General features: G+C 43.9%; 1 long non-coding RNA gene and 2 pseudogenes across 3 annotated transcripts, besides 1 other annotated feature; all 3 read left to right on the top strand.

Moving 5' to 3' along the window:
• The window catches only part of MTCO1P25 (MT-CO1 pseudogene 25), a 1,799-nt pseudogene extending 1,319 nt beyond the window's left edge, over positions 1 to 480 (top strand).
• MTCO2P25 (MT-CO2 pseudogene 25) lies at positions 937 to 1,617 on the top strand (annotated as a pseudogene).
• Positions 10,306 to 10,468: a silencer, noted in NCBI's record as "fragment chr7:68786833-68786995 (GRCh37/hg19 assembly coordinates)". NCBI's record gives its function as "represses an EF-1alpha promoter that drives an FKBP-Casp9 reporter gene in an ReSE screen in HepG2 liver carcinoma cells {active_cell/tissue: HepG2}" and the evidence as "EXISTENCE:reporter gene assay evidence [ECO:0000049][PMID:32094911]".
• LOC105375345 (uncharacterized) lies at positions 28,149 to 49,361 on the top strand. 3 transcript variants are annotated; one of them, XR_927650.3, is made up of 4 exons: positions 28,149 to 28,226; positions 41,583 to 41,719; positions 46,007 to 46,165; positions 49,145 to 49,361. It is a non-coding gene; the product is annotated as an uncharacterized LOC105375345 (long non-coding RNA). The 3 variants fall into 3 exon arrangements; XR_927651.3 differs by lacking the exon at positions 46,007 to 46,165 and adding an exon at positions 35,934 to 36,070 and having other exon boundaries at positions 28,161 to 28,226; XR_927649.3 differs by lacking the exon at positions 46,007 to 46,165.
• The last annotated feature ends 22,728 nt before the right edge of the window (positions 49,362 to 72,089 follow it).

Here is a 72,089-nt window from a genome sequence, read left to right as displayed (position 1 = left end):
TTGACCAGCATCGTATTAGCTAACTCATCACTAGATATTGACTTACACAACACATATTACGTTGTAGCCCACTTCCACTATGTCTTATCCATAGGAGCAGTGTTTGCCATTATAGGCAGCTTAGTCCTCAGATTCCCCCTATTTTCAGGCTATACACTCAATCCAGCCTAAGCCAAAATCCACTTCACTATTATATTTACAGGTGTTAATTTAACTTTCTTCCCACAAGTTTTCTTTGGCCTCTCCGGTATACCTCGATGTTACTCTGACAATCCTGATGCAATATCTGCATGAAATATTACCTTGTCTCTAGGCTCATTTATCTCACTAACAGCAGTCATGTTAATAATTTTTATAATCTGAGAGGCCTTTGCTTCAAAACGAGAAGTATTAATAATTGAACAACCATCTACTAACCTAGAGTGACTTTACAGCTGCCCGCCAACTTATCACACATTTGAGGAACCAGCTTATGTGAAAGTCTAGAGGAAAAAGGAAGGAATCGAACTCCCAGAGACTGGTTTCAAGCCAATCCCATAACTTCTATGACTTTCTCTACAAGATATTAGTAAAATAGCCAGGCACGGTGGCTCACGCCTGTAATCCCAGCACTTTGGGAGGCCGAGGTGGGCGGATCACAAGGTCAGGAGATCGAAACCATCCTGGCTAACACGGTGAAACCCCGTCTCTACTAAAAATACAAAAAATTAGCTGGGCATGGTGGCGGGCGCCTGTAGTCCCAGCTACTCGGGAGGCTGAGGCAGGAGAATGGCGTGAACCTGGGAGGCGGAGCTTGCAGTGAGCCGAGACGGTGCCACTGCACTCCAGCCTGGGGGACAGAGTGAGACTCCATCTCAAAAAACAAAAAAAGATATTAGTAAAATTATTACATAACTTTTTCAAAGTTAATTCGTAGGTTAAACCCCATATATCTTAATAGTTCATCTATTTCAGCTAGGTCTCCAAGATGCTACATCCCCTATTATACAAGAACTACTCACTTTCCATGACCACACTCTTATAATTCTTTTCCTCATTAGTTCCCTGGCCCTATATATTATTTCCCTAATGCTGACAACAAAATTAACTCATGCTAGCACTATAGATGCTCAAGAGAACGAGAATATGTGAGCTATTTTACCCACCATTATCCTGATCTTAATTGTCCTCCCCTGTCTTCGTATTCTATACTTGACAGATGAAATTAATAGCCCGTCCCTCACTGTCAAAACAACTGGCCACCAATGATACTGAAGCTATGAGTATACAGACTATGAAGATGTAAGTTTCGATTCTTACATGACTCCAACAACAGACTTAAAACCAGGAGAACTTCGACTCCTTGAAGCTGGTAACCAAACAATTCTCCCAACAGAAATCCCTATTCGTATATTAATCTCATCTGAAGACGTCCTGCACTCACAAACTATCCCGTCACCGGGCCTCAAAACAGATGCAATCCCTGGACGCTTAAATCAAACCATTTTAACTGCTACAAGACCAGGCCTTTACTATGGCCAATGCTCAGAAATTTGTGGGTCCAACCACAGTTTTACACTTATCATCCTAGAATTAGTTCCCTTAAAATGCTTTGAAACCTGAGCAACATCTACACTATATCACTGTAAAGCTAATCTAGCACCAACCTTTTAAGTTAAAGACTGAGGAGATCTAAGCCCCCTCTATAGTGAAATGCCTCAACTAGATACTTCCACATGGTCCATTGTTATCCTATATTAATTGAATAGGTGGGCTAGTTAACTGCAGCAGGAACATGCCCTTAAGACACAGATCGCTCAGGCTTTTGTTTGTAGCTTAAGAATGCCTTTAAGTGGTTTTCTGCCCTGGGCGGGCTAGGTGTTCCTTGCCCTCGTTCCCGTAAACCCACAACCTTCCAGCTTGGATGTTAGGGCCATTATGAACATGTCACAGTGCTGCAGAGATTTTGTTTATGGCCAGATTTTGGGGGGCTTGCTCCCAACATTCCACATGGTCCATGGTTATCCTACTGATAATTATAACTCTATTCTCCAGTTAAAAGTATCAAATTTCACTTACCACCTACCCCCTACACCAAAAACGATGAAAGCACAGAAACATGAAACCCCCGAGAATTAAAATGAACGAAAATTTATTCGCCTCTTTTACTACCCCAACAATTCTAGGTCTACCTGTAGTAACATTAATCATTTTATTTCCTACTGTGCTATTTCCAACCCCCAGTCATTTAATTAATAACTGATTGACTTCCATTCAACATTGACTAACCCAGCTTGCACTAAAACAAACAATAATAATTTGCAATGTTAAAAGGCAAACCTGATCCCTTATACTGACCTCCCTGGAGAAACCCTGTCTCTGCTAAAAATATAAAAATTAGCTGGGCGTGGTGGCATGTGCCTGTAATCCCAGCTAGTCAGGAGGCTGAGGCAGGAGAATTGCTTGAATCCGGGAGGCAGAGGTTGCAGTGAACTGAGAAGACAGAGTGAGACTCCGTAACAACAACAGCAACAACAACAAAACCTGAAGATTTGGTGAATTACAGAGAGAAAGGGATACATCTAGAAAAGGAGGACAGGCACAAAGTCATACCAATTGGTATGATTTTGGACAACTGGTGTGGTTGATAGACAGGCTGGAAAAGCAGAAACCACACAGAAACCTGGCTTGTTGGTTTCACTTTTACATTTTTTTTTGCTAATCCTTTCACTAAGCGAATATGAACCTCTTATATATGGCTAATAATAGCAAGTTGGATCTCGCATGTATGGATATTGGGTTTAGGAAACATGATATCTACTTGGGAATTAATGTTAAGGCTGTAAACTACTCTAATGAGCATATCTGGTTTGGGGATTAAGTGAGTTTTCTAAATATTGTGGATTTGGGCCTCATGTTATTGTATTGTATTTCCTGATAATTCCCTGAAATGCTGGAAAGATTGGACATTCAAGAAATTGGGGTAATCACATTTTGAAGGTGTTGATGTTCCTATGGGAAATAGTCCAGTCTGGGAGAGCACTGAAAAAGAAACTCAGGCCCCAAAGGCACTCCTTTGGCCTGGGCTGAGCAGACTCAGAGGAAAGGAAAAAAGGGAGGAAACTGTGTGAAATGATAGTCTTCAGTTGCTCTGAATTGATCCAAATGAATACAGAGAAAACATTAACATAGACTTTTTTTTTTTTTTTTTTTTTTTTGAGGTGGAGTTTTACTCTTGTTGCCCAGGCTAGAGTTCAGTGGCGTGATCTCGGCTCACTGCAACCTCCGCCTCCCGGGTTCAAGTGATTCTCTTGCCTCAGCCTACCGACTAGCTGGAACTACAGGCATATGACACCACGCCCAGCTAATTTTTGTATTTTTAGTAGAAATGGGCTTTCACCACATTGGCCAGGCTAGTCTCGAACTCCTGACCTTGTGATCCACCCACCTTGGCCTCCCAAAGTGCTAGGAGTACAGGAGTAAGCCACTGCACCCAGCCTCGGTTGTTAATATTTTTATATCCTTTTTTACTTCGTGGCCCTCCCTTTTACTTAGAACGTGTCCTTTAAGATATTCTGTTTTATGTGCAGTTCTTAAGTTCTGCTTTTCTACTTTGCATGGACTCCAAGCCTAGTCCCTTATGCCCTTAGGTGTGGCTACTAATCTCCAAAATTCTAGATTCTTAGAGTCAGCATTTTCCCCAAACAACCCCACTTTGGTGTTTGCTTAGAAGTCTGGTGTTATAAAACATTTTTTTTTTTTTTTTTTGCCCTTGGAGATTTTTCGTATCTTCTTGTAGGCTCAGCAATGCATTTACAATATGTTTATTGTAATTCTCCCATCATCTGACTGTTTTGTGGTGGAAAGGTGTTTTGAAATATCTAAGGCACCAGACTATCAGATGCAGGATTATCTAGATTTTTTTTCTTTTTTTAAAATAGAGACAGAGTCTTAGTCTGTCACCCAGGCTGAAGTACAGTGCCACGATCATAGCTCACTGTAACCTCGAACACCTGGGCTTAAGTGATCCTCCTCCTTCAGTTTCCCGAGCAGCTGAGACCACAGGCACACACCACCATGCCCACCCTGGCTAATTAAAACTTTTTTTTTTTTTTTTTTTTTTTTTTAAGAAATGGTCTCACTATGTTGTCGAGGCTGGTCTTGAACTTCTGGCCTTAAGCAATTATCTGGCCTCTGCCTCCCAGAATTCTCTAGATATTCTTTCTGAGCAAATAATAGGTGGAGTTCCCTTCTCACCTTTCCGTGTAGGGCAGGAGTAAAACATAGTCCTCAAGAATTCTCAGTGATCTTTGCTTCTAGGTGAGAAGGAGACAGAGCTAGAACATAGAGCTCTTCTGGATAGGAGAAGCCAGAAGATTAGTGTTACCTTCTCTCCAACCTCTATTTTTTTTGTTTTTTTGAGATAGGGTCTTGCTCTGTCCCTCAGCCACCCCATGATGGCTCACTGCAGCCTCAACCTCTTGGGCTCAAGCAATTCTCCTACCTCAGCCTCCTGAGTAGCTGGGACCACAGGTGCACACCACCATGCTTGGCTAATTTTTTATTTTTTGTAGAGATGGGGGGGGTCTCACTATGTTGCCCAGGCTGGTCTTGAACTCCTGGCCTCAAGCGATCCTCCTGCCTTGGCCTCCCAAACTGCTTACAGGTGTGAGCCAGCATTCCCAGCCACAATCTCTGCTTTTAATGTGTGGCCCTTCTTCCTTCCATCCTCCAGCTGGAACAGCTGATCTCAAATTTCATGTCAATTTTGTGATACTATTTTCCTCTTGCATCTTTCATCTTTGTACAGAGATCTTTTAAGGAGGAATTTCAAAGAAAGGAAGAATATTAATGACAGTACACTTAGAAGGAACTAGAGGGAGGAGACAGAATGAAGGAGACAAAAGGAATAAGAACAAAATGCGAGACAAAATAGGTCTAGATTTAGACATCTGTTGTACAGTACAAGTAAGAGCCTATTGGCATGAATATATGCCCCGGGCCCTTAGATTTTCAGAAAGGACCCCCTTCATAATTTATTGATGGTAATATAGACAGATAAAGTGGCAATGGATTGATTTCCTATTGTGTTTATGCTCTGATTTTGGGGCTCCGGGGACTAGGGTTCAAAAACATATGAAAGGGCTGGGCATGGTGGCTCACGACTGTAATCCTAGCACTTTGGGAGGCCGAGGTGGGTGGATTGCCTGAGCTCAGGAGTTTGAGACCAGCCTGGGGAACATGGTGAAACACCGTCTCTACTAAAATACAAAAAAAATTAGCTGGGCGTGGCAGTGTGTGACTGCAATCCCAGCTACTCGGGAGGCTGAGGCAGGAGAATCGCTTGAACCCGGGAGGCGGAGGTTGCAGTGAGCCGAGATCGCACCATTGCACTCCAGCCTGGGCTACAGAGTGAGACTCCATCTCAACAACAACAACAATAACAAAAACAACAAAAAACAAAACACCTCCTATAGGCCAGGCGCAGCAGCTCACGCTTGTAATTCCAGCACTTTGGGAGGCTGAGCCAGGCAGACCACCTGCGGTCAGGAGTTTGAGACCAGCCTGGCCAACATGGTAAAACGCTGTCTCTACTAAAAATACAAAAATTAGCCAGGCATGGTGGTGCACACCTGTAGTCCCAGCTACTTGGGAGGCCGAGGCAGGAGAATTGCTTGAATCCAGGTTGCAGCAAGCTGAGACAGCACCACTGCACTCCAGCCTGGGAGACAGAGCCAGATTTCATCTCAAAATAAAAATCCAAAACAACAACAACCTCCTATAATTATAATGCTACTAATTATTGGCTAGTCAGTGAGTAGTTACTTCAGACCGTAATTAGAGCATGACCAATGCATGGAAATGCATAATCTCTTCATGAACTGTAATTATTAAGAAACAGTTGTTGATTTCAATTTTTCTATAATTTGCAACTTTCTAATTCAGTGAAATACCTTCAATGAATAATTAGTTGGTATTTGCAAATGCTTAGCACTCTCTAGAGAAAGGTGCTACATTACTATAGAGAAAAGGGCCTCTGGTGTCAAGCTCAGTACCTCTGAGCCTGGAAGGATCAATTAACTAAATAAATTCCTAGAACAAAAGTTGATTTGATGATTTGTTACACAGAGGAGCCAAGGCAAAGAAACAATAATCACAAGTGATTTACCCTGGAAAAAAGAGGAAAGCCTCTATGAAACACCAAGAGCGATTAGATTCTTAATTTTCATCTTTTTATTTTTATTTTTAGTTTTGAGACGGAGTCTCGCTCTGTTGCCCAGGCTGGAGTGCAGTGGTGCGATCTCTGCTCACTGCAACCTCCGCCTCTTGGGTTCAAGTGATTTACATGCCTCAGTCTCCTGAGTAGGTGGGATTATAGGTACCTTGCCACCACGCCCGGCTAATTTTTGTGTTTTTAGTAGAGACAGGTTTTCACCATGTTGGCCAGGCTGGTCTTGAACTCCTGCCTCAGCTTCCCAAAGCACTGGGGTTGCAGGCCTGAGCCACCACGCCCGGCCTCAGTGGTGATAGTTTTTGGTGATAGTTTTGTTTATAGTTTTTGTGATAGTTTTGGTGATAGTTTTTGGTGATAGTTTTTGGTGATAGTTTGGTGATAGTTTTACCAACGTCTGCAAAGGGGAACATGGGATTTTAAGCCACTTTTGCGTGAAGATGAGAGCCTTCGTCTGTCATTTCTGTGCATAATTTGCTGCATGTTATAACATAGCAGCAGTGGATACTAGAACCAAGTTCTAGCAGGTAAAAGCTCAAGGCAGATGAAATGTCTTTTGAAATAAATGGAAGTCATTTGACGGTAGCCTGAGAGATTACAAAAATCAGACATATATTGTAAAAGAAGAATGACTTTTTTCTTTCTTTCTTTCTTTTTTTTTTTGAGTCAGAGTCTCACTGTGACGCCCAGGCTGGAGGCAATGGTGCAATCTCGGCTCACTGCAGCCTCCATCTCCCGGGTTCAAGTGATTCTCCTGCCTCAGCCTCCCAAATAGCTGGGATTACAGGTGCCGGCCACCATGCCTGGCTAATTTTTGTATTTTTAGTAGAGACGGGGTTTCACCATGTTGGCCAGGCTGGTCTCGAACTCCTGACCTCAGGCGATCCACCTGCCTCGGCCTCCCCAAGTTCTGGGATTATAGGCGTGAGCCACCACGCTTGGCCAGAATGAATTTTTTCATAGGTGAACTGGAAACTCCAAGAAACATTGTATGTTACAGCAACTAACTAAATCTCATTCGTCACTCTGGAACCATCTTCCTTGAGTAAATACTATATATATTAGTGCTTGGTTAGAGCCATTCAGAAAGGCCCAGTCATGTTTCTGGGCCTAGGTCTGGGACTGAAATTCTCTGGAAGTTGATTTCTTACTGTTGGGCTTAATTTTCTTTCTCTTTTTTTGAGACAGAGTCTCACTCTGTTGCCCAGGCTGGAGTGCAGTGGCGTGATCTTGGCTCACTGCAACCTCTGCCTCCTGGGTTCAACTGATTCTCCTGTCTCAACCTCCCAGGTAGCTGGAATTACAGGCATGCACCACCACACCCAGCTAATTTTTGTATTTTTAGTAGAGACGGGGTTTCACCATGTTGGCCAGGCTGGTCTCTAACTCCTGACCTCAGGTGATCCGCCCACCTTGGTTTCCCAAAGTGCTGGGATTTCAGGCATGAGCCACCGTGTCCGGCCCTCGGCTTGATTTTCCAAGTAGCTCATCTCCGCAGCTTCCAGCCATCCACTCATGGGTTCTATTTTACCACAAACTTGCTTCCCCCAGCCGAGTGCCAACTCTTCCTCCTCTTATTCTGTTTCTGCTGGAACTTCCAACACTTCTTTTTCAGGTTAAGGGTTTGAAAACATTATTTTAGAGAAACTGTTCTGTTTCTAAATGCCCTTAAGGAATGTACTTAGAGGTGGCTGCATTAATTCCGGTGCTAATTCCTCTAATTAGCTTGAGCTGCTATGAGAAATACCACAGACTGGGTGACTTGGAAACAACAGAGATGTATTTCTTACAGTTCTGGAGGCTGAAAGTCCAAGATCAGGGTGCCAGCGTGGTCAGGTTCTGGTGAGGGTCGTCTTCTGGGTTACAGACGACCAACTTCATGTTGTATCCTACATGGCTAAAAGAGAGCAAGCTGTTTCTCTGCCCTCTCTTTTTTTTTTTTTTTTTTTGTGAGATGGTTTCACTCTTGTTGCCCAGGCTGGAGTGCAATGGTGTGATCTCAGCTCACTGCAACCTCTGCCTGCCCGGTTCAAGTGACTCTCCTGCCTCAGCCTCCCAAGTAGCTGGAATTACAGGAATGCACCACCACGCCCAGCTAAGTTTTGTATTTTTGGTAGAGATGGGGTTTCACCATGTTGGCTAGGCTAGCCTCAAACCACTGACCTCAGGTGATCTCCCCACCTCGGCCTCCCAAAGTGCTGGGATTACAGGCATAAGCCACTGCGCCCTGCCTCTTTTTTTTTTTTTTTAAATTAAACTTTTGAGACAGGGTTTTGCTCTGTCACCCAGTCTGGAGTGCAGTGGTGCGATCATAGCTCATTGCAGCTTTGAACTCCTGGGCTCAAGTGATTCTCCTGACTCAGCCTCCGGAGTAGCTGGGATCAAAGGCACATGCCACCATGCACAGCTAATTTTTAAATTATTCTTTTTTAGAGATGGGGTCTCACTATATTGCCCAGGCTGGTTTTGAACTCCTTGCTTCAAGAAATCCTCCCACCTCAGCCTCCCAAAGCAATGAGATTACAGGCGTGAGCTGCTGCACCCAGCTTGGCCTCTTCTTGTCTCATTCATGAGGGCTTCATTCTCATGACTTAGTTACCTCCCCAAAGCCTCCCCTCCACATACCATCACATCGGAGATTAGATTTCAATGTATGAATTTTGGAGGGGACACAAATATTCGACTCATAACACCCCCATTTTGCAGGTGAAGCAAAAGAAAGCCAGAGAACTTGTAACTCATGTGAAAGCCATGTGTGTGTAAAAATTAGAAGAGTGCCTGACACACAGCAGATGAACAATACCATTATCTAGAATTAATTAAATTGCTAAGAGTCAAAGCAGGAGCTCAGAAGGTCTAAGATGGGGCAAGTCACAAGGGGATGGTCTATGGGCCCAAAGAAAATCCACCAGTGCTGGGCGCGGTGGCTCACATCTGTAATCCCAGCACTTTGGGAGGCCGAGGTGGGTGGATCACTTCAGCTCAGGAGTTTGAGACCAGCCTGGGCAACATGGCAAGACCCTGTCTCTACAAAAAATGCAAAATTTACCCAGGTGCGATGATGTGCGTCTGTGGTCCCAGCTACTTGGGAGGTTGAAGTGGGAGGATCTCTTGAGTCTGGGAGGTGCAGGTTGTGGTGAGCCGAGATCGTGCCACTGCATTCCAGCCTGGGTGACAGAGCAAGACCCTGTCTCAAACAAACAAACAAAAACAAAGAAAAAAAGAAAATCCACCAATCCACCAGAGTGGTTCAAAGTCAATGCTCCCCAAGTTTTGCATGTGGCAGCATTCACAGAAAATGGTAATATTTTTGGCCAGGCATGATGGCTCATGCCTTAAATCTAGCACTTTGGGAGGCTGAGGTGGGTAGATCACCTGAGGTCTGGGGTTCAAGACCAGCCTGGCCAACATGCTGAAACCCTGTCTCTATTAAAAATACAAAAATTAGCTGGGTGTGGTGGTGCACACCCGTAGTCACAGCTACTTGGGAGGCTGAAGTGGGAGGATTGCTTGAACCCAGGAGGTGGAGGTTGCAGTGAGCCGAGATTGTGCCACTGCACTCCAGTCCAGGCGACAGTGCGAGACTCCGTCAAAAGGAGCCCTAAGGCTCTCTAAATGTTTTGTAAAAGTCATGCTTTTTATGATTGTGTCAAAGGTGTTGTAAAGGGTGATTTATCTATATTACCATAAAATTTCGTTGGAAAAATTGTGCCTCAACTTCCCAGTCAACCTTTAAATCCTTTTGACTTTAAGAATATGGTTGGAGTTTTAACCTACATTTTTAATATACAACATAATCATCGCTTCATGAATTTTCATTTATTTTTACAAGATGAAGTCACAGTCAAAATATTTTTACTTTTGACATTGAGATTTTGGTCTGTGTTTTAAGTGCATTTTCTTTAAGAGGCCCTTTTCTGATACCAAAAATCCAAGGATAACAGGGACCTTTCTGTACATATTGTTCTGTGTTATTAACAACCAATGCAGTATAAGTCTTTAGCCAGGTGCGGTGGCTCACACCTGTAATCCCAACACTTTGGGAGGCCGAGCCAGGTGGATCACTTGAGCTCCAGAGATCGAGACCAGCCTGGGCAATATAGTGAGACCCTGCCTTTACAAAAAGTAAAAAAATTAGCAGGGCAAAGTGTTGTGCACCTGTAGTCCCAGCTACGTGGGAGGCTGAGATGGGAGGGTTGCTTGAGCCTGGGAGGCAGAGGTTGCAGTGAGCTGAGATTGCGGCGCTACACTCAAGCCTGGGTGACAGAGTGAGAGCCTGTCTCAAAAAAAAAAAGAAAGAAAAAATAACAAACAACAAAAAACAAATAATAAGTTTTTAGTAGGTGAGAGATTATACCCAGGTAACTTGTTCAGTGTGCTTTCAGTTACTGGGTCTAACCTCAAAGGCACTAGCTCTGAAAGACCACTTGAATTAGTGTGCTTCAAATTCTATGGTTCTATTAATGTTGATTGTCAAGATACACTTATTATTATACTTTAATTTATATAATCCAACTGGAAAGAGTCAGTGGAGGAGGTTTGGGGCTTTCTTGTGCTGGAGATCATCAACAAAGAAATAGATGAGGGCTGGGCATGGGGCTCATGCCAGTAATCCCAGCACTTTGGGAGGCCGAGGTGGGAGGATCATTTGAGGCTAGGAGCTCGAGACTAACCTGGGTAAGATGGGGAGACCCTATCTCTATAAAAATAAAAATAAAATAATTAGGCATGGTGGTGTGCGCCTGTAGTCCCAGCTACTCAGGAAGCTGAGATGGAAGGATCGCTTGAACTCAGGAATTTGAGGTTGCAGTGAGCTATGATCATAGCACTACACTCCAACTTGGATGACACAGTCAGATTTTGTCTCTCTAAAAAAATTAAAAAGAAAAAAGAAATAGGTGAGTATCAGTTCTAAACCCCTGAGATGTTCATCTGACTGTGGATAGAGGGTTGTCCGTAATACTCCTTTTGTTTTCTTTTTCTTTTTTGAGATGGAGTTTCACTCTTGTTGCCCAGGCTGGAGTGCAGTGTTGCGATCTCAGCTCACTGCAACCTCCGCCTCCCGGGTTCTAGAGCTTCTCCTGCCTCAGCCTCCCGAGTAGCTGGAATTATAGGCATGCACCACAACGCCTGGCTAATTTTGTATTTTTTTTTTTTTTTTAGTAGAGACGGGGTTTCTCCATGTTGGTCAGGCTGGCCTTGAACTCCCGACCTCAAGCCCGCCTCGGCCTCCCAAAGTGCTGGGATTACAGGTGTGAGCCACCGTGCCTGGCCAATACTCTTGGCACAACTGGCAATTGAACATCATATTTAAAAGTCCCCTGGCATCTCCAAGCTGGGACCTTTCAACCTCAACCCCTCTCCTTGCCATTTTCATTGGCCAGGCAGAAACAAAAATGGCACAGGTGATGCCCTTTGGAGTTTGCATTGATTCCTGCCGCCCTTTGGTGTCTGATGAGGGCCTTGTTTCCATGCAATGGCTGAACAGACTGCTGGGCCATGGGTTGAGAGGCTCCTCTTAGCCTTCTCTTGTCCATTTACTCTTGCTGTGACCACCATGCTGTTTGGTGCTTTCATCCTTTTTGCATTTGTGTGTTTTCCAAATTAGTAGTTTGCTCTTGTGTGTTGACCTTTTTAATATTCTGTATTTTGATTGGTTGTTCTTACCATTCTCTCTCATTTTCAGCCTGGCTAACCCTCCAGGGAAGAGGTGAAACAGCTATCCAATAAAAATACAAAATACTGAAAAGGTCAAAATACACTATTACAATAAATTACCATAACTCAAACAGGGAAGCAGGCATTAAAATTCTGATACGTACAAGGATGGAGATTGGCATGAGAGTTGAAAATGGCATTGCATTAATGCATTTGGATGTCAGAGTTCATCCAGAAGAGAGTAAACATTCTGAAACCAGAGTCTGAACATTATTTTGTGAGTCTTCTATGCTGTCACACCCCAGCATTGTTGAATAATAGAAATGCTGTCCTGAGCCGACGACTTTCACCGTTTTTCCTTCTTCCCCAGCAGTGAGGACAAGAGGGGAAAAAGAAAGAACAAACATCGTCTCTGCAAGTTGAAACTCTTAAATCTGGCTTGCCAAGAATCCGTTACAATTTATGGTTGGTCAAGACACAGGGCATTCATTTTATTTATTTTATTATCTGGGTTCTACGGCTGTCATTTGGCAGAAATGTCAGGTGCATAAGATAGAAGCACATAGGTTGGGTAATATGGCAAGCTCCTCTCACTACAAAGAATAAAAAAATAGGCAGGTGTGGTGGCTGGCGCATCCCTGTAGTCCTATGGAGGACTGAAGTGGGAGGATCACTTGAGCCTGGGAGATTGAGGCTGCAGTGAGCCATGATCATGCCACTGTACTCCAGCGTGGGCGACAGAGTAAGACCCTGTCTCAAAAAATAATAACAATAAAAAAATAAAAAAAGAAATAAGAAGAGACCTAGTTCTAATACTGCCATGGACTTGCTATGGCTTAGGCCATTTCCCTAACACTCTTAACCTAGTTTGCCTCATAAAAACATCAAAGTCATTATGAATATCACACAAGATATTGGGGATAAAAGTGCCTAACACAGGTTGTACCACTTTGCAAGTCTTGAGCAATATAAACTATCTTTTTCTCACCCCCCCCCGAGCTCTGTGATCTTGGACAAGTCTCTGAACCTCTCTGAGCCCTGCTTGCTTTCTTTTTTCTAGAGCTAGGAGGAGAAACCTAGTGGTCAAGTGGATGATTCAATGACTTGCCAGGGAGTCTCTCTTCCCTCCATCCCATGTGGGCAGCAAAGTTCAATGAATCAGATCTCCAACCTGCAAGGCCATTTCATATTGGTTGGATCAATAGAAGCTCCATTTTTTTTCCCTCTGAGATATCGCCAGCAGACATCACTTGGTGGCTACTGACAGCCAGGCAGCTGGCAGCTGTGGCCCGCTCACCTCTCCTGCCTGTCACCCAGTAATGATGGCAGAACCCCACAGGGGCAGGGTGTGCTATCAAACGCCTGACGGAACTTCAGGGGACAGAGCTTCTGCTCATGGGCATCGCAATCTAATCGGCTCCTGCTTGAACAAATTATCTCTTAAGTGCTAGCGTGAAGAGAGCTGTGTTAATCTACTAAATCGTAAACCTTCCCCGCAGTGTGATGCCGTGATCCAGACAGATACTAATCTGCAGCCATGCTGTCAGTTTTGGTTTTGACACCAACACTTCGAATTGCCAACAGGAAATCATATTTGACATTTAATTCCAATCACACAGAGGCTTTCATTGAAAGCACTGTCAGTTTACCTTTATTTGGGAAGAAAGAAGACAATATGCTCATGTCTTCTGGTAATTTTTTTTTCCCTTGGAGGAGGTGGGGTGGAGAGGAGAGAGGAAGAAAATTCAAACTTCAAATAATGCACCAGCCGAAGAAGTGCTGTAATCCTCATGTCACCCTCATGTTGAATCCACTCCCACGTGCCTTTGGTTTTCATATTCTCACATTTGCCGCATTCCAGTAAATCTCCATCATTTTACACAGATTAGGCATTAATTCAGGTCAAATCAGGATTAATTAGTTAGTCTGAACCAGCCAGTGGCATCAATGTGCCAGCAAGCATTTTAAAATAATCTGTTCTTATTTTGAGTCAGTATTTTCCGAGAGTGGGACCTCTGGATAAAATTGCAATCAAGTATCAGATAGGACTGGAAAATTTAAAAAGCAAAATGTCAGTTTCAGCAATGTTTAAATCTCACCTGTCACTAGGATGCAACCTGAGTCCTGTGGGAAATAAAGGAATGGGTGGAGGGCTGGAGAGAGGGAATGTGTTCAGAGAGTAAGAGAATCAACCTGGAGGCTGGGTGTGGTGGCTCACAGCTGTAATCCCAGTGCTTTGGGAGGCCAAGGCAGGAGGATCGCTTGAAGCCAGGAGTTCGAAACCAGCCTGGACAACACAGGGAGACTGCCCCACCCCCATCTCTACAGAAAATTAAAAAATGAGCCAGGCATTGTGGTGCATGCCTGTAGTCCCAGCTACTTGGGAGGCTGAGGCAAGAGGGTGGCTTGAACCTATGAGGTCGAGGCTGCCAGTGAGCTATGATTATGTCACTGCACTCCAGCCTGGGTGACAGAGTGAGACCCTGTCTCTGAAAAAAAAAAAAAGAAAGGAAAAAAGAACCAGCCTTTCAAGTCAAGGGTTGTTTAATTTGAGAGTGTTCCAGAACCAGCCAGAGAACTTCTAAAAGACAGATCTCAGTGGGTGCCACCAACTTTCTGATTCAGCAGGGCCCTGGAGTGGGGCCCCCAAATTTGCAGTTTTAACAAGTTCCCAGTTGATGCTGATGTTGCCGGCCTGGGATTACCCTACTTTGAGAATCACTGTTTTAAAATCAGCATACCTGGTGGCCTTTAGATAGGGCAGAATAGAAACATACCCTGAGACGCGAAGAGTGGGGCTGGGGAAAACGTTTACCTCCAAATCAAACAGAAAGCATATCCCCTCTCTCTACGCCCTTTATCCATCCCTTTATTTCCCACAGGACTCAGGTTGAGAAAGGTAGCATTTCAGTGGCAGGCAAGATTTAAACGTGGCTAAAATGGACTTTTTTTTTTCCCATTTTGAGTCCTGTCTGATACTTGATTGCAATTTTATCCAGAAGTCTCACTCTCAGGAAATGCTGACTCAAAATAAGAACAGATTATTTTAAAATGCTTGCTGGCACATTGATGCCACTGGCCTGCAGACTTGGCAGGGAGGTCGGAAGTGCAGCCCCCAAACCAGCCAGTATTTGAGGACTAAGGGACTGCATTAGTCTGTTCTCATGCTGCTGATAAAGACATACCAGAGACTGGGTAGTTTATAAGAATAAAAAGAAGTTTAATGGACTCACAGTTCCATCTGGCTGGGGAGGCCTCACAATCATGGCGGAAGGCGAAAGGCACGTCTTTCTTGGTGGCAGACAAGAGAGTATGAGGACCAAGTTAAAGGAGTTTCCCCTTATAAAACCATCAGATCTCGTGAGACTTACTCACTACCATGAGAACAGTATGGGGAAAACCGCCCCCATGATTCAGTTATCTTCCACTAGGTCCCTCCCACAACATATGAGAATTATGGAAGCTACAATTCAAGATGAGATTTGGGTGGGGACAAAGCGAAACCATATTCAGGGCCAATTATGTGGTATAGCTGATCTTTTCCCATCTCACCTGTTGTCTTCCCACATTTTGACTATTTTGGCAATATAAGAAGGTGTCAGGGCCACAGAGCAAACTGAAGGCAACTTATTTGGAGCACTGAAAATGAAATCAAAAGTGAAACTCTTGGTTAGGATAATGCATGCTCATTATGTGTGGGAGAGGCTCAAATATAGTAGAAAGAGCACTACATTGGGATTCAAAAAATCTGAGTTAAGTTCCAATCTTGGCTTTGTAACTTAACCATTACTTGAGATTGCTAAGCCTCCATTGCTTCAACTGTAAAAGGAGGTAGTGATACTTATTGCATGGAATTGCTCTGCAAGTTAAGTGAGAAAGTGCACTGTATCAGTCCGTTTTTGCACTGCTATAAAGAAATATCCAAGACTGGGTAATTTATAAAGGAAAGTGGTTTAATTGATTCACAGTTCTGCATGGCTGGGGAGGCCTCTGGAAACTTACAATCATGGCAAAAGGAGAAGCAGGAATGTCTTACGTGGTGGCAGGCAAGAGAGATAGTGTGTGTTAGGAGGAAATGTCAAACACTCATAAAATAAAACCATCAGATCTTGTGAGAACTCATTCGCTATCAAGAGAACATCACGGAGGAAACTGCCCCCGTGATCTAATCACCTCCCACCAGGTCCTGCCCTTGACACGTGGGGATTATGGGGATTACAGTTCGAGATGAGATTTTGGTGGGGACACAGAACCAAACCATATTATGCACCAATATAAAGTAGGTGCTTAATAAATGCTTGCATCCTTTCTTCCTTAAGGATATCCCTCATCTAGGTCATTTTTTTCCCTTTAAGTTATATTGACTCCATTGTGGTTACAGAGCAGATAAAATTGCTTCAGATGTTCCCTTGATGTGGACGTAATTTTGTTACTCGACTTTGCACAGATCAGAGGTCTATCTTTCTGTTTTGTTTTGTTTTGACTGTTTTTTTTTTTCCAATAGAGATGGGATCTTGCTATGTTGCCCAAGTTGGTCTCAAACTCCTGGACTCAAATGGTCTTCCTCTTTAGCCTCCCAAAGTGCTGGGATTACGGGCATGAGCCACTGTGGCTGGCCAGAGGTCTATCTTTATAAGAAGATCTTGAGAGGCCACTTGGCTTGCTGAACATTTGGGCTGGAGAGGAAGGAAGAGAGAGATAATGAAAGATGGGATGTGGGGTTGGGGGTGGTTAAAGAGAACAGGGAGGTGGTCTTCTCTGCTCTCTCTTCAGACTCTACGATCCTCTGAATCCCAGAGGATCTAAATGGCATCTAAAGCTTCCTGGGAGGGAAAGCCTGAATCCTTGCAATGGGAATTCCACTCAGAGATGCTACTTGGAAGAAATACTCTACTTATATGATTCTGCCACATATGGGGAGCTCTATTCCCATAGCAACAGAGACGGAAAAAGGCAAAATCTCAACTGGGCTTGTGAGGCAGTGTGTCTTTTAGCTTCTTGACGGTAACTCTCTTGGGCTGACCTGAGCTTCCTAGCCCTTTGAATCTTGGTCACCCAGCTGAGAATGCCAGACTGCCATGGCTGGTGAGAGGTGTTCGTTCAGCAACTACTAGCTGAGGGCTTTCTCTGGGGGCCGGTTGCTATGGATACACAGATGAATAAGATGCACTACCTATGTGGTACTTGCCCAAAAGGACTGGAGGGGCTGGTGGGGGATTTGTAACCCCCAAACTCTATTACAGTAAGAAATGTGTTATAATAGGATCAAATAAAATGAAGCATGACTGACAGGAAATGACTGATTCAGCAAGAAGTAATCAGGGCCCCCGAAAAAATGGTGGTGGGCTATGTTGAAGATCAGTGAGGTAGATGAGACATTTGGTGGCATTAACGTAGAAAGCCAGGCTCAAGCTTAGAGCTGGATTTGTATGACGGGAGACTTGACCTTGAAAAGGAAGCCTAGCAAAAGCATGATGATTGGCCAGGCATAGTGACTCCCACCTGTAATCCCAGCTACTTGGGAGGCCAAGGTGAGAGGGTTGCTTGAGCCTAGGAGTTCAAGACCAGCCTGGGCAACATAGTGAGACCCCATCTCTACCAAACCCACCCCCAAAATTAGCCAGGCATTGTGGCATGCACCTGCAGTCACTGCTATTTGGGAGGCTGATGCAAGAGAATCGCTTGAGCCCAAGAGTTTGAGGCTGCAGTGAGCTATGATTACATCACTGCACTCCAGCCTGGGTGACAGAGCGAGACTCTGTCTCTACCACAAACAAACAAACAAGCAAACAAACAACAACCCCAAAGCATGGTGTCTCTTTGTCCTGGAGGAATAGGTGTTTATCACCAGGGAGTAGTTCATCAAAACAAGGTCCAGATGGCCAGAGGCTGGGGTATGGGTGTCAGTGGGGACAAAGCTCATTTTTGAGAATTAGGCCACATGATTAGAGAAGAATTAACTGACATCCAAATGCTCAGAATATGAAAGTAGAGCTCCTTAATTCTCCCCATTTAAAGGCAAGAGTCTCTCAAATGTCCGAGAGGGACTGAACTTTCTCCTGGTACCAGGAGGCTCCAGGAGGGCTGGGTGGGCAGGGATGAAGGAAAGCCCGTATCATCACTGGCTGTGCCCTGCCTCAAGGTGTACCAGATGAGACCTCAAGGGCCCTCAGACCTCTGTATTCCAGAAGTAGTCTGTTTGACAGTGAAGGAAGAAACTGGACAAAGATTCCGCTGGAGCCACTGGTCTGTTACCTTGTGCTGTGAGACAGGGGTCCCCACCTCTGGGCTGTGGACAGATACCAGCCCATGGCTTGCTAGGAGCCAGGCCGCACAGCAGGAGGTGAGCGGTGGGCAAGTGAGCAAAGCTTCATCTGTATTTACAGCCACTCCCCATTGCTCACATTACCACCTGAGCTCCACCTCCTGTCAGATCAGTGGCAGCATTAGATTCTCATAGGAGCATAAACCCTATTGTGAACTGTGCATACGAGGGATCTAGGTTGTGCACTCCTTATGAGAATCTAATGCCTGATGATCTGTCACTGTCTCCCATCACCCCCAGATGGGACCATCTAGTTGCAGGAAAACAAACTCAGGGTTCCCACTGATTCTACATGATGGTGAGTTGTATAATTATTTTATTATATATTACAATGTAATAATAATAGGGCCAAGCACAGTGGCTCATTCCTGCAATCCCAGCACTTTGGGAGGCCGAGGTGAGTGGATCACCTGAGGTCAGGATTCAAGACCAGCTTGGCCAAGATGGTGAAACCCTGTCTCTACTAAAAAAAAAAAAATACAAAAATTAGCTGGGCCTGGTGGCCGGCACCTATAGTCCCAGCTACTCGGGAAGCTGAGGCAGAGAATCACTTGAAATCAGGAGGCGGAAGGTTGTAGTGAGCTGAGATCACACCAGTGCACTCCAGCCTGGGTAACAGAGTAAGACTCTGTCTCAAATAAATAAATAAATAATAATAGAAATAAAGTGCACAATAAATGTAATGCACTTGAATCACCTCAAAACCATTCCTGCCAACCCAGTCTGTGGAAAAATTGTCTTCCACAAAACTGCTTCCTGGTGCCAAAAAAAAAGGTTGGGGACTGCTGCTGTGCAGTATTGACCAAGACTGGCATTATCTTCCTGTCTTCAGTACTCCTGATAACATGTGACATGCAGGAAAGCCATGCCAGAGACTCATAGTGAGAATCTAATCCTCTCCGCAACCATCCATGGAATAATGGCCTTCCACAAAACTGGTCCCTGGTGCCAAAATGTTTGGCGACCACTGCTGTAAGAGGACTTAAAGAAGATGGTCTTCTGAAGGCTCCCAGAAAAGAAAAGAGGAGACCTTCTTCAAAAGCTCACCATCTCTCTCTTTTCTCCAGATTCCCTGACACCTTTTGGGCGTGGAGAAGGGGTGTAGGGAGTGTGCATGTGTGCATGCACACATGTGTGTGTTTGTGAGCATGGGCACGTGCCTGTGAACGTGTGCTTTCCTGCTGGTCCATGTCTAATACTCTTCTTGTTGTGAGAAGACCATAGCGGCCGTGGCAACAGCAGGGACTGACATTGTTGAGAAACATGGAAGGTGTGTGAATTGTCCATTTCACACTGCTCCTTTCATGCTGACCCCCTCCCTGGTGATAATGAAACAAGAGGAGGATGGGAATATTGTGTTTTCTGTTCCTGCCACTTTCTAGGGCAGCTGGTTGCTATGCAATCTTGTGAAAACTGTCGTCTGCAAGTGAGAGCTACCTGACCACGGTGCCGGATGCTCCTCTATCCACAGGGGTGTTTGTTTATTTCACCTTTCACCACATCAAGACCTAGTTAGATTGAGCCAATTCCTCCAGTCTTAACTGGGGCATGGGAGCTTTGGACAATGCCTCCCATAAAGTAGACATCCAGGAAACATTTATTAAGGATAGTGATGGTGGTGAGCATGAACAAATTCTTGGAAACAGAGTGGCGGTGAAGACTCAGTTGATACATCTCTGCCCATCAGATTTAAATAGGAAGAATTAAACTGATGGATTATATTAGTATTTGGAGGTTTCTTTTTTAAATTTTTTAAATTTTATTTATTTATTTATTTATTGAGATGGAGTTTCACTCTTGTTGCCCAGGCTGGAGTGCAATGGCGTGATCTCAGCTCACTGCCATTGCCACCTCCCGGGTTCAAGTGATTCTCCTGCCTCAGCCACCAAAGTAACTGGGATTACAGGTGCCTGCCACCATGCCTGGCTAATTTTTTGTATTTTTAATAGAGATGGGGTTTCACTGTGTTAGCCAGGCTGGTCTAGAACTCCTGACCTCAGGTGATCCACCCATCTCGGCCTCCCAAAGTGTTGGGATTACAGGCGTGAGCCACCGCACCCAGCTTGGTTTCTTTTTTTTTTTTTTTTTTCTTTTGGATACAGCATGGACTTTGTTGCCATCCAGGTCACTGTGTGACATTGGGCAAGTAACTTTACATCTCTGAGTGTAAATTCCTCCCCTCATTTCTTGGAGTTACGAGCATCAAATACGATTGATCATGCTAAGTATAGATTATAGTCAATAAATGTTAATGGTCATGATCATTGCATAGTGTAGTGGTTGAAGACATGGACTCTAGGGCCACACTATGTAGGTTTGACCTCTGACACTGCTGCTTACCTGCTGTGTGACCTTGACCTCTCTCTGTCTCAGTTTCCACATCAGTGAAATGGACACAATAAGGGAACCTGCCTTAGGAGGTTTTATGATGATTCAGCTAATTAATTTTTGCAAATTGCTTTGCATCGTTCTTGGCATATAGTAACTGCTAGATAAATATTTGTGAAATCAATAAATGAAATTAAGTATTGCATTGTAAAGTTTAATATGGAGAAAATCTCTTGACAATGAGAAAGACAGTAAAAACCCAACATTTCCCAAAATTTGTACATGTGGATTATTTCTGTATTGAACAATTTGCCATGCAACAAACCTCAAATCTCACTGGCCAACAGAAATAGTAATTTTTGGCCATGTTTTAGGTGGGTTTCTGCTGTGGCTCATCAGGTCTCTGTGCTATATAACAAATCACTCTGGGATCCAGGCTGCAGGAGTAGCCTCAATGTGGGATGTGTCCATACTTGGTTATTTTTGAGACAGTCTTGCACTGTCACTCAGGCTGGAGTGCAGTGATGCAATCACAGCTCACTGCAGCCTTGAACTCCTGGGCTCAAACGATCCTCCTGCCTCAGCCTCCCGAGTAATTGGTACTGTAGGTGCACACCACCATGCTCAGCCATTTAAAATTTTTTTTGTAGAGATGGGGCTTCGCTATGCTGCCCAGGCTGGTCTCGAACTCCTGGCCTCAAGCAATCCTCCCACCTTGCCCTCCCAAAGTGCTGGGATTACAGGCATGAGCCACTGCACCTGGCCTGCCCATACTTCTGACAGAGGGGAAGAGCAAGTGGTCTGAGAAGAACCCTGCAATTGCATTTAGAATTTCTATTTGGATGTGACGTGGTCAAGCTCAGACTAGTCACATGGCAGTGGATCAGAATGCACCATTTCCTTTCTGGCAAGTGGCAGTGCATAATTGTGAACAAGACAACTAGATACCAAAACAACGAAGGTAGTCAGATGACATGGCACCATTTTACATGAGGAACAGTTGAAAGTATTTAGCCTGTTGAGCAGAAGTCCAACAGGAGTAATAGTAGATGTCTTCACATATTTGAAAGCTATTTGGTAAAAAATTGTTGAAATATATCTGCACAGCTCTGAATTAGGGTACAAAGCACAAGGTAGTATTTGGCTCAACATAAATTCTAACAAAAACTGGCTGCCGGGTGCGGTGGCTCACGCCTGTAATCCCAGCACTTTGGGAGGCCGAGGTGGGCGGATCACGAGGTCAGGAGATCGAGACCATCCAGGCTAACATAGTGAAACCCCGTCTCTACTAAAAATCCTGTATCAAAAAAATAAAAAATAAAAAAAGCTCGGCATGGTAGTTCACGCCTATAATCTATAATCCCAGCACTTTGGGAGGCTGAGGCAGGAGAATTGCCTGAACCTGGGAGGCAGAGGTTGCAGTGAGCCGAGATTGCACCACTGCACCCCAGCCTGGGCAACAAGAGCAAAACTCTGTCTCAAATAAATAAATAAATAAAAATAAAAATAAAAAGTTTCACTGCCCCTAAAAATCCTCCATCCCCTGCCCCCATATTCCCCTCCCCCAACTTCTAGCAACCAACCACTGATCTTTTTCCTGTCACCTTTTCCAGAATGCCACATACTTGGGATGGTACAATGTGTAGTCTTTACAGATTGGTTTCTTTCTCATTTAGTAATATGCATTAAAATTTCCTCCATATCTTCTTGTGGCAAATGTGAATTTATATTCTTATTTGTCTCCTTTGCATAGAAGGTAGTGTACTTCTCTGTTAAGTGCATTGCTGTTTCTTTTAAACGGAAAATAAACATATGTTGGTGCTTTTCACATCAGTACATGGAGATCTTCATTCTTTTTGCTTTCTTTTTCTTTTTGGTACAGCACATTGAATTGCTATCCTATAATTTATTTCACCAGTCCTCTCTTGGCAAACAGGAAAGTCATCCTTTTACAAATAGTCATGCATTGCTTAAAGATGGGGATGCATTCTGGGAAATGCACTGTTAAGCAATTTCATGGTGCTGACATCACAGAGTGCACTTACACAAACCTAGATGGTCTAGCCTACCACACACCTAGGTTATATGGTCTAGCCTATTGCCCCTAGGCTGCACACCTGTTCAGCAAGTGACTGTACTGAATACTATAGGCAATTATGACACAATAATAAGCTTTGTGTTTCTAAACATAGATAAAACATAATAAAAACACAGTATTATAATTTTGTGGGAGCACTGTTGTATATGCGGTCTGTTGTTGACAGAATGTCATTGTGCAGTGCATGACTGTAATGCTGAAATAAGGCTCATGTCCATGTCATTGTGGACGTGCCTGTGTATATCTGAAGGCTATATCCCACCTGGCATTGCTGGATGAAGAGGACTAGAGATTTATGTTATGTTTTGTCAACTTGCAGTAGTATAAACCAAGGGAACTGAATTAGTCTTCTGTAGCTGGCAGGTTTTTGTTTATTTTTCTATATATCTAGGTAATTTCTGCCTTGAGAATATTGCTGCTGTGTAATCAGATATATAAATATTCATAACTTATATCTTAATTGTGAATGGTACCCTTTAGCATTACAAATGCCCTTTTTTGTGTCATTCAATGTTTTTTTTTATCTCAATTTCATCTTGTCTAATATTAATATAAACCTTACTTTCATTTTGCTTGGATTTGCCTGGTATACGTTTGCCTAGTCGTTTATATTTTATTTTGGATTGCTTTGTTCTACATATGTCTCTTTTATACAGCATGGAGTTTGGATTTGTTATGTGATAGGATTTAAAATTCTCTTACTTTTATTAATGATTGAGGTTTGTTTCCATACTGATATGTATGCTTGGGTTTTTCTCATATTGCACTCTTTTTATAGTTTCTTTTTAAAAAGTATTTCACTGTGATCTTTGCTCTGTGTGTGTGTAATTCTTCTGATATGCAGGAAGGTTGGTATTTTTATTCTAGTCACTACCTCATAAAATTAATTGTAACTTTATATAATCACAGTTTCTATTTCTTTACAGTGTCTAATTGTTTCCTAGGCTGAACAGTTATAAACTTAAAAACCTGATATGTTTCTGTGTTCTTCCTTCTTTCCTTCCCTCTTGTTAGTTTTCTGAATTTAGTCAATAGCATTATTTTTCTTGCAATTTACATTTGAACTGTCAGTAGGCTTTTATTACATCTAGTACACCTTGATTCCTTGATTTGTCAGCTTTAAATAATATTCTGTGACTCTCATCTATCCTAGAGGAAGTGAACAGAAAATTCCTACACTATGTCTCCTTCCTTCTTTGCCTTCTCTTGTCCATTATTTTTTGTTAGCTGTATCACTTCTAGATTGTCAGGGCTGATATCACTCATATTCTCTTCTGTCATCCAAATGCATGTATGTGTTTCAGTCTTCACTCTATAGCTCCTTGAGTTTTTGTAGGCTCAAAACCATTCATAGTCATTATACTTGAAGGATAATTTGGCTAAATAGAAAATTCTTGGCTGTGATTTTCGGGCATTTCTCCACTGTCTTCAAGTGTTGAATGTTGCCGTGGAAAAAACTGAAGCCAACCTGATCTTTTGCTCCTGTCAGTGAACTTTTAAATGCCACTCAAAGGCTTCTTTATGTATGAAGTTCAGCAGCTTTACACGGAGATGTATCAATGTTGACTATTCTGGGTCAATTTCCATGATCATGGTATTCCCTTTTAATTTGTAGAGTCAAGCCTTTTATTTCAGGAAAGTTTTCTTGAATTGTATTTGTTAAACATTTGTTTTCCTTCATTGCTTTGGCTCATTTTATTTTACATTCCATATTTTTAAAGGGAGTTTAATATTGGATCTCCTTTGCCTGTCTTTTACATTTGCAATTTTATCCCTCATGTTCTATAACTCTGTAATATTTTACATTCTTTCATTGAAGTTTTGTATGCCTATCTCTAGTATGCCTTTCTCTATTTTCTGCAGTATCTCTTCTCCCTTTTGCACCTTCAGATTTTGTTTTCATTTCTGTGATGTTTATTTTATTTTCTTTACTTCTTTCCTGAGTTTTGCCAGCCACATTTCATTAAGAAGTTTTGGAAATTGATAATTTTGCTGCTTTTTCCCCCTACATTTTTTCTTATAGAAAATCTGCATTGGTGCTGAATCAATGATCTATATTATTACTGTTGTTGTGTTTTATATTATATAATATTATATGTCTTTATTATTCCTATTCCCATAGTGAATAATCATGATACTATTATTATTATCATTTTTTTTTTGAGACACAGTCTTGCTCTGTTGCCCAATATGAAGTGCAGGGGTGTGGATCTCGGCTCACTGCAACCTCCGTCTCCTAGGTTCAGGCAGTTCTGTCCTCAGTAGCCTGTAACAGGCATGTGCCACCACACCCAGCTAATTTTTGTATTTTTAGTAGAGATGTGGTTTTGCCATGTTGGCCAGGCTGGTCTTCAACTCCTGGCCTCAAGTGGTCTGCTCGCCTTGGCATCCCAAAGTGCTGGGATTACAGGCATGAGCCACTGCACCAAGACTGTTGTTATTATTATTTATCATGGTATGGGTTGGATTTCCTGAGCCAGCTAATTGCTGGAAGATGCTGTGCAGGAAGGGGCCAGGGAGCCTCCTGAGCTTCCTCCTCTGCTCTGCAGAGACAAACTGCTGCCTGTAAACCTGGCTCATTCTGTGATTCTCTGTGCGCCCTCCCTCTTCCTCTGCCACTGTGAACCCCAGAGGCCATAAGTCAACAGCTCTGTTCACCAGTTTCTTTAAACATAGATTTTGCTCTTCCTTTTCCTTTTCTTCCTCTTCTTTTTTTTTTTTTTTTTGACAGAGTCTTGCTCTGTCACCCAGGCTGGAGTGCACTGGTACAATCTCGGCTCACTATAACCTCCACCTCCTGGGTTCAAGCAACTCTCCTGCCTCAGCCTCCTAAGTAGCTGGGATTACAGGCACCCCCCACTGTGCGTGGCTAATTTTTGTATTTTTAGTAGACAAAGAGTTTCACCATGTTGGCCAGGCTGGTTTCGAACTCCTGACCTCAGGTGATACGCCCACCTCAGGCTCCCGACGTGCTGGGATTATAGGCCTGAGCCACCATGCCTGGCCTTTTTTTTTTTTTTTTTTTTTTGATACAGGGTTTTGTTTTGTCATCCAGTCTAGAGTGCAGTGGTTGCAATTACAGCTCACTGCAACCTCAACCTCCTGGGCTCAAGCAATCCTCCTACCTCAGCCTTCCCAGTAGGTGGGAACCACATGTATCAGTCACCACACCAGACTAATTTTTACAGATTTTTTTTTTTTTTTGTAGAGATGGGGGACTTGCTATGTTGCCCAGGCTTGTCTCAAATTCTTGGGCTCAAGGAATCCTCCTGCTTCAGCCTCCTACAGTGCTGGGATTATAGGTATGAGCCACCACACCCGGCCAGAAGTTTCTCTTTAGGATGTGCACTTACTGTCAGTCCAGGGCATTTTCTGGTGCTTTCTGAGATTTGTCCCCCTAGGGCCTTCATGTCACCCTTAGTGCTTTCACTCTTCACTTCCATCACTTGAATTTCAGTTCAATCTCAGCCAATTTGCGTGCCCTGTCTTAGTCCATTTGTGTTGCTATAAAGGAATATCTGGCCAGGTACAGTGGCTCATTCCTATAATCCTAACACTTTGGGAGGCTGAGGTGGGAGGATTGCTTGAGGCCAGGAGTTCGAGACCAACCTGGGCAACAAAGTGAGACCCCCACATCTACTAAAAATGAAAAAATTAGCTGGGCATGGAGGCATAAATCCTTGTAGTCCTAGCTACTCAGGAGACTGAGGCAGAAGGGTCTCTTGAGCCCAGGAGTTGGAGGCTGCAATGAGCTATGATTGCAACAAGGTACTCCTGCCTGGGCAACAGAGCAAGACCCTGTCTCTAAAAAAAATTAAAAAAAAAAAAAAGGAATAACTGAGGCTGGGTAACTTATAAAGAGAAGAAGTTTGTTTGGCTCACAGTTCTGTAGGCTATACAAGGAGCATGGTGCCAGCAGCTGCTACTGATCAGGGCCTCAGGAAGTTTCCACTCATGGTGGAAGGTAAAGGGGAATGTGTGCTGATCACATGGTGAGAGAGGAAGCCAGAGAGAGAGAAGGAGGAGGTGACAGGTTCTTTTCAACAACCAATTCTAACAGGAGCTAAGAGTGAGAACTCACTCTTGAATGAATGGCTCCAAGACATTCATGATGGCTCTTTCCCCGGGACCCCAGGACCTCCCCCAAGGCCCCACCTCCAACACTGGGGATCAATTTTCAATTTTCAACATGAGATTTGGAGGTGACAAAACAAACTCTATTCAACCCCAGCAGGCCCCTTCCATGTACTTTGAAATCTGGAATATATCTGTCTCCAAATTCCACGGAAACAATGATTTGAGTATATATTAGTCCGTTTTCACACTGCTGTAAAGATACTACCTAAGATGGGGTAATTTATAAAGGAAAGAGGTTTAACAGACTGACAGTTCCACGTGGCTGGGGAGGTCTCAGGAAATTTACAGTCATGGCGGAAGGGGAGAAGCAGGCACTTCTTCACAAGGCAGCAAGAGAGAGAGTGTGTGTAGGAGACAAAGTCAAACACTTATAAAACCATCAGATCTAGTGAGAACTCACTCACTATCACAAGAACAGCATGAGGGAAACCTCCCCCATGATCCAGTCACCTCCCACCAGGTCCTGCCTTTGACACATGGGGATTATGGGGATTACAATTCAAGATGAGATTTGGGTAGGGACACAAAGCCAAACCATATCAGTGTGGTTTATAATTTTCCTTTTGCTTTTGTGTGATTTCTAAGGTGAAAAGGGGGTAAAATGAGGTAAAGGGGAAGAGGCTACTTATTTATTTAGCCATGTTCACACCAAAAGTCTTGCTTCTTTTTTTTTCTTTGAGACAGAGTCTTGCTCTGTCACCCAGGCTGGAGTGCAGTGGTGTGGTCTCGGCTCACTGCAACCTCTGCCGCCCAGGTTCAAGCAATTCTCCTGCCTCAGCCTCCCAAGTAGCTAGGATTACAGGCATCTGCCATTGCACCTGGCTAATTTTTATATTTTTAGTAGAGATGGGGTTTCACCATGTTGGCCAGGCTGGTCTCGAACTCCTGGCCTCAAGTAATCCACCCACCTCAGCCTCCCAAAGTGCTGGGATTACAGGCATGAGCCACAGCGCCCAGCCAAGTCTTGCTTCTTAAATCAAGAAGGCCATGCAGGGTTGGTATTTTCTTGCAGCACAGTTGTTTGGTAGAATTTAAAGCCTGGTGTGTTTAATTGTAAGTAGAGAAAATTGCTTTATGACAGAGATTTCTCTCAGGCCAGGGACAAAGTATCTCTCAGGATACTTGGGACAGTGTTATTTTTAGTGATAATAGTGCTTTCAGTACCTACAGATTCGGGATACCTTTCTCAGGAATCCAGAAAAGGTGTTTTTACAAGGCAATTAGCAAAGTTGTGTAATTTACACCTGCAGGCTCTCATAGTGGCTATCCATCTGATTGGTTTTCATCTGGAGCTGCAGAATGGCTAGAGTTCTGGACATCCTACTGTGATATCAAAACAGCTCTGGGTTATATCACAAAGGGGGCTTTCATACATTGCTGATAGGATTATCAATTAGTACAAGATTTCTGAAGGGAATCTGGCAATGTGTATCAAGAAACAACAACAAAAAATTATACCCTTTGAACCAGTAAGTCTATTTTTAGGAATTCAGCTTAAGGATATAGTCAGAGTCGCAGACCAAGATCAATGCCTGAAGATGATTATATAAAAAATGGGAAACTGCTTAAATGTTCAAGGATATTAGTTAAACCGTGGTGCAGTGATATGATAGACTCAAAGTCGTTCATTAAAATAATCACTCTGTTAACATTTAGTGATGTGGGAAAATGCTGATGATATTGTTTTTAGGGTAGATTATAAAAATCTACATACCATGCGGTCTTAGTTACATAAAAATTGCAAAAAAATCAACTAGAAAGAAATACATCAAACATTATTAATGGTTATTTTCAGTTATGAAACTATAGAATTATACTTATTAATTCTCTATATTTTGCTGTATTTTGAAATTTTTCTACAGTGAGCATGTCTAATGTGTTTTGTCTTTTTATTTTTAATTTAGTTTATTTAGGTAATGTGTTCCTGTGGGACAAAATCCAAAAGGTATAAAGATATATAGTGAAAAGTCTATTGTCAGCCAGGTGTGGTGGCTCACACCTGTAATCCCAGCACTTTGGGAGGCCAAGGTGGGCGGATCACTTGAGCCCAGGAGTTCGAGACCAGCCTGGCCAACATGGTGAAACCCTATTTTTCCCAAAAATACAAAAATTAGCTGGATGTGATGGTGGGCTCCTGTAATCCCAGCTACTTGGGTGGCTGAGGCAGGAGAATCCCTTGAGTCTGAGAGGTGGAGGATGCAGTAAGCCAAAATTGTGCCACTGTACTCCAGCCTGAGTGACAGAGCAAGACTCTGTCGCAAAAAAAAAAAAAAAAAGTTAATGTCCACATCTGTCTTCCACCCAACCAGTCATTCATTTATTCATCAATTGCCTATTTCTTCTCCTTGGAAGCAACTAATATTACTAATATAATGAGTTTACTTCCAAAGATATTCTATGCATATCCAAGCAAAAAACCCTACACGTATATCTTCTTTTTCTCTTCCTTATTTATATAAATAGTAGCCTACGTATATGCATGCCATTCTGTTCATTAAAAAAAACTTAATATGTTTTGGTAGTAATGCCTTATAAGGACATACAGAGATTCCTATAGTTTAGGAATTGTTCCATTCTTTGGAGGTATCTTAATTTATTTAAAGAAAACACTTAAGCTATTTTCAATCTTTTTTTGTTGTTGTTATAAAGAATGCCGTGATGAATAGCCTTGAACATAGGTCATTTCAATCACATATAATTTTTTTTTTTAATTTTTATTTTTAGTAGAGACAGGGTTTCACCATGTCGGCCAGGCTGGTCTCAAACCTCTGACCTCAAATGATCTGCCTGCCTCGGCCTCCCAAAGTGCTGGGATTACAGGCGTGAGCCACCACGCCCAACCCCCACATATATGACTTTTTTCATTAGTAACAGCTGATTATGACTGTCAATAAGACCTTAAGAGGTGGCTTGCCAAAGAGGCAAGATCTTGGTGTTCACGTCCAGTGTGTTAGATACACTGTTGATTGTAACAGAGCTGAGATGGGCAGGAGAGACAGGGAGGAAGGAAGCACCTTCATAGCTGAGATATGTAAGATGTGTCCTACAAACAGCATTAGTTAGGCTTATTCCCCAGAAAGCAGTGCAGTGGCGTGATCTCAGCTCACTGCAATCTCCGCCTCCCGGGTTCAAGCGATTCTCCTGCCTCAGCTTCTTGAGTAGCTGGGACTACAAGTGCGTGCCACTACACCTGGCTAATTTTTGTATTTTTAGTAGAGACGGGGTTTCACCATGTTGGCCAGGAGGGTATCGATCTCTTGACCTCGTGATCTGCCCGCCTCAGCCTCCCAAAGTGCTGGGATTACAGGCGTGAGCCACTGTGCCTGGCCAGGGCTTACCATTTTTTTAATATTAATTTTTGAAGACAAGGTCTCACTCTGTCACTCAGGCTGGAGCACCATCATAGCTCACTGCAGCCTCAAACTCCTGGGCTCAAGCGATCCTCCTGGCTTGGCCTCTCTAGTGGCTGGAAATACAGATGCAAGTCACCACATACAGCTAACTTAAAATTTTTTTTTTAGCGAAAGGGTCTTGCTTTGCTGCCCAAGCTGGTCTCGAACTTGTGGCCTCAAGTGATCCTCCTGCCTCAGCCTCCCAAAGTGCTGGGGCTATAGGCATGAGCCACGGTGACTGGCCTACAATTTTTTAAGATACTTCAGCAAACTTTGCGTCATTTGACTCACGTGGCTACCCTATGGAGTAGGGTAGGGTATTGAATAGCCCCATTTCATGGGCGAGGACAATTAGCAAGTACCTGGTTTCCCATTTGGCTACGATCCCAGTGTAGACTAGAGCCAGCTCTCTCAAGGTCCAGCCTCCAGTCTCTTTGTTTCTTCTTGCCTCCTGATCAAGATGTACATTACAACTTTAACCTTCGCAACTTCTTTCTTTTGACAACCATTTATAGCAAAGACAACTCATTCACTTACCGGGGGCAATATTTCACTACCAGCTTTTCTTGCAGGTTTTACCAGGATGTCACACTGCTTAAAAACGAGACCTTCTGTGTTTGATTTCTTCATTGAGATAGGATGGCTCTGGTGGGTTATTTCCAACTAAAAATATTGCAGCTGTTCTCGTTGGCATTGACTTGAGGGCTTCTGTCTCCAATTTATCTCAGTGTTGGAACAGACCCAGGGCTGTTTTCTGAGGAAAATCTTGGCCCTGCATGGAGCTACTCACTTCTCTTACCTCAAGCTTATATCCTTGTTGGGCTCTTTAATTTATAGATGAGGATGTCATACATACTCTGTGCTTTGCTGGCTGTTAAAGCATAAAGATCAGCCCTTCATCAGCAGTGTAGAGTGTCTGTAATCCAGGTCCTTGTTGGAGGGCAAAACCCTAAATTCGTTGCTGCTTAATTTTTTTTTTTTTTTAATAGAGACAGATTCTCACTCTGTCACCCTGGATGGATTGTGGTGGTGTAGACCATAGCTCATTTCAACCTTGAACTCCTGGGCTCAAGCCATCTTCCCACCTCAGCCACCAGAGTAGCTGGGATTACAGGCATGCACCATCATGCCTGGTTAATATTTTTTTGTATTTATTTTTAGACACAGGGTCTTGCTATGTTGCCCAGGCTAGTCTCAAACTCCTGGCCTCAAGTGATCCTTCCACCTTGACCTCCCAAAGCACTGGGCTTACGTGTATGAGCCATTGTGCCTGGTGGCTCACGCCTGTAATCCCAGCACTTTGGGAGGCTGAGGTGGGCAGGTCACCTGAGGTCAGCAGTTCAAGACCAGCCTGGCCAACATGGCGAAACCCTGTCTCTAGTAAAAAATACAAAAATTACCTGGGGGTGGTGGCGGGCACCTGTAGTCCCAGCTACTCAAGAGGCTGAGACAGGGAAAATTCCTTGAACCCGGGAGGTGGAGGTTGCAGTGAGCCGAGATTGCACCACTGCACTCCAGCCTGGGTGACAGATTGAGACTCCATCTCAAAAACAAAAACAGAAACAAATAGATACAGAGCACTTACTCTGTACCAAGAACCAGTTTACATGTTGAGAACACAGCAGTGAGCAAGACAAAGTTCTTACTCTCAAAGTGTTTATATTCTAGTTAGAGGGAACAGATAGACCTTAAATAAACAAGTACACCGGGCGCGGTGGCTCACGCCTGTAATCCCAGCACTTTGGGAGGCCGAGATGGGCGGATCACGAGGTCAGGAGATCGAGACCATACTGGCTAACACGGTGAAACCCCGTCTCTACTAAAAATACAAAAAATTAGCCGGGCGTGGTGGCGGGCGCCTGTAGTCCTAGCTACTCCGGAGGCTGAGGCAGGAGAATGGCGTGAACCCGGAAGGCGGAGCTTGCAGTGAGCCGAGATCACGCCATTGCACTCCAGCCTGGGAGACTGAGCGAGACTCCGTCTCAAAAAAACAAAAACGAAAACAAAAACAACAACAAATAGTAAACAAGTAAATATATAGTATGTCAGATAATGATAAATGCTATAGAGAAAGTTATGGCACTTTAAGGGAAAGAAAATAAAAAGATGTGTGTGTGTGTCCACGTATGTGTGTGTGCATGTGTGTGTGTATATATGTGTGTGTGCATGTGTGTATGTGTCTGTGTGTCTGTGTGTATACCATTTCATATTGGTGAGCCCAGGAAGGCTTCATAATCACGTGAGATTGGACATGGGCCTGAAGGAGTTGAGAGTGGGTGCCACTTAGATACGGGAGAAAAGAGCATACTAAATCCTCTGCTATGACACTGGCCCCTCTGCCATGGGAGGCGCGGAGGTCTGGAGGCTTCACTGGGCTTCTCATTTTGGAAAACAATAAGTTTACTTTAGTGAACAACAAGTTAAACTGCTGGAACAGAACAAGCAAGGGAAAAATGGAAAGAGTTGAGATAAGAAAAGTAACAGGACTGGACGCGGTAACTCATGCCTGTAATCCCAGCATTTTGGGAAGTTGAGGTGGGTGGATCACCTGAAGTCAGGAGTTCGAGAGCAGCCTGGCAAACATGGTGAAACCCTGTCTCTACTAAAAATACAAAAATTAGCTGGGCCTAGTGGTGGGCACCTGTAATCCCAGCTACTCGGGAGGCTGAGGCAGGAGAATCACTTGAACCCGGGAGGCGGAGGTTGCAGTGAGCTGAGACGGTGCCATTGCACTCCAGCCTTGGCAACAGAGCAAGACTCCATCTCAAAAATAAAGGTAATGGTGGTGTAGGTGATACATCTAGAATTTGTAGGTGTATTAGGCAGGGTTCTCTGGAGAAACAGAACCAATAGGAGACACACGTGTGCGCACACACACACACACACACAGAGTTGACCATTGAGCAACATGGGTTTAACATGGCTTCACGTATATGTGCATCTTGTTCTGCCTCTGCCACCCTGAGACAGCAAGACCAACCCCTTCTCTTCCTCCTCTCCCTTATCCTCCTCAATGCCAAGACGATGAGGATGAGGATAAAACCTTTACGATGATCCACTTCTTAATGGATAATAGATTATCTCTTCCTTATAATTTTCTTAATAATATTTTCTTCAGCTCACGTTATTGTAAGAATATAGTATGTAATATAATATACAAATTATGTGTTAATTGACTATGTTATCAGTAAGGCTTCTGGTCAATAGCAGGTTATTAATAGTGAAGTTTTGGGGGAGTAAAAAGTTATAGACAGATTTTTGGGCTGGGCGTGGTGGCTCACACCTGTGATCCCAGCACTTTGGCAGTCTGAGGCAGGAGGATCACTTGAGGTCAGGTGTTTGAGACCAGCTTGCCTAACATGGTCGAAACCCCATCTCTACCAAAAAATACAAAAATTAGCATGCAGCATGCATCTGTAGTCCCAGCTACTTGGGGGGCTGAGGCAGGAGAATCGCTTGAACCTGAGAGGCGGAGGTTGCAGTGAGCTGAGATAGCACCACTGCACTCCAGCCTGGGTGACAGTGAGACCCTGTCTCAAAAAAAAAAAAAAAAAAAGTTATAGGCGATTTTTGACTGCACGGGAAGTTGAATCCCCTAACCCTTGCATCATTCAAGGGTCAGCTCTGTATATATGTATGAAGTTATGTATATGTATATATATATAGAGAGAGAAGGAGACAGAGGTTGATAATGGCATTTATTATGTGGAATTTGCTCATGTGATTATGAAGGCTAAGAAATGCCAATATCTGCAATTGTCAAGCAGGAGACTCAGGAGAGCTGATGGTGTAAGTTCCATTCTGAGAGTGGCAGGCTCAAGTCCCCCGAAGACCCAATGTTTCAGTTCGAGCGTGAATGAAGGAAAGGACTGATGTCCCAGCTCATGCAGTCAGGCAGGAAGAATTCCTTCTCAGTCAGCCTTTTCATCTATTCAGGTCTTCTGTTGGCTGCAGGAGGCCCATGTACATTAGGGAGGGCAATTTGCTTGACTCAGTGTACCAGCGCAAATGTCCATCTCATGCGGAAACACCCTCATGAGCACATCGAGAATAATGTTGGACCAAATGTCTGGGCACCACATGACCTAGTCAAGTTAACCTAAAATTAACTCTCGCAGGAGACGATAGTAGTCATTCTGGTGTTTACTTGGAGTGACATGGAGAGCTACTGGAGAGTTTTAAACAGAGGAGATATGAGCAGACTCAAGTTCTAGCAACATCCTGGGCTGCTGTGCTGAGAATAGATTGTAGGTGATAGGACAGGGAAAGGGCAGCTGTTAGGGCTGGGAGACAAGTTAGGAGGCAACTGAAATAATCTAAGTAAGAAACATAGGTCACTTGTACTAGAATGCTACTGGTGGGGATGGTGTAAAAAGATCCTGGCTCTAGACACATTTTTTTTTTTTTTTTTTTTTTTGAGACGGAGTCTTGCTCTGTCACCCAGGCTGGAGTGCAGTGGTGCAATCTTGGCTCACTGCAACCTCTGCCTCATGAATTCAAGCAATTCTCCTGCCTCAGCCTCCTGAGTAGCTGGGATTACAGGCGCCCACCACCACACCTGGCTAATTTTTACATTTTTACTAGAGACAGGGTTTCACCATGTTGGCCAGGCTGGTCTCGAACCCCTGACCTCAAGTAATTCATCTGCCTCGGCCTCCCAAAGTACTGGGATTACAGGTGTGAGCCACTGCGCCTGGCCTCTAGACACATTTTTAAGATAGAGCCTCTGGGACCACACAGGGCTTTGTTCATAATTTTGTGATGGTGCCTTTCAGTTTGGACTGCAATTGTTTACTTGTTTATCTCCAGCATTGATTGCCATTCTATTAATCTTTGTAATAATAGCCACATAATAATAATGGCTAGCATTTTGGACTGTACTTTGTGTCAGGGACTGAACTTGGTGCCATATATATATAGTTTCATTTGATTCTCACATCAACTCTCTGAACATATTATTAATCCAATTTTCTCTAGGAGGTTCCTAAAGTCTGGATATATAGGTACTATTATTTTATATTTTTATTTATTTATTTTGGAAACAGGGCCTGGCTCTGTTGCGTTGGCTGGAGTGCAGGGGTACAATCATAGCTTACTGCAGCCTCAAACTCCCAAGCTCAAGTGATCCTCCCACCTCAATCTCCTGAGTGTCTGGGCCTACAGACATGCACTACCATGCCCTGCTGATTATTTTCATTTTTATTTTGTAGAGATGGAGTTTTGCTACGTTTTCCAGGCTGGAGTTCTATATTTTTAAGATTGAAGATGTCCTTGATGATATATGGTATATTTGCCTCCGTTTCAGACTTACAGACACAAGGAGGTACAGAAACTTTGGCTAGGATCTCACACCAATAAATGCCTAGCACTGTGTTTAGTACCTAGCGGGTATTGAGTGAGTGGCATTCTTCCCTTCATAAGTATTTACGGTACCCACCCTGTGCTAGACATATGAGGACTGGGAGACAACACCGAAAAGATAGTCAAAGCTGCTTTCACATGAAACTTCCATCATGAAACCCCCAAGTATGCCATTCTGATGCAGTGGCATACTTGGGTGCCAATGAGTGCCCACTGAGTGGAGGAATTGAAAAAATCCTTGGAGCAGTTAGTAGGGACAAGATAGTTGAGAATCTCGAATGCCCAGGTGAGAAGCTGTATTTAGATAAGAGATTGCAATGCTTGTAGTTGAGTAAAGGCAAGAAGACCTCTGGGATGTGGAACAACACAGGACAGTGCCTTCCCAGCGAATCCACTATTTCTTTCCCCCTCATTCCTCTACAGTGCAATCACAGAAAAGCACTGGCCTGATTGAAAACCCTACTCCTTCTTCTTGATGCTTGGCCAACAGGATGCCTTCTCATTTGGACTTCAAAGCAAGTGGCTGAGCAGCAAGAGAAGTCGCCCCCAGAGCTTGGAGAGTATGTTGACTCTGCAGCTGCTGTTTAGAGGAAATATTCGTTGGCAAGCAGCTGTGGTTTGCAGCTGAGCATATGGCTAGGAGTGGGGTGGTCCAGATTTCACCCAAGAGCCCCTAATGAGCCTGCAGCTGCTTCCAACGCTGCCTCCCTGTCCCTGCCCCATTCCCTGGCCTGCTCTGCCACCTCCATGACAATCTGCTCTGTACACAAGGCAGAGTTCATCTCTCCCACTGTGGGGTGCAGGAGGGACCAGAATCAGCTATCCCTTTCTGGTATAAGGTCACCCACTGGCACAATAGCCCAAGGAAGGTAGTGGGTAACACAGGGAACTCCCAAAGTGATCAGCTGTCCTGGAACTTGGTGATGGCTTTATACTAAAAGGCATAAAATGAAAACAGCCTTAATTTATTTGTTAGAGTCAGGGTCTCACTGTGTCACCCACGCTGGAGTACAGTGGCTTTCGTGATCATAGCTCACTGCAGCTCTGAACTCCTGTGTGATGGTTAATACTGAGTGTCAACTTGATTGGATTGAAGGGTACAAATTATTGATCCTGGGTGTGTCTGTGAGGGTGTTGCCAAAAGAGATTAACATTTGAGTCAGTGGGCTGGGGAAGGCAGACCCACCCTTCACCTGGTGGGCACCATCTAATCAGCTGCCAGCAAATATAAAGCAGGCAGAAAAATGTGAAAAGAAAAGATTGGCCTAGCCTCCCAGCCTACATCTTTCTCCCGTGCTGGATGCTTCCTGCCCTTGAACATTGGACTCCAAGTTCTTCAGTTTGGGGACGCAGACTGGCTCTCCTTGCTCCTCACCTTGCAGACATATATATATCCTATTAGTTATGTCCCTCTATAGAACCCTGACTACTGCTTCTAAGAAATTGTCACAAACGTGGTGACTTAAAACAGTATGAATCTATTCTCTTAGAGTCCTGCAAGCCAGAAGTATCAAACAAGTTTCGCAGGGCTAAATTCAAGGTATTGGCAGGACCAGCTCCTTCTGGAAGCTCTAGGAGAGAATTCATTTTCCTGCTTTTCCCAGCTTCTGGGATCTGCCTGCACTGCTTGGCTCATGGCCCCTTCCTCACACCACTTCAGCCCCTTGCTTGTGTCCTCACAGCTCCTGCTCCTCTTCTGTAAGTCAGATCTCCCCAAGACTCCCTCCAATAAAAAGGACACTTGTGATTATATGAGACCCACCCAGATATCCAGTGTAATCCCCTATCTCAGGATCCTGAACTTAGTCACATCTTTAGGCCAGGTGCTGTGGCTCACATCTGTAATCCCAGCACTTTGGGAGGCCGAGGCTGGTGGATCACTTGAGGTCAGGAGTTCGAGACCACCCTGGCTAACATGGTGAAATCCTTCTCTACTAAAAATACAAAAATTAGTTGGGTGTGGTGGCAGGTGTCTGTAATCCCAGCTACTAGGGAGATTGAGGCAGGAGGTTCGCTTGGACCTGGGAGGTGGCAGTTGCAGTGAGCCATGATCGCACCACTGCATTCCAGCCTGGGTGATAAGAATGATACCCGATCTCAAAAAACAAACAAACAAAACAAAACAAACAACAACAACAACAAAAAAAAACCCAACTACATGTTCAAAGCTCCTTTTGCTATGAAAAGTAACATTCATTGATTCCAGGGATTAGGATGGGGAGATCTTTTGGGGCCATTGTTTAGCCTACCACAGTGAGTATCTGGGTCACTTCAGCTCCATTAGCTCTTCCACACAGTCAGAATTTGGCACATAGACTCACACCAATAATATGCACTTACGTATTCTTTTAAAACATTTTTATTTTATTTTTTCTAGGTGCAGATTCTCACTCTGTTGCCCAGGATGGAGTGCAGTGACACCATCTTGGCTCACTGCAGCCTTGATCTCCTGGGCTTAAGCAATTCTCCTGCCTCAGCCTCCTGAGTAGCCAGGACAATAGGCATGTGTCATCTTACCTAGCTAATTTTTAATTTTTCTTTGTAGAGATGGGGTCTTTCTATATTGCCCGGGCTGGTCTCAAACTTCTTGTCTCAAGTGGTCTCCCAACCTCAGCCTCCTGAGTAGCAGGGACTACAGGCATGCACCACCATGCCCAGCTAGTTATTTTATATTTTGGAGACATGAGGGCTGGCCATTTTGCCCAGGCTGGTGTCGAACTCCTGGCCTCAAGCGATTCTCCTGCTTCAGTCTCTTGAGTAGCTGGTGCACTTATGTATGGATGGATTCTTTCCAAAGTTTTTTTGTCTTGATCTGCCCTCCATTCTAATCACCCCTCTACTACGGCAGCAAAGTAGATAGGGCAAAGTTTGTTCTCTGAAACTTAGCGTGGTGAAGCATGAAGCTAGTTCCATGGTAAGATCCCAGCACTCCTCTGTCAGCCCACACTAAGCGTGTCTTTGATCATTGCTGCAATGTCAATAACAATGATTTCTCCCTTCATGATTAGCACCACTTGAGCTAGGTCTAAATGATATCAAAACAGCCAGTCAATTTAGTCAATTTACTCAGTCTGTCAATTTAGTAGAAAATAAAGAAATCAATGAAGTTAGTGGTTGGAGTGAATTGACAGGTTGTCTCACGGATTTAGTTGAGTCTGAAAACTGTATAGACAGTTCCAGAGATGACAGTCCCACCACCCTAAAAGGCCACTCTAAAATCATGGTGATGAAAACAACACCCTTTCTCCAAATTTTCAGGGATGATAACTATTTCAAGCAATTTCACAATCATGATCTAATTTTGTTGTGCCAACATCCCGAGGCAGTTAGGACCATTGAAACAGGGAAGCTAGATAAGAAATTTGGGGTGTGCATGGTGGTGTGCACCTGTAATCCCAGCCCTTTAGGGGGCTGAGGTGGGAGGATCGACTGAGACCAGGAGGTGGAGGCTGCAATGAGCTATGATCACACCACTGCACTCCAACCTGGGCAACAGGGCACGACCCTGTCTCTGGAAAGGAAGGAAGGAAGGGAGGGAGGGAGGGAGGGAGGGAAGGAAGGAAGCTAGGAAGGAAGAAACTAGGAAGGAAGGAAGCTAGGAAGGAAGGAAAAAAGGAAAAAATTTGAAGATTCACAACTGATATGGTTTGGCTCATCTTGAATTGTAATAATCTCCACGTGTCAAGGATGGGGCCAGGTGGAGATAATTAGATCATGGGGGTAGCTTCCCCCACCCTGCTCTTGTGGTAATGAATAAGTCTCATGAGATCTGATGGTTTTATAAATAAGAGTTCCCCTGCACAAGCTCTCTTGCCTGCCACCATGTACGTTGTGATTTTACTCCTCTTTCGCCTTCCACCATGATTGTGAGGTCTCCCCAGCTGTGTGGAGCTGTGAGTCCATTAAACCTCCTTCCTTTATAAATTACTCATTCTTGGGTATGTCTTTATTAGCAGCATGAGAACAGACTAATACAACAATAATAACAATAACAATATGCATCTCCTAAAATGCGCTAAGAACTGATTTAAACACTTAACATATATTAGCTCATTTAACCCTCTCAACAAGTCTACAAGGTAGGAACTACTGTTACTTACATTTTATGAGATGTAAGTTAAGGGCAGAGCTGGGATTCCAAGTTAGATCTCTTAACAACCTGCTTTCCCTCTAGATCAGAAGTTCTCAACCCCGGTTGCACATTCGATTCACTAGAGAGCCTGAAAATATGAAAAGTCATTCACATAAGGTCATGCATTGCAGCTCTGTTTGTAATAGCAAAAAACTGGAAATAACCCGGAAAGAGAGCTATGGCATGTTCCCATGACAGACTACTAAAAAGGAATGAGGAAGATCTCCACATGGCATAGGGAAGGATTTCCAGCAGGGAGTGAAAAAAGCAAAGTGTGTGGTATGCTGCTTTCATTCAAGAAAGGGAAGGATCATGTTTATATGTGTGACATAAATCACATTACATATGTATGTATATATGTTTCTATGTGTATATGTATTTATATTTTAATATAAGTAAACATACATGTATATATGCATACGTGCATTCCTTAAAGTATACGCATATACATGTATATTCTTTTATGTTTTATTATAAGGAAAATACATGTATATGCATATTCCTTAATATAAAGAAATATACATATATACATGTATATTTCCTTAATATAAGAAATATATGTCTATATACATATATATACACATATATATATATAGAAAATACATGGGCTGGACACGGTGGCTCACGCCTGTAATCCCAGCACTTTGGGAGGCGGAGGCGGGCGGATCACCTGAGGTCAGGAGTTCGAGACTAGCCTGGCCAAGTTGGTGAAACCCCATCCCTACTAAAAATACAAAAATAACTGGGCATGTGCCTGTACTCAGGAGGCTGAGGCAGGAGAATTGCTTGAACCCAGAAGGCAGAGGTTGCAGTGAGCTGAGATCGTGCCATTGCACTCAGGCCTAGGTAATGAGTGAAACTCCATCTCAAAAAAAAAAAAAAAGGATAAGAAAATACATATAACATTTCTTTACATGTATATATGTATATTTCCTTATATATGTGTGTATGTATACATAGATATACATGTAAATGTCCTTATATTAAAATATATAAACTATAAAATTAAATTTAATAAAAAGGATCCCTGTAGGAAGAGAGAGGGAGTAGAATTGGGGTAGGGGCAGGGATAAGAAGCTGAACTTCTTTGCACCATTTTTTGACTTGACTTTTTGTCTTTTGAACCATATAAATATTTTATGTAATTGTAAAACCAAATTAATTAAAAATAAGCAATTCCAAAATATGAAGATAAAATGAAACAAATGAATCCAAATATTTTATCTGGTTGGAATAAAACAGAAAGAATTAACGATTCCAAGTACCTGTAAAATGTAGTAATTTATTGCTTCTTGGCCTTTTCTATCTCCTGAAATGTGCTAAAAACTGATTGAAGCACTTACATATATTAGCTCATTTAATCTCTCAAGAAATCTATAAGGTAGGAACTATTATAACTGATTTTATGAGGCATAAGTTAAGGGCAGAGCTGGGATTCAAAGTTAGTATCTGTTCTTGATCTACGCTGTTAGATCAAGTGCAGTATCTGTTCTCAAGAGTTTAAAAATGTAGAAAGTTGACTATACATCCTTAGTAAAATATACCCTAAGGACAAAAAGCTGGGAAAAATTTAAACTGTTTTCAGTAATCATATTGTTGATAGTAGTTGATACCATCTTTGGAGACTATTGTGTGTTGTATGGGATAAAACAAATGAATAATTATAAACAGATTTCTTTTTTTAACACGAGAGTTTACACATGTAAAACCAATGAACTAAGAACTCTGTAGTCCAGAATTTGAATTAGAAATATGATATAAACTCATATTTTCTTCAAAAACAAAGCACTTTTTATAGTTCTGTCCTCTAAAAAGGTCTAGAAACAGTTACCAACTCAGTAGCAATAAGTACCCTTAGCCCCCAGATTGTCATCTCTAAATACTATTTTGCACAAAAACAAACCAGCGCCTCTTAAAGAAATAAACTGCCTAAATTCTAGGTTTGGGGCAGGAATGTATACATAAGTCTGGAACATCTTGCCACACCAGACACAAGGATCATCTGTTAGCGATGACAACAGAAGGATCATCTCAGAAGGACTCAGGAGCCAAACTAAATACACTCTCCCTGCCAAAGGTAGGGTAATTCAATCAGAATAAGAGTAATAATAGCAGCGGATTGAAGCCATCAAATATGTTCATATTAGTGAGTTCTTAATGATACTGGAAGAAACCACAACTACAAACCTTCGGTCACCTTGGGAGAATGCTAGGGATCCAGTTCCTTCTTTTGGAAGCTGGTAAATGAAGTGAAGTTATCAAGTATTTATTCTGCCTTTCTTATTTGAACCATACCTTATATGTGCATATGCATATGCACTATACACGTATATTTCCTTATCCACAAAGTGGATAAAAGAACGTTTCTCTTTATGGAAGCATTCTAGCAAACAATTCTAAATCCATAGAATTGAATTTTTTTTGTTTTTTGTTTTTTTGAGACAGAGTCTCACTCTGTGGCCCTGGTAGGAGTGCAGTGGCGTGATCTCAGCTCACTGCAGCCTCCGCCTCCCGGATTCAAGCAATTCTCCTGCCTCAGCCTCCCGAGTAGCTGGGATTACAGGCACATGCCACGATGCCTGGCTAATTTTTTGTATTTTTAGTAGAGACAGGTTTCGGCTTGTTGGCCAGGATGGTCTTGAACTCCAGGCCTCAAGTGATCTGCCTGCTTTGAACTCCCAAAGTGCTGGGATTACAGGCATGATTACATAGCACCCGGCTGGTAAATTTCTTTTAATCTATAAGTTACTCCTCTTCCTTTCCTTTTTACTGAGCAATTTTTTAAAGAAGAAATGAGGACAGTGTCTTGCAGAGTTTCTTTTCATCCAGATTTTGCTGATTGAAGCTCCATGATGTAATTTAACACACTGTCCCTGTATTTGCTGAAAATTGGTAGTTAGATCTGGAGACCTAATACATTTCAATTTTGAATTATTTGATAAGACTACTTCATAGGTAGTGGTGTATACTCACATCAAAGATACTTCATGTCTCATTGCCTCTTTTTTGTGATGGTAACAGTCACTAATAATCATTGACCAGATTCATTAGTGTATCAGGAATTTCAAAAAGACAATATTCTAGTCAGGCATGGTGGCTTACACCTGTAATCCCAGCACTTTGGGAGGCTGAGGCAGGACCATTTCTTGAGGCCAGGAATTAAATACTAGCCTGGGCAACATAGTGAGATCCTATCTCTACAAAAAATACAAAGAAATTAGCTGGGTGTGGTGGTGTGTGCTTGTAGTCCCAGCTGCTCAACACTTGAGCTTAGGAATTCAAGGTTGCAGGGAGGCAATGACTGTGCCATTGCATTCCAGCCTAGGTGACAGGCTGGAACGTGTATATACACATTATATACACATGCACATACATACATATATGTCTATAATATATATTATATATTATTTAATCTTTAAAATAATATCGATAATATATATTAAAGACATATATATGTATTGTGTATATAATGTGTATATATAATGATGTATATAAAATGTGTATGTATGTATATAAAATAATGTGTATATATGTTTATAAAACAACAGGGGAAATTAGATTTTGACTGATTATTTGAGAAATTATTGTTATATGAGAGATTATTAATTTTTTGTGTGATAATGATATTGTGGTTTTTTTTTTTAAAGTGTTCTCTTTTTTTAGGAAATATAATCTGAATATCAAGTAAATATGGCATCTGGAATTTGCTTCAAAATAATTATTTTTGGGCCAGGCCCAGTGGCTCATGCCTGCAATCCCAGCACTTTGGGATGCCAAGGCCGGTGGATCACCTGAGGTCATGAGTTGGAGACCAGCCTGGCCAACATGAGGAAATCCTGTCTTTACTAAAAATACAAAAATTAGCTGAGTGTGGTGGCAGATGCCTGTAATCCCAGCTACTTGGGAGGCTGAGACAGGAGAATCACTTGAACCTGGGAGGCATAGGTTGCAGTGAGCCGAGATTTCACCACTGCACTCTAGCCTGGGCAACAAGAGTGAAACTCCATCTCAAAAAAAAAAAATTATTATTTTGGGGTGGAGAGGGAAGTGGGTGGAAGCAGAGGTTGACACAAGATTGATCCGTAGTTGTGAGTTACTGATATTTGATGAGGTACATGAGGGTTCATCATGGTGATCTCTGTAAATTGTGTGTTCTTAAAATTTTCTATCTAAAATGTTAAAAAGTTATGGAGTAAAAATCCTTATCAAATTGCCTGTGGTAGTGTCTGGGTTCAGTTTTGTCTTTCCCTTTTAAAGCTCCCTAGGTGATTTTAATATGCAACCCAAATTCCAGAACCTTCTTTGATTTTCCTTAACAACCTTTCTGCACTGGGGTTTGGAACTCAGTCCCTCTAGAGAGACGCCGTCCTGGGGAGGCAACTCTCTCCCTTGTGATGGACTTCATCTCGAAACTTTTTCATTTACTTTGGTTTCAGGGTTGCAAGATCTATTTTTCTATTAGTTTTTCTAATTTCCCCAGCTGGTTTGAAACTTCAGGAAGTTAATAGCCATTTTGTATTTGGCTTATTTTGCCCTCGAGACCTCGGAGAATGCCTGCCAGTAATGAGCTGACCCATTTTTAGAAACAGGGTGTGGTTCTTAAGACTTCGCTGTCTCTTTCCTTCAAACAGGAAATGCTCATGTTCATGGGCATCTGCTTGGAAATCAGTTCAATTCAATTTTAAGATGCTAGATAGGCCAGGCGTGGTGGCTTACACCTGTAATCCCAGCACTTTGGGAGGCTGAGGCGGGAGGATTGCTTGCGACCAGGAGTTTAAGACCAGCCTGGGCAACACAGCCACTCCCTAGCTCTACAAAAACTTAAATGAAAAATTACCCAGGTGTGGTGGCACATGCCTGTAGTCCCAGCTACTCAGGAGGCTGAGGCAGGAGGATCACTTGAGCCCAGGAATTCAAGGCTGCAGTGAGCCATGATCACTCCACTGCACTTCAGCCTGGGAGAAAGAGTGAGGTTCCATTTCAAAAAAAGGAAGGAAGGAAGGAAGGAAGGATGGAAGGAAGGAAGGAAATGCACGCATGGCTGTTGGAGGGAGTTAGCAATCATTCAGGAGGAGGAAGCGAGTGTGAGAAATTCCTAAGGGGAGGCCAGGCATTGTGGCTTACATCTGTAATCCCAGCACTTTAGGAGGCCGAGGCAGGGGAATCACTTAAGGTCAGGAGTTCAAGACCGCCTGGCCAACATGGTGAAAACCCGTCTCTGCTAAAAATACAAAGATTTGCCGGGTGTGGTGGTGCATGCCTGTAGTCTCAGCTACTCAGGAGGCTGAGGCAGAAGAATCACTTGAACCCAGGAGGTGGAGGTTGCAATGAGCTGAGATTGTGCCACTGCAGTCCAGCCTGGGTGACAGAGTAAGACTCTGTCTAAAAAAAAAAAAAAAAAAAGAAAGAAAAGAAAAGAAAAAAGAGAGAAATTCCTAGGAGGCCTCTTCTTCTACCCACCTGCCTTGAGTTTTTAATCAGATCAGGGAGAGCCCTGTGGGATGCAGTTTCAAATGAGCCCCTCATGAATGGAGGGCAAGGACTGTTTGTACTGGAGCTGATGAACTCCCAGGAAGACTGTGGACCCAAGGACCACCCCTTAATCCCATGCACAAAATGCTGGACAAGAACAGAACTTCCCCAGAGTGGGACAAGAATGTTGGGTCTATCAGCTCCGTCTAGCAACACTGGTTGGGTGCAACCTACACAGTCGCACAGGGTCAGGCACTTGGTTGATGCTCTGCTATCGCTGTCTTGAAATTCGTAATCATTTTTAAATAAGAGGTCCTACATTTTCATTTTGCACTGGCTCCCTGCCAATTTTGTCCTGTTGAGAGGAATGATTTTGAATGTGATGTTGTGGGGAGGGTCAAACCATCTCTTGATTCAGGCCCAAAAGATCTGGTAACTTGGAAGCCTAGGGGTGTATTAAACAAAATTTTCTTTCTTTTTCTTTTTCCTTTTTTTTTTTTTTTTTTTTTGAGAAGGACTTTCACTCTTGTTGCCCGGGCCGGAGTGCAATGACACGATTTCAGCTCACCGCAACCTCCACCTCCTGGGTTCAAGCGATTCTCCTGCCTCAGCTTCCCAAGTAGCTGGGATTACAGGTGTGCACCACCACGCTCGGCTAATTTTTGTATTTTTAGTAGAGATGGGGTTTCATCATGTTGGCCAGGCTGGTCTCGAACTCCTGCCCTCAAGTGATCTGATTGCCTCGGCCTCCCAAAGTGTTGGGATTTCAGGCGTGAGCCACTGCACCTGGCCCTTCATTTTCAAATATGCTGAATAATAGGATTTAATTAAAAGGGACATGATTGAACATCAACATAGTAGCCAAAATAGCCTCTGAAAAATTATTTTACAGCAGCAGTTCTCCAAGTGAGGTCCCTGGACCAGCAACAATCAGCATTATCCAGAAAATGTGAATTCTCAGGCCCTACCCAGATCTGTGGAAGCAGAAACTCTTGGGGTAGAGCTTAACAATCTGTGGGTTAAGAAGTCCTCTGGGTAATTCAAATGCATGGTAAGGCACCTCCCCTTGCACATTAAACCCTGTTGAATTATGAATTGATCTGACACCCTCCCACATGTGAGAACCTGACTGTTTACAAAGGAAGAGCTTTCCCACCCCCTGGCTCATCTGACTGTTTACAAAGGAAGAGCTTTCTCACCCCTGGCTCATTTGTTGTGATTGACACCTGGGCCACCACACAGCCCTCTTAGCTACTTCTTATTGTTCCCAGTCTTTAAAATCTACCTCATGGAGTTTTCATCAAGTTACAATTCCACCTAGCAGAAGATTACAGGAGAAGAAGTAGAGTAAGAAATGCAAATGGGAGAGCTTCATGTGAAAAAGGACAAAAGATGGAGGGGATATTTGGTTGATTTTTGCCAGCTATTGCAGTCTCTTTCTCATTTATCTATCATATCTATGTATCTATCCATGTATGTATATATGTATCATCTATCTATCATCTATCTATCTATCTATCTATCTATCTATCTATCTATCTATCTATCTATATTAGTCTGTCCTCAAGCTGCTATGAAGAAATGCCCGAGACTGGTTAATTTATAAAGAAAAGAAGATTAATTGACTTACAGCTCCACATGGCTGGGGAGGCCTCAGGAAACTTACAATCATGGTGGAAGGCACCTCTTCACAGGGCGGCAGGAGAGAGAATGAGTGAAAGCAGGGGAAATGCAAGATGCTTATAAAACCATCAGATCTTGTGAGACTCACTCATTGTCACGAGAACAGCATGGGGAAAGCTGCCCCCATGATTCAATTACCTCCACCTGGTCCTGCCCTTGACATGTGGAGATTATGGGAATTACACTTCAAAGTGAGATTTGGGTGGGGACACAGAGCCAAATCATCTCTCTATCTGTCTCTATCTATCTATCTATCTATCTATCTATCTATCTATCTATCTATCATCTATTTATCTATCTGTATATCATCTATCTATTATCTATCATCTATCTGTGTTTGTCTACCTTTCTTCTATTTATGTAACTATCCTCGTGTATGACCTTCTGTCAGTCTGTCTGTCCCTCTGTGTACCTGTCTCTTTGACCGTCTACCTATATGTCTGTATGTGTATCTATTCATGTATTTGCATTTTGTTTTTTTGAGACAGAGTCTCACTCTGTTGCTCAGGCTAGGCTGGAGTACACTGGTGCGATCTTGGCTCACTGCAACCTCCGCCTCCCAGGTTCAAATCATTTTCCTGAGTAGCTGGGATTACAGGCATGCACCACCACGCCCGGATAATGTTTATATTTTTAGTAGAGATGGGGTTTTGCCATGTTGGCTAAGCTGGTCTTAAACTCCTGAACTCAGGGTGATCCGTCCCCCTCAGCCTCCCAAAGTGCTGGGATTACAGGCGTGAGCCACTGCACCCAGCGTACATATTTTTTTTAACTGAGATGAAGGATAATGGAGAGTGAAAAGGAAGGGAAAGAGGGGGAAAAGGACTTGAGTAAAATTTGTAACCTCTAGGAGCCTCAGATTCTTCAGATGTCAAAGAAGCATGTGTGTGAGTGGGGGTGAGCGAGTACAGATGTTGTTGTGTGTGTGTGTAAAACTGTCATTTCACAAGATTCTCATCAGGCTTTGGTGAGTACATTTGTTCCAACAAATCTTCTGACCCACACACAACGTGGTCAGTTAATGGGAATAGCAGTTGAGCCTGAAAGGGGAAGGAATGGGGGACAGGAGGGGAAGGAGGGGACTGTGAGGTGCAAGCTGATCAAGAGGGAGGAGGTGGAGAAGGCAGGAGAAAAGCGCATTGCAGGAAAGACAATTGCAGAGAAGAAGATTGCAGGTTCAGGGCCAGGCTGAGGTGGCGGGAGCAGGTTAAGTCAAATGATTACAGACGGTGAAAGGGGAGTCGAAGGTGGAAGAGCCTAGAGGTGTTCTAATAAAGACATGCCAGAAATAAGGGGGAAAAGCACTTTTTATGGCAGCAGCCAAAGAACCTAAATGAACATGTCTTTAAATGAATTGCTGTTGATGTTTCATGAGCCAAAATGTGCCAAGACTGCCTGGGGATGCTTCTCCCACCACTTTCCCACCCACTCCTGACCAAGTCGTGAAAATATATACCTGCTTCTCTCTCCAAGTCGTTCTGCCAACTAATTATCTGTAAAGATTCAAATCATGAACTGAAACACCACAGCTTTTTATGGGCACTAGGGGAGTATTAAATAGGGAGATTGGAAGCAAAATTAAAGTTCCCCCAATAGATTTTGTGGGGGGATTGATAAAAATCTGCTTTTAATTAAAAATATAAAGAAACAAGACCTCCTATGCATAAACAGGGAAGTCTTTGGGGCCTGGTCCCATGGGCAAATGCTGACAGATGCCTACTGGGATTTCGGCCTCTGCTGCCTGGTTTGTGGGCCTCCGGGAGGAGTGATTGATGGGCTGGCTGGATTTTCGGCTGAGAGGCCTCGCTAATAGATACACGAAAACAGAGGCTGTAATGCAGCTCACAAGATGAAGTAATGCGCTTGCCTCTGTCTAGGTGGGGAATTCAGCCAAGCCCTGTGTTTTAAAGAAAATGAGGCTTTTGTGGTTCTTGGCATGGGCTCACCAGTGCAGGCTAACCTTGGCACCCGTGTGCTAGGCTTTCTCTAGCATGTGGCTGCGGGATTGACATGGGCTCAGAGACTATCCAAGGGCAAGGATACTGGGTTCTGGGGACTTTCCACCTCCAAGCCTGTTCCTGTGTCATCAAAGGCATGGCGATCTACTTAGTTGCTCAAGCTCAAAAGCTAGGAATCAGCTTTCATTCTTCCCAAATCGCAAATGTATCTTAAATCTGTTCATTTTTCTCTGTTTTTCATTGCTACCACCCTATGTCCACCACCAACATCTCCTACCTGAATTCTATAAAGACCTCTCAATTAATCTGTTATTTCCATTGCTCACCCCTCCCCAATCCACCTTCCTGCTAAAGTCCAAATAATTCTTTTTTTGTGCAATCCTCGGCAGGAAATACATTACAGCCCAGTGCTTCCTACAGGAACTGAAAAACCAGATGGCCTGGATTTGAATTCCGGCTTCCACCTCCTACAGGCTCTGTGAGCTTGGCAAGCTCCTTAACCTCCCTGTGCCTCAGTTTCCTCGGCTGTAAGATGGGGACAATGGTACCTACCTCACACAAATTTTTGAGAATTGATTTGGTGTAAATAAAGTACTTATAACAATACCTGATAGTTAATGTTAATTTACTATACATATAAGTCTTAGTAAACATATGCACCTTGCTATAAATACAATGGCTAGCTATTATTTTGCTTATTATTCTCATCAACTTCCCCTTACTTTTATTTTTATTTATTTATTTATTTTAGAGACAAGGTCTTGCTCTGTGGCCCAGGCTAGAGTGCAGTGGTGTGATCATAGCTCACTGCAGCCTCGAACTCCTGGACTCAAGTGATCCTCTCACCTCAGCCTCTAGAGTACCTGAGACTACAGGCATGTGCCACCATGCCCAGCTAATTTATTATTTTTTTTTTTTTGTAAACACAGGGTCTCACTATGTTGCCCAGGCTGGTCTCAAACTCCTAGCCTCAAGTGATCCTCCCATCTTGGCCTCTCAAAGTGTTGGGATTATAGGTGGGAGCCACTGCGCCAGGCTCCCCTTGCTTTTAGACAATCCCAGACTTCTCTGCATGACTCCAAGGCCATGCATCATGTGGGTTCCACTGGTGTCTCCAATCCCTGGTTCTCTCACTCACTGTGCTCCAGCCACACTGGCCTCTCTGTTCCTCAGAGCAGGATAAGGAGCAAGACTAGACTGATGATTGAGAGCTGGTGTCCTTGTCTGCAGGAGGAGGGTCCCCAGGGTAGGGCAAGTAGAGAGGAAATGGGCTCACCTATTGCTGACTAGAGGGGATGTGAGGCCAGGGATCCTGGTGAGCTCTGAACTCCCCTTCATCGTGATTATACCTCACAGGGTCCATGACTGTGGTTTAGACCTAAAAATGCAAACGGAGGGCTGGGCAAGATGGCTCACACCTGTATAATTCCAGTGTTTTGGGAGGCTGAGGTGGGAGGATCGCTTGAGCCCAGGCATTGACGATCAGCCTGGGCAACGTAGTGAGACCTCGTCTCTAAATAAATTTTTAAAAATTAGCCAGGTGTGGTGGTATACGCCTGTATTCCTAGCTACTTGGGAGACTGAGGTGGGAGGATTGCTTGAGCCCAGGAGTTGGAGGCTGCAGTAAGCTATGATTGCACCACTGCACTCCAGCTTGGGTGACACAGAAAGACCCTGTCTCTAAGAATAAAAATTCAAGCAGGAAGAATGAGATCATAGCAAACACTGGTTTTTCCAGGGCTGCTGTCATCAAGAACGTGAACTGGATCTGATTGTGGAGCTTTTCCCTTCAGTAAGCAATAATTAAACGCCTATGATGCACAAAGCATCAGCTAGGGCTGAAGACATATATCCCATCCATTCACACATTTATTCATTAGTCCACAAATACTTACTGAGCATCTTCTATGCATCAGGTACCAGTTTAGGTGCTTGGGTGTATTAGTCTGCTCTCATGCTGCTGATAAAGACATACCTGAGACTGGGTAATTTATAAAGAAAAAGAGGTTTAATGGACTCACAGTTCTACATGGCTGGGGAGGCTTCACAATCATGGCAGAAGGTGAAAGGCATGTCTCACATGGCGGCAGGCAAGAGAGAGCTTGTGCAGGGAAACTCCCCTTTATAAAACCATCAGATCTCTTGAGACTTGTTCACTACCATGAGAACAGTATGGGAAAGACCCATCCCCATGATTCAATTACCTTCCATTGGGCCCTTCCCATGACACATGGGAATTACAGGAGCTACAATTCAACATGAGATTTGGGTGGGGACACAGCGAAAACATATCATTGGAATATGTCTGTGAGCAAAATAAAGATTCCCATTCACAAGGAGCTTACTGAGTTAGTGGAGAGAGAATAAATCTCCACTTAAAACAATAAGTATAAATATAATACATTTTTATAATATGATAAATGTAATAAAGATATATTATTTAATATATAATATAAAATACAATACATATAGTAAATAAATTCATGTATAACAAATTATTCTGGGTAACATAAAAAGCACAGGAGGGTAACAGGAGTACAGGGGTGAGGTGCAGTTTTAAATATGGTAGACAAGCTAGGCCTTGCTTAGAAAGTGACATTTGAGGAAAGCCTAAATGGAGGTGAGTGAGTGATCCAGGCTGCTCTATGGTGGAAGAGATTTAGGCAGATCCACCAGCCTTTACAAAGGCTTTATCCCCCTAAAGGTTTATTGAAAATCACTGACATAAGGCAGATTGATTACTAGGAGAAAAGGCATACAAATTTATTTAACATGTATACACAAGGGCCTTCAGAATAAAGACCCAACACCCCAGTGAGTTACAGAAGATTGTATGCCATCTTGGCAGGGCACAATGGCTCATGCTTGTAATCCTAGCACTTTGGGAGGCCCAGGCAGGAGGATTGCTTGAGGTCAGGAGTTGAAGACCAGAAGCTTATAGACCATTTTGAGGTTACAGAAAGAATGGAGGCCTGGATCCTGGTAAAACAGGTTATGGAAAAGGAGCAGGGAGAAGAATTCTGTTGAGGGGATTACTAGGGAGAATGAATGGATTGGGGAACTTGTAAATAGTTCTCTTTGGAATTTAAATGATCATTGGAGACAATCCTCATACTTGTAAAAGGGTCTGTTCAGGTGTGGTTATGTCTTGGTCTCCTTTTCTGCAATAGACAATGAGATAGACAGAGGGGAAAGAAAAACAGCTGTTCTCCCTGGTGGTTCTGGATCTCAGGCAGATAAAGGAATTTCAGCTTCTCAGGTGTGGAGGTGGGGAGGCTAGAGAGACCTTGAAGCTCCTTCATTTCAGCATGTCTAAATGCCATATTTTGGGGTATTGGTTTCTGAGCCAGTGGGTGTGAGAGACAAGAGGCAGAACAACCGTACTGAGAGTGTTCCAGCAGGCAGTCAGGCAGACATGAGCACAGCAGGAGAGGACACCCCCACTCCAAACCCAGCAATGTCAGGCAGCCAGCAGGTGATGGGCAGGCGGGTGGCTGTTAAGCTGTCTCTCTAAAATATAATTGGTCACAGCCAGTGCCAGGGAAAGGCAGTTTCCCCATAGACAGGAAAAACCTGAAACTGGTGATCAGCAGCTTCCCAATAAGACCTCAGGAGTTGGGTGAGTGGGCTCAAGCATGCACCCTAAGAGGCAAAATGGCTGAGTTTCACTGGTCTATGACCTTCCTCTAGGAAAACTTGACTGGTAAGGGAAGAACACCTCAAGTGAGCATGCATACAATTTCAGGAAACACACTGTGCATGCGGCCCCTCCCAGATGCTGGAAGGCCACTGTGCATGTGGACAGCCCACCCCATGGGAAGAATCAGGGGAGAAGGGATGCAACCCTCCGGAAGCAGGCCAACCTATAAAACCCCAAGTCCAAGGTCAAACTGCACTTGATCTCTGAAGTCGCTGTGTGGTCCTCTTCCAAGTGTACTTTACTTCCTTTCATTCCTGCTGTAAAGCTTTTGAATAAACTTTCATTCCTGCTCTAAAACTTGCCTCAATCTCTTCCTGTGCCTTATGCTCCTTGGTAGAATTATTTCTTCCGAGGAGACAAGAATTGAGGTTGCTGTAGACTCATGTGGATTTGCTGCTGCTAAAAAGTGCCCCACGTACAGAGACTCCATGTATCTTGTTCACCTACTGTGTGCTTGGCATATAGTAGGTGCTCACTAAATATTTCTGAAATGAATGAATCCATAGGACGTGGCTACTGACTGAATGTGGGGCAAGAGAGAAAAACAGAGTGAGGACCAGGCCATCGATTGCAGTAAAGGCTCAAGTCATGAGTTACGGTCAGGGGAAGTAGGAAATGAAGGAGAGAGAGGCAAACAAACAAACGAAAACCAGAAAACAAAGGGGAACCAGAAATAAGAAAACAAAAATTCAACCACACATGACCAAAAACATGGGCTCCGACCCCCAGCTGGGGCTTCTAGACCAGTGGGGTGTGGAGACCTGCATGCTTCAAAGCTGAGTTTTTCTATAGAAAAGAACCCCAGCCCGAGAACCAGACTTCTTGGGTTGAAATCCCAGGTGAACCTCCTGCTAGCTCTGTGATCTTGGGCAAATTACCTCATCACTGTCAGTACCTCAGTTCCCTGGAGTGATTGTGAGGATGAAAAAACAATACTTGCATAGGGCTTATGGCAGCACCTAGCATATAACAAGTGTCTGATGCACTTAGCTGCTCTGTTAATTATTATTATTATTATTATTATTATTATTATTATTTTGAGATGGAGTCTCACTCTGTCACCCAGGCTGGAGTGCAGTGGTGTGATCTTGGCTCACTGCAATCTGCACCTCCTGGGTTCAAGCAATTCTCCTGTGTCAGCCTCCTGAGTAGCTAGGATTACAGGTGTGTGCCACCACGCCTGGCTTTTTTTTTTTTTTTTAGTAGAGACAGGGTTTCACCATGTTGGCCAGGCTGGTCTCGAACTCCTGACTTGGTGATCCGCCTGTCTCGGCCTCCCAGTGTTGGGATTACAGGCGTGAGCCATGGCGCCTGGTTGTTAATTGTTATTACAAGAGAAGAGGGCCCCGTATAAAGTGTAGAAGCATGGGACATCAACATAGGGCCACAGTGGGCTGATGGGTGCTAGAGGCTGTGGCTATGCGTTGCAGCCATTCGTTCTGTCTGTCCTTGAACTCAAGGTCCCAGGACAGATTGATGGGGCCAAGCAGTCTGCAAGACTGGGAGGCAGGAGGCAGCTTCTAGGGGTGCCAGAAGAGAGAAAAAGTGAGAGGGAAGATGACTGTTAATGAGCAGAAGAGGGGCCAGGTGTGGTGGCTGAGGCCTGTAAGACAAGCACTTTGGGAGGCTGAGGCGGGCGGATCGCTTGAGCCCAGGAGTTTGAGACCAGTATGGCCAACATAGTGAGAACCCTTCTCTACAAAAGATTTCAGAAGTTAGCCAGGCATGGTTGTGTGCACCTGTAGTCCCAGATACTTGGGAAGCTGAGGCAGGAAGACTGCTTGAGGCTAGGAGTTTGAGAACAGCCTGGGCAATATAGTGAGACACCATCTTAAAAAAAAAAATTAAAACATTAGCCAGGAGTTGTGGAGCACACCTGTAGTCCCAGCTACTTGGGAGGCTGAGAAGGGAGGATTGCTTGAGCCCAGGAGTTCAAGGCTGCCATGAGCTGTGATCACACCACCCCACTCCAGCCTGGGAGACAGAGCAAGATCCTGTGTCTAAATAAATATATGCATTAATTAAATGGGGAGAAAAGGGCTAGACTCCTGAGTCCTGAGGATAGCAAGGAAATGAACCCATGGCTTCTGTAGTGAAGGTCTTTCTTGAAGGAGCCCAACAAACTTGCCCAGGCAGGGTAGCAGCTAAACTTCCCAAATGCCCAAGGAGTGGAAAACACTCCAGAGCTATGATTTCAACCCACAGCCTGAGCAGATGGGTTCAATAAAGCCAATGGTTATTTACATCAATGCGAAGACTGCCTGTGTTTATTTCTGGCTCCTGGGGTCTGGAAAGGAAAAGGAATGACTGAAACGAGGAACGTGCTGAAAGGCAAAAAATGGACAATCTAACAGGAAAAAAATGTTCATTCTTAGCATAATCACTTTCATCCCAGGGCCTCCAAGGGCTCGGTGAGGGGATCTGGTAAGCCCTCCGGAGACCTCAGACTCATACCAGCTGGGATCCCAGAAGAAGGCCCTGGGAATTGCTCTCTTATGGTCTGGGAAACATGGGGCTGGGAATCAGGGGAGTAGAAGGGATGCCTACTTAAGTGGGTGTTGGGGTTCAAATCTTGCCCCACTCTTTACTAGCTGTGTGACACTGGGCAAGACCAGAATCAATCTGGCTTCCCAGACCAGGCTTGGTGGCACAGTTCTGTAATCCCAGCACTTTGTGAGGCTGAGGTGGGAGGATCACTTGAGGTTGGGAGTTCAAGACCAGCCTGGGTAACATAGTGAGACCCCCCCATCTCTACAACAAATAATAAAAATTAGCCAGGTGTGGCTGCAGACACCTGTAGTTCCATGACTCGGGAGGCTGCGGCAGGAAGATTGCTTGAGCCAAGGAGTTTGAGGCTGCAGTGAGCTGTGATTGCACCACTGCACACCAACCTGGGTGACAGAGCAAGATCCTTTCTCTTAAAAAATTCTGTACTTTTGTTCCCACATCTGCAAAGGGAGCAAAGTAATGAAACATCCCTCGGAGGGTGGCAGGACTTGGTATTACAGTTAGGGAAGTCTCATTTGGTCATGTGATGGAGGGACCTTCTCTGCCTCCTTGACAAGTTCATGCCACCGTAGGCATCTCCCGGGGAAGGTAGGACTCACAGACCAAGCTTGCACCAGCTTTTGTCTCACTCTTTCCAGGTTTTGGGAGTAAGAGAATGCAACATGATATTGCCCCTAGTTGATGTGCCAGGCAGGAAAATCTAGGATCTAAGATGAGGAAATCTAGTCTCTAAGCCAATTCAAGCTCCCAGAGGCAGGGGCTGTGCTATGCTGGTTTAGTGGGGAAACACAGCCAAGCCTGATAGCTTGTCAGAGGCACTCAGGATGCTATCATTATTGCTCATGGTTTTAGAAAGTGCTGTGGGATTTCTGGCTAAAGTATGCTGTGTGTCCAGGGGAAATGCTGTTTCTCTCTCCATGCAAGGGAGCCTGGAACTGCCTCTCTTCTCCCATGTGAACAAATGGGAATGCCCTGGAGAGAGGCCATCAGGGGAGGAGGGCTGAGTCTCCCATAAATCAAGAGGTTCCATAAATCTCTTAACTCCTACTTTTCTCAGGGGAGAAGAAAAAAAAATTACAAGAGCATGCAGGGTTTTCTAAGTCTGTAAACACTCTTGTCCATGGCTCTCAGGGGTTTCTGTATGAATCAGGCCCCACCAGACTCAGTGCCAAGCACATAGCTTTTTAGATATGACCCGGCGGCTTCTCCAACCGAGCATTTTAAGAGCTCTCTGATGTGGCAAATGCTTCCACAGAGCCTCACCATGGGAAAGCTGCCTCCCACTGATGCATCTGTCCTCAGATCCTGGGTGCTGGGAAGCTGGACCAAGCTGTTAGGCTGCCTCATGTCAACTGGGAACCACTAATGAGCTTAGAACCATCATTAATTCAAGGCCTGGTCTGTTTCTTCATTTTGCCTCCTACAGTCTTGGTTGTAGAAATGCTTTTATATTTTTTATATATATATATATATATATATATGTGTGTGTGTGTGTGTGTGTGTGTGTGTGTGTGTGTGTGTGTGTGTATATATATTTTTTTTTTTTTTTTTGCTGGGGGAGGATACTGACTCACTTGCCTGGTACCAGCTGCAGTCTGTGTTGGACCCAGCATGCTAGTGCTCTCCTGTTAGTAAATCTCTGCATATGTACTTTTTTGCCTCTTTTAGAGAACAGGGATTTCTGCATTGGATGCCACCTATAAGGCATGCTCTCTTACTCACTCCTGAATCCCAGCAATGCCTGACATGTGACAGGTGCTAATGAACATTGACTGAACAGATGAGTGCATAAAAACAAGCTCTTTTGGCCGGGCGCGGTGGCTCGTGCCTGTGGGATCCCAGCACTTTGGGAGGCCAAGGTGGGCGGATCACCTGAGGTCAGGAGTTTGAGACCAGTCTGGCCGACATGGTGAAACTCCATCTCTACTAAAAATACAAAAATTAGCCAGGCGTGGTGGCAGGCGCCTGTAATCTGAGCCACTTGGGAGGCTGAGGCAGGAAAATTGCTTGAACCCGTTAAGGCAGAGGTTGCAGTGAGCCGAGATTGCGCCATTGCACTCCAGCCTGGGGGACAAGAGCGAGACTTCGTCTCAAAACAAACGAACACATAAACAAAAAACAAAAAGAAAACAACAACAAAAAACAAGCTATTTTGCAAAATGGACCAAACCAGAGAAGGAAGCAGTGGAGATTGTGAAGGGGTTGGGGGGTGGGATGCATTAACCCGACTGCAGGGCTGGCTCTACAGGGGTATGGCGATGGGGGAAGAGAGAGCCATTTGTTCAAATGACAGAGCCCAAGGGATACAGGTAAACTGACTTCATTGGGGCTGCCTGTAGTCCCCAAAGAATTCCCAAATGCGAGGGCTTTGGGTTTGCTGCAGAGGTCTTTGGAGAGTGACATTTATTAAAGTATGGTGAGTGTCAGGGCTTCGGTTGTAAATGTCTTATCCCACCTGGGCAGGAGTCTAGGCGGTAGCAAAGGCTTTCCAGGCAGGGTCCTAACTGCAGAAACATGGGTCTGGCAAGAATTAGACAAGGTGGAAAGGACCCAGCCAAGCTCTCTGGGCTTCAAGGAAAGGTCTTTTTATGGGCTGAATGTTTGCGTTCCTCTCCATTCTCACAAATTCATATGTTGACATTCTAATCTCACTGTGATGGTATTCAGAAGTGGAGGTGATTAGGTTTAGATGAGGCCATGAGTTGAGGCCCTGGTGATGGAATTAGTGTCTTTACAAGAAGAGAAAGAGACACCAGATTCATCTTCCCTTGCAATGTGTAGATTGAACAAGAAGGCAGCAGTCTGCAAACCAGGAAAAGAGCCCTCACCAGGAACTAAACAGGCTGGCACCTTGATCTTGGACTTCTCAGCCTCCAGAATCATGAGAAATGACTTGTTGTTTAAGCTACCCAGTGTAGGTATTCTGTTATAGCAGCCTGAACAGACTAAGACAAGTCTGATCCTAATGAGGAAGCACATGGCCCACGAGAACCAATCATATAGATGGGACAAAGACAAAGGCAGTGGGGAATGGGGAGATGCAAGTGGACAGGCACATGAGTAAGCACATGCCTAGTGGACTTAGGGCACCAAGACCAACTGCAGACGTCACCTCTGATGTGGACGTGTCTATGTGTATATGTGTGCTTAACATACTCTCTGAGCGTTTTACAACTGCCCAAGCCTCTGGTTCCTATGATTGTGTCAGGGTATGGACTCCCCAAATGAAGCTGGGGTTCACCATGACCCTAGGGACAGCATATCTCTAACTTCTAACAACTCTTTTCTCCTCCTCCTTGCTCTGTTGCCCTCTCTGAACTCCAGCCCTATTTTCCTTGTAGAAGAGATGCAGTGCACCCATATGGGTCATGGAGGCTAAAGCAACTCCATCTTGGATGCTAATCCACCATGTTGACTTCTGATTAACCCTAGTTCTGGGGATACTGCTAAGATTTCTATTTTATCTACGGTTCCTTATGTAAGAGCATTTACTTACTGTAAATCCTGCCCTTAGGTAAAAGCAACATTGATGTTATTGCAGACACACATTTACTATTTATCTTGCCCTTAGGCAATACTCTGTGGTATATAAGCCCTGGGTCTGGGGGGTAATAGCGCAGGGATCCAACCATCTCGAATCCTCCTGAAACATGGCTTCTGTTCATAAGTTCCTGTTAAATGTTATTTTCTGAGAAGCTGGATTTATCTGCCTCTTTCTTTGGTCTCAGTTTCCATAGACTTTGGCAGTAGGTTTGCATAGATCTCACCACAGAACATGGGGCATTGCTCATTTCACCTTGGCCTGCAGCTCTTCTGGGCACTTTGGCCCCACTAGCAGGTACCTGCAGCTGGTTGTCTAAGAGTTGTCTGTTAGGGCATTTCTTACCCACATATTCCAGAAATACCAGGATTTTGTCCATTTCCTGGAATTTCTCATCACTTTCCCTATTGTTCAAATACTTTCCTCCACTTTACTGACTGCCAGAGTCCTGATCATCTTACATAGCTGAGTGGAAATATTTTCTCCTCGTGTCACATTCTCTGATTACTCTTGTCTCTGTGCCTGTCTAGCACTGTGTTTATAGGTCATTGAGCAAACACACTCATCCAATCAACTCTTGCATGTGCTGAGTACCATGGTTATAAGATGTGTATTGTTCTGTTGGCCTGTTTGCTTTTTTTTGTTTAAATCATGACATTGTAAGCTCCACAAATAAATGGAATATACCTTCCAGTGTGTACCATAGTTTGGGATGAGCAGTAGGTATTTAGTAAACCTTTGTAATTCAAACTGAGCTGAAATGAATCAGAACCTGGACAATAAGAGAGTCACCTTGTGCCTCCTGTAAAAGATCAAATTCTGTAGATGTGGAATACAGTATAAAATGCACTTAATGCTAAAGCACTACTGAACATAATTTAATCTTTCTTGGGTGATTCAAAGGCTCTCCAGGATCTTATAGCGTTGGAGGGTCATTAATGTGAGCATCAGTTCTCATTGTGTGGAGCTGCCAGTCAGGGAGTGCGAGTTGATAGAGTTCTGGAGAAATCAGAATTCTTCTTCTTCTTTTTTAAGCCAACAATTTGCCTAAGTGTCTTTAAAGTGCATATTATAACCAAATCCTTGATTTAAAAATTTTTTTGGACAGAGAAGTTTAATTCTGGTGAGCTGTTGGGTGGATAAGAGTATAAATAATAGTGATTATCTGGGAGATGAATTTGTACAGTCCAGTCCTTGCTTAGGGTAGGGAGTTGAGGTGTCTGTACTGAAAAATGTCAGCTGTGTCCTGAAACAATGACACCAATGTCATTGAGGTTGTAACCAACACAAAGCAGGGACTTAATTGTTCTTGCTTTGTGCAAGTAACCCCATGTCTGGGGCCCTCAGATCAGATTGGAGGATTAAATGATCTCTTTCATGTGGGTTAGAAAATACTCTCTCTCTCTTTTTAGTCCAGAATTGGCTAGTTGGATGAAGCATGCCTGAGCTGAGGCTTGAATGCTTTTGAAAATCAGCAAACACAACTACAGTCTCCATGATGTAAACCAATCTGCTGGACTACTTCCAATTTCAGCTCCGACACATGAAGAGCTTGGAAGTCATCATTCCCATCCTTCACAAAAAGTAAAAACCAAACAAACTGAAAATTTGTGACTTTTCTTGGGTCCCTCAGAGAATAAAGGTTTCAGGCAAACTGCCAGCTTGACATCTGGAGAGAGAGGAAAATCCAAAGAGACATAGCCAAGATCTGTTTACCTGAACCTGATGACAACAGAATGATCAACTAGTAGAAAAACTTAAATAATAATTTTGATGACTTGCTGGAGGCAGAGTGTGAATTTGCCTGAGAGTGAGAGACCTGGTATTTGGTGATTACAGCATACAGGTAAGTAAAATGAATGATGGTAATATCACAGGGGATGAGAAGGATAAATTGGGAATAATCTAAGGTACCTGCACTACATGTGAAGTGGTTTAGTGTTACTTGGAAGCAGACTTAATTAGTTAAAAATGTAAATCAGAAACTCTAGGGCAACCACTGAAATGTTTTACAAAAGAAGTATGCTTGATATGCTAAGATATAAAATGCTTGATTAAAACCGGAAAAGCCAGAAAAAGAGGAAGGAAAAAGGAACAAAATATAATGAGTAGAAAATGGTTACAAGCATGGTAGCTATCAATCCAATTAAATCGATAATCACTTTAAATGTGAATGGTCTAAATATATGAATTTAAAAGACAGAGTTTGTCATAGTAGATTTAAAAAGCCACCCAATTATATGTTGTTTACAGGAGACCCACTTTAAATATAAAGAGTCAAGTAGGTTAAAAGTAAATGTGTGAGGTGATGAATATGCTAATTACCATGATTTGATCATTACGCACTGTAGACATGTGTTGAAATATCATTCTATATCCCATAACTATGGACAATTATTTCATGTCAACTAAAAATAAAAGGAAGAAAAAGAAAGAAAAAGCAGAGAGACATAAACAAAAATACACCATACTGATACCAGTCAAAAGCAAGCTAGAGTAGCTCTGTTAATTTCAGATGAAGCTGACTTCAGAACAAGTAACCTGATTAGGGATGAAGAAAGGTATTACATTATGATAAGGAGGGCAATTCTCTATAAGTTAAGAAGATCTAACTATCCTAAATGTTTGTATACCTAATCACCAATGAAAACACATAAGGCAAAAACTGAGAGAACTGCAAGAAGAAGTAGACAAATCCACTATCGCAGTTGGAGACTTCAATATCCCTCTCTCAGTAACTGATATCAAGTAGGCAGGGACTCAGTAAGGACATACTTGACCTAAAATAACCTACTGAGTTACATGCAAAACATACTTTTCTGTTATTTCTTATTTCCCTAACCTCTTAATTTTGTTTCTCTAACCTCTTTGAAATGTCTGAAGAGAAAACCGTAGAGTAAGTCTAGAAACGTGATTGAAATTTAACTGGGCAAAACAACAGCAACGAAAACAACCCAGTTCTGTTAAAGAAAATAATGATCTCTTTCTTTAGATTGTAAGAAAGAAGATAATGGTACTTATATGACCTTTCATTTGTATAATCCCTGTTTCATTTCAAAGTACTTTGTCTCCTAATTAAAAAAATCGTACTTGTTTAATTAATTTATTTATTTTGTAGAGACAGGGTCTTGCTATGTTGCCCAGGCTGGTCTTGAACTCCTGGCCTCAAGCAAGCCTCCTACCTCAGTCTCTCAAGGTGCTGGGATTACAGATGTGAGCCACTGCACCTGGCCCAAAGTACTTTTATATGCCTGTAGCTTATATGCTTTATTTTATTTAGTAGAGACAAGGTCTTGCTAAGTTGCTCAGGCTAGTCTTGAACTTCCGGACTCAAGCAAGCCTCCTACCTCAGTCTCTCAAAGTGCTGGGATTACAGGTCTGAGCCACTGGACCTGGCCCAAAGTACTTTTATATGCCTTTAGTTTGACCCCTACAACCCTTATCCATAAAATGGGTACAAAAATACATACCATGTAGCCAAAGAGGGTGTTTTCACTCCCATTTTACCGGCTCCATAATCCAAGATTCAAAGAGACGATGTGACTTGACTGTGATTACCCAGGTAGGCAGTGGCAGATCTGGACAGAGAAACCAATTCTTTTGATTCTTACCCCACTATTCCATCCACTCCACCAGGTTTCCTCTTGAAATAACTGGGTTGGAGAGAGATTTCTTGGCACATTGCTATTTTGGACTTTGCAGACATAGCATTAGGGGAGACACCCCCCACCAACACACTTTAACATCTGTACAGTTTCTCTTCCAAAGATGTTTTTGCAAACAGCAGCTAGTGTTTATGAAGTCATCCCGGATTTGACAGGATACTGTCAAGTATTCAGCGCCTTCCACCCTCCCTCGTTCTCTCTTCAACTCAGCACCACTCCCTCCACCTCCACCTCCTCCGGACCACTACATTTGATGCTTCCATTGCTTCAAGAACAGAGTCAGAGAAAAAAGACTTCAAATGTTTGGCTTTTAAGGTGCATTCCTGGTATAAATCAGAGAGATTTTGGAGAATACATATTGTATCAGCATTTGTTATCTTTTTATTCAAGATGAGATTTTCTTTCTTTCTTTTCTTTTTTCCTTTTTTTTTTTTTTTTTTTTTTGGAGACAAGATCTTGCTCTGTCACCCACGCTGGAGTGCAGCAGCATGATCATAGCTCACTGCAGCCTCATACTCCTGGGTTCAAGAGAGATCCTCCTGCCTCAGCCTCCCAAGTAGCTGAGACTACATGTGCATGCCACTGTGTCTGGCTATTTAAAAAAACTCTTTTGTAGTGATAGGGTCTCACTGTGTTGCCCAGGCTAGTCTCCAACTCCTGGCCACAAGTGATCCTTCCACCTCAGCCACCCAAGGCGCTGAGATTACAGGCATGAGCCCCTGCACTCCACCCAAGATGAGATTTTTCAAGGAAACTCTCACTGAGATGGGGGAGAAAAGCTAGGTGGGGCCATGATGTTACCAAGTTTGGTAAATAGGATGCATCCAGTATTGTATACTGCCTTTCCAGATCCTCTTCATGCCTCATTGCAAAAGGGAGGTGGGTGACAGAGCCCCATCCTGGGCTCAAGAAATCCTCCCTACCTCAGTCCCTCTGAGTAGCTGGGACTACAAGCATATGCCACCAAGCCCGCCTAATATTTTTGTATTTTTAGTAGAGTCAGGTTTCACCATGTTACCCAGGCTGGTCTTAAACTCCTGGACTAAAGTGATCTTCCCGCCTTGGCCTCCCAAAGTGCTGGGATTACAGGCGTGAGCCACCGTGCCTGGCCGAGAATGTTCACTTCTAACAAGTACCCAGGTGATACTGATGCTGTCAATCTGGGGACCAGACATTGAGAACCACGGGTTTAACTCACTGTAAGTCAGGACAACAATTATTTGCAGTGGAACACAATCCTAACTGATACCATGCCATATCTGAGAGCAGAGACAATGACAGGGCCTCCTCAACAGATGTCAGCATGCAGGGATGACCACATGTGAGGATTTGAGAGAATGTTCCATCTTGAGAGGTGGAGACTGGAAGGCCAGAACTTAAATAATACAATGAGGAACCAGGGGCGAGTCAAAAAAATTAGCCTGGCCTGGTGGTGGGCACCTGTAATCCCATCTACTCGGGAGGCTGAGGCAGGAGAATCGCTTGAACCTGGGAGGTGGAGGTTGCAGCGAGCCAAGATCGCACCACTGCACTCCAGCCTGGGCAACAGAGTGAGACTCCATCTCAAAAAACACAAAACAAAACAAAACAAAACAAAAACACACATAGAAGGGAGGGAAGAGAGGATTCCAGGCAGAGGCACGGCCTGGGCGAGAGTCTCAAGGCAGAAGAGTCTGGTGAGAGGTTTCTATAGGGGCAGATGAAGCAAGGAGAGAGGATAGAGAGGGACAGAGGCTAGAATGGGCAGAGCCTTAGAAGCTGCATGAAGACTGTGGTTTTGTGTCCTAAGGATGTTGGGGGGCCTTAGAAGGGTGTTTTTTTAAATAGGCTAACGTTTTATTAGAAGGGAGGAGATACAATTCCAGAGCAGCAAGAGAGAGAGAGTCAAAAAGAAGGAGAAAAAGCAAATACAAAGCATTAAGCTAGGTGCAGTGGCTCAGACCTGTAATCCCAGCACTTCAGGAGACTGAGGTGGGAGGATCATTTGAGGCCAGGAGTTCAAGACCAGTCTGGGCAACATAGAGAGACTCTTTCTCTACAAAAATGTAAAAATTAGCCAGTCACGGTGGCGCATACCTGTAGTCCCAGCTACTCAGGAGGATGAGGTGGGAAGACTGCTTGAGCCCAGGAAGTCAAGGCTGCCGTGAGCTGTGATCATATCATTGCACTCCAGCCTGGGCTACAGAGCAGGACCCTGTCCCCCCGCCGCCCCCCTACCAAAAAAAAAAAAAAAGAAAACAAAACAAAACAAAATGGTGCAATAGGGAGCTGACCACAGCTTTATGGGTTGCATGGTTGGGCCATATGGACCATAATTTGTGGTGCACAGAGTGGTCCACCAAGGAGTGAGAGGGTAAATTCATGTGCTGGCTTTTTTGTACCTCTTGTCCCTCTTTGGTCAGGGTAGACCTCACAGGGTGATAACTCTCGATATGGTTTGGCTGTGTCCCCACCCAAATCTCATCTCAAATTGTAGCTGTCAGAATTCCCACATGTTGTGGGAGGGATCCAGTGGGATATAATTAAATCATGGGGGCAGTTTACCCCATATTCTTCTCATGGTAGTGATTAAGTCTCACAAGTTCTGCTGGTTTTATAAGAAAAAAACCCTTTTGCGTGGCTCTCATTTTTCTCCCATGCCTGCCGCCATGTAAGACATGCCTTTTGCCTTCTGCCATGATTGTGAGGCCTCCCCAGCCACATGGAACTGTGAGTCCATTAAATCTCTTTTTCTTTGTAAATTACTCAGTCTCAGGTATGTCTTTATCAGCAGCATGAAAATGGACTAATTCAACTCTCTAGCACTCCTGGGCTGTGTCACCAAAGACCCCTCCAGGGGACCCCTGGGGAAGTCATAGCTGGAGTGAGGCACAGTGCTATCTCTGAGTCTGGAAAAGGTGAGAGGAGACAGAGACTCCATGGTCAAGGTCAGGTTGGGCTGGCTTGAGAACTGGTCTGGCAGGTGCAATGGAGGCCATGCCTGAGAGGGTCCTCACAGCAGAGAAGACAAGCACAACCAGAGCTATCCATTTAGCAAGCAGCTTGTCAACCAGTGAGGCAAATATGGGGAAGCACATTACAAAGTCCAATATAAGCCGGGCATGGTGGCTCACTCCTGTAATCCCAGCACTCTGGGAGGCTGAGGCAGAAATCCCTTGAGGTCAGAAGTTTGAGGCTAGCCTGGGCAGCATAGTAAGATCCCATTTCTACAAAATATTTAAAAATTAGCCCAGCTTGATGATGCACACCTGTAGTCCCTGCTACTTGGAGCTGAGGTGGGAGGATCACTTGAACCCAGCAGCTGGAAGCTGCAGTGAGCAATGATATTAATAGCTTCACTGCACACCATCCTCAGCAACAGAGTGAGACCCCATCTCTTTTTTTTCTGGAGATGGAGTGTCGCTCTTGTTGCCCAGGCTGGAGTGCAATGGCACAATCTTGGCTCATTGCAACCTCTGCATCCCAGGTTCAAGCGATTCTCCTGCCTCAGCCTCCCAAGTAGCTGGGATTACAGGCGTGTACCACCATGCCTGGCTTATTTTTATATTATTAGTAGAGATGGGGTTTCACCATGTTGGCCAGGCTGGTCTCAAACTCCTGACCTCAGGCGATCCACTTCCCTCAGCCTCCCAAAGTGCTGGGATTACAGGTGTGAGCCGCTGCACCCAGCATGAAACCCCCATCTCTCTCTCTCTCTTTTTTTTTTTTTTTTTTGAGACGGAGTCTCACTCTGTTGCCCAAGCTGGAGTGCAGTGGTGCGATCTCGGCTCACTGCAAGCTCTGCCTCCCGGGATCACGCCATTCTCCTGCCTCAGCCTCCCCAGCAGCTGGGACTACAGGAGCCCACCACCATGCCCGGCTAATTTTTTTTTTGTATTTTTAGTAGAGATGGGGTTTCACCGTGTTAGCCAGGCTGGTCTCAATCTCCTGACCTCGTGATCTGCCCGCATCAGCCTCCCAAAGTGCTGGGATTACAGGCATGAGCCACCGCACCTGGCAAGACCCTATCTCTAAAAAAAAAAAAAAAAAAAAAAAAAAAAAAAATCTTGGGGTGGGCCGGGCACAGTGGCTCATGCCTGTGATCCCAGCACTTTGGGAGGCCGAGGCAGGCAAATCACTTGAAGTCAGCAGTTCAGGACCAGCCTGGCTAACATGGTGAAACCCTGTCTCTACTAAAAATACAAAAATTAACCAGGCGTGGTGGCATACACCTGTAGTCCCAGCTACTTGGGAGGCTGAAGTAGGGGAATGGCTTGAACTTGGGAGGCGGAGGTTGCAGTGAGCTGAGATCACATCACTGCACTCCAGCCTAGGTGACAGAGTGACACTCTGTCTCAAAAAAAAAAAAAAAAAAAGTCCAGTACAGCCTTAGAAGGGTTTTAAGCAGAAGTTTGGGTAGGGGTTGAGCAGGTAAGGGTGGGGCAGGGTGTGTAGCATGTGGAAATTGTGAGTACGTGTATGTGTGTGTGATGTCACAACATGTTTTTGAAAGGACAATTCTGTCATACTTTGAGATATCACCATTGGCAAGAGATTTTCTACCTGTCCACATTTTGGACAGTCTTCTTGGTTAGAAAATAATTCCTTAAAATTGGCTATACATCCTTGGATGTTTGAAGATAGCTAGCATGGACCTAAACCTAAGCATAGATAGGCTTCTGAAGGCTAAGCAGATCTGGTCCTCCGCGTGTTTTTCATTAGACTTGATCTGATGTCTTCTTACCACCTGGTATTTTTTCTCAGCACGTATTACTGTCTGACTCCTAAAGTGTGAAGCTCTGAACGAACCCAGATCTATAGTATGGCCTGATTGCCCTGCATGTATCACTTCTCTCATTCTGGAAACTACACATTCAGCGCAAGCTAAGATTGTGTTAATTGTTTTGGCAGTCAGATCACACTATTGACCCACGCTGAGCTTACTGACAAGTCTAACTCCCCAGGTTTTTCATATAAACTGCAACCACGTGCAGCTCCCTCTTCCCACACCTGTGCCTTTTGGACCCAAGGGCAGAACCTTACATTTGTTCCAATTAAATTTTATCTTGTTAAACCCAGTTCATCACTCTATCCTGTCAAAAATGCCTGGAGCCCTTATTAGGTTTTCCAAAATACATGTTATACTCCCACAAGTTTCCAACCCATCAATCTACACACATTTGAATGCCTTTTCTGTGTCCGTGCTATTCTCAACATTGAGGATTTAGAGATGTTTGGGACTCTGTCATTGCCTTCAGAGAGCTCACAGATACGCACAAAGGCAAAAAAAGTTGCATGCCCTGGGTGCAATAAAAGAGAAACCAAGTTTGATGGAAGCAGGTAGAAGAGGTCCCTAATCTAGACCGGAGTGAGAAATGAGGGATTGGGGGGAGGCATCCCTGCAGGGGTCACACCTAAAATAAATCCTGCATACAAAGTAGGAGAGCAGAAGATGTTGGATACATTAAGGCATGGAACACTTGAGAACCTGCAAGCACTTGGGGGATGGTGAGGTCAGATATGAAAGGCTGAAGACTTCAGACTTCATCCTCATGGGCAGTGGGGAGCCACAAAGGGACTTCTACAGGGGGCTGATATATGTAGATTTGGGTTAAAGAAACACCATGTAGTTTGAGGGTGAAGGGGATTGGGCACATGGTACACACCTAGAGGTGGAGAGGACAGTGGAACTGTTAACCATGCTCCTGGTGAGAGTTGTTGGGGGTGATGATAAAGCAAGTTGGTGTGGATGGACAGGAGTGTATGTAGATCTGGGATTGAATCAACAGGTCTTGGTAATGAATGGAAGGAAAGAGTGAAGGTTGGTGCCGAGAATCTTGGCCTTAGCACCTGAGTACATAATGGTAATCTTAATTTGGATACGAAATTGAGAAGAGAAATAGATTTCAGTATGAGTCTTTGATTTTGATGCACTGTGAGGCATCTAATTAGAGATGTCCAGAAGACAGTTGAATACATCCATCCACATGGGCAGAAGTGAAGTGGACTGGGAGATACAGATTTGGGGATCATCAACCCTGAGATAATAGTTGAATATGGAGGGGTAAAAATGTTTAGGGAAAGTGTAAAGAAAGGGCTAAGATGAAGCCTTTATGAGGTCAGCATCTATTCACTCATCTATCCATCCTTCCATTCATCATTCATCTATCCATCTAACCACCCACCCACCCACCAACCCACCTATGCATTCATTCATACATCATCCATCCATCTAACCACCTGATCATCAATCCATCCATCCATTCATTATCCATCCAACTACTTAACCATCCATCCATCCATCCAACCACCCAATCATCAATTCATCCATCTATCTAACTAGTTAACCATCCATCCATCCATCCATTCATCCATCCATCTAACCACCCAATCCATCAATTCATCCACCCTTTCATCATCCATCCATCTAAATACTTAATCATCCATCCATCCATCCATCCATCCATCCATCCATCTAACCACCCAACCATCTATCCATCCATCCATCAATCCATCCATCCCTCTATCTGTCTATCTCTCCATACAACCATCCATCAGTCTAGCAAACAGAGTACCTATTATGGGCCAATGACAGTGACAAATGAAGAAAAGGTAGAATCCTCTATCCCTGAGGAGTTTGTATTCTGATGGCTGTGGTGGGTAATAAACATGCAGCAATAAGAAAATGAGATAACTGTAGTTACCAAGTGGCTCAAAGAAAATAAAATAGGGTGATGTGAAAGAGAACAACTAGGTTAGGCAGCATTAGCTGGGATGGTAAAGAAACGAGAAGGGGCATTTTAATTGAGACCTACATGAGAAGGAGGCAGTTTTATGTGACAATCTGGGGGATGAGCTTGGGATGACTAAAGAATGACAGGTACAAAGATGCAGAGAGAGAGAGAGGAATCAGCTTGGCCTTTGTGAATGAGAAACTGGAATAGCTGAAGGGTAGTGAGCAGGAAGGGAAAGAGTGGTGAAGATGATGTAAAGCAGGTGGTCAGGTGCCTTGTAGATTAGGTAGGATCTTACAGACCTTGCTGAGGACTTTGGCTGTGATGGGAAGATTGTTCATTAGGAACATAAGTATGATCTGGTTTATGATTTGGAAAGATCATCCTTGTTGCTATGTGGATAATGTTTTGTAGTGAGGCAAAAGTGCAGGCAGGGAGACCAATTAGGACAGTGGTCCAGGCAAGATATAATGGTAGTTTGATGATGGAAGTAGCAAGGGAGATGGGAGAAATGGTCATATTTGATATGAATTTTGGAGGTTTAGTGGATAGAACATATTTGTGGATTAGATGTAGGGTGTGAGGAAAATAATCAAGAATATGCTTAGGTTCTGTACATAAGAATTTGGATGATGATGATGCTATTTGCTGAGATAAAGAAGGCTTGAAGATGGAGCAATGCTTTCTTTTTGTGGGAGATGGGAGTAAATGGTTTGCTTGTTGCCAAGTTAGATTTGAGGTTTCTTTTTGTCATTCAAATGAAGATGTTGGGCAGGATGTTGGAAATATGAATCAGTAGCAGAAGGAGAGATAGGGTTTAGAGACACAAATTTGAATGTTGAGAGCACATACAGGCAGTCTCGAAGCCATGGGAATGAATGCACACATCTAGCATATATGGAGAGAAAAGATAAATGACCAGCAGGGGAAGGAGGTCTGTCAAGAAGACTGGGAAGGACCAAGTGCAGTGGCTCAGGCATGTAATCCCAGCAGTTTGGGAGGCAGAGGCAGGTGAATTGTTGAGCCCAGGAGTTTGAGACCAGCCTGGGTCACATAATGAGACCCCATTTAAAATTTAAAATTTAAGAAATTAGCCAGGTGTGGTGGCACGCGCCTGTGGTCCCGGCTACTCAAGAGGCTGAGGTGGGAGGATCCCTTGAGCCCAGGAGTTCCAGGCTGCAGTGAGCCATGTTTGCATCACTGCACTCCAGCCTGGGCAACAGAGTGAGACCCTATCTCGATTGAAAGAAAAAGACTGAGAAGGAGAGTCAGGTAGATATGAGGGCAGATGTTAAGAGAGGTCAGCTGGGCACAGTGGCTCATGCCTGTAATCCCAGCACCTTGGGAGGCTGAGGTGGGCGGATCACGAGGTCAGAAACTCATGACAAGCCTGGCCAACATGGTGAAACTCCGTGTCTACTAAAAATACAAAATTAGCTGAGTGTGATGATGCATGCCTGTAATCCCAGCTATTCAGGAGGCTGAGGCAGGAGAACTGCTTGAATCCAGGAGGCAGAGGTTGCAGTGAGCTGAGATTGTGCCACTGCACTCCAGCCTGGGTGACAGAGCGAGACTCCGTCTCAAAAAAAAAAAACAAAAGGAGAGATCAATTAGAATGAAGACTGAAGAGTATTCATTGGCTTTAGTACAAGGCAGGGCAGAGGTGGTGTTTGCCAGACCATTTCAGTGGCATTGGGTGTTGAAGAGTGAGTGGGGAAGTGAGACTATGGGGAAGTGACTGCACATTTTTTTCAGTAACCTTTACTCTGAAAGGAGGCAGAGAAATGCAGTAGTAGCTAAAAGGGGACCAATAAGTATGAAGGCACTTCTTTAAAAATAATACTAATTTTTTTTAGGGGATAAGGCAATGATCTGAACTTGGGCATGAGGTCAGGGGCAGACTACAAGCAACAGTAGCCTAATAATGAGCTGCAGAAATTGAGGACCTTGCCTCTGGGTAGCATTGATCTTGGGTCCTTGGAGGGATGGGAGCAAGTGGGGATGAAGTGGGTTCAGATGGGCAGAACAGAAATGCTGCAACCCTAAAACCATGTGTGGCCTGTTATCAAGAAACTTGTACCCAATGGGAAAACCGGATGTGAGGCTAACTTGGTAGAGCAAAAAAAAAAAATTTTTTTTGAGATGACATCTCTGTTTGTCACCCAGGCTGGAGTGCAGTGGCACCATCACAACTCATTGCAGCTTTAGCCTCCTGGGCTCAAGTGATCCTTCTGCCTCAGCCTCCTGAGTAGCTGGGATTACAGGCACAGGCCACCATGCCTGGCTAATTTTTAAATTTTTATTGTTTGAGATGGGGTCTTGCTATATTGCTCAGGCTTCACTCAAACTCAGTGGGCTCAAGAGATGTCCCTGCCTCAGCCTCTTGAGTAGCTGGGACTACAGGTGTGCACCACCATGCCCAAGTTAATTTTAATTTTTTTTGTAGAAATGTGGTCTCACTATGTTGCCCAGGCTGGTCTTGAACTCCTGGCCTCAAGTAATCCTCCTGCTTTGGCCTCCAAAGGGCTACTACAGGCAAGGACCACTGTGTCTGGTCTGGTACAGCAAGTTCTTAATGAAACTATGCTGCTTCCTGTTTTAAGAGCTCAAAAACCATCTGCTCTATAACATTTCCTGGATCAATACAAAGCACACTGGTTTAGGCCTCTCTTGGGTTTAGAGGCAGGGTTCCAATCTCCTTCTCTTTCAGAAAACTGGCAAAAGCAAGATACATTCTTGGTTCTGAGGGTGGGAGGGGAACTTCCAAAAAGAGGGCTAGCCAGCTGTTGTCTTGAGCCCCTGGATGGCCCTGTTCCCACTACTCTTCAGGCTTTCCTGGCCTCTCCGCAGGTCTCTCTCCCACCTCCAAGCTCCATCAGGAAACTTCCTGAGTCCACCCGCTCCCCCAGCCCCGCCAACCCCCAACCACGGTCTGTCAACCAAAGGCTAAACCCATCAGGCGGCCTCCAGGACTCCAGGCCATTGCTGCCTTCTGATTGGTCAGTGTCTTTGCCTTACAGGTGGTCAAATATATTTGAACATCACTCTTGCAATTTCTGGGAAGCAGAAATCAGCTTGTACATCTTCAGGTCTACTCTTTGCTGCTTCTGCTACTGGCTTGGCAGTCTAATTAATAAGTTCGTAGCATTCCTTTGGAATCCATTCAGTTCAAGAGACTTGCACTCTTGAGTGCCTAAGTGCTTGGCT

The sequence above is a fragment of the Homo sapiens genome, chromosome 7, assembly GCF_000001405.40.
Source record: "Homo sapiens chromosome 7, GRCh38.p14 Primary Assembly".
NCBI classification, from domain to species: domain Eukaryota; kingdom Metazoa; phylum Chordata; class Mammalia; order Primates; family Hominidae; genus Homo; species Homo sapiens.
This window is presented reverse-complemented; position numbering and strand designations above follow the sequence as displayed.